General features: G+C 40.7%; 1 protein-coding gene across 4 annotated transcripts; it reads left to right on the top strand.

Moving 5' to 3' along the window:
* The first annotated feature begins 946 nt into the window (after window positions 1–946).
* Window positions 947–47,636, top strand: frya (furry homolog a (Drosophila)). 4 transcript variants are annotated; one of them, XM_034207119.1, is made up of 62 exons: window positions 947–1,857; window positions 10,709–10,908; window positions 14,615–14,668; window positions 15,504–15,643; window positions 15,775–15,865; window positions 15,977–16,056; window positions 16,161–16,241; window positions 17,139–17,307; window positions 19,590–19,682; window positions 19,787–19,885; window positions 20,566–20,667; window positions 21,055–21,158; window positions 21,673–21,781; window positions 21,936–22,022; window positions 22,317–22,488; window positions 22,628–22,760; window positions 22,955–23,062; window positions 23,595–23,850; window positions 23,988–24,170; window positions 24,258–24,344; window positions 24,947–25,206; window positions 25,341–25,530; window positions 25,779–25,903; window positions 26,189–26,246; window positions 26,433–26,524; window positions 26,758–26,930; window positions 27,401–27,561; window positions 28,101–28,211; window positions 28,671–28,825; window positions 29,293–29,392; window positions 29,490–29,661; window positions 30,056–30,312; window positions 30,401–30,547; window positions 30,645–30,813; window positions 30,975–31,053; window positions 31,141–31,223; window positions 31,727–31,877; window positions 32,071–32,174; window positions 32,819–33,004; window positions 33,708–33,909; window positions 34,579–34,700; window positions 34,818–35,005; window positions 35,542–35,636; window positions 35,727–36,307; window positions 36,556–36,653; window positions 36,734–36,904; window positions 36,999–37,139; window positions 37,686–37,865; window positions 38,646–38,810; window positions 39,120–39,194; window positions 39,305–39,475; window positions 39,725–39,733; window positions 40,950–41,150; window positions 42,837–42,980; window positions 43,788–43,939; window positions 44,020–44,227; window positions 44,518–44,667; window positions 44,757–44,855; window positions 44,948–45,031; window positions 46,225–46,335; window positions 46,439–46,644; window positions 46,740–47,636. In XM_034207119.1, exons 1-62 carry the CDS (start codon window positions 1,665–1,667, stop codon window positions 46,996–46,998), a joined length of 9,126 nt encoding a protein of 3,041 aa, XP_034063010.1. In that variant the 5' UTR covers window positions 947–1,664; the 3' UTR covers window positions 46,999–47,636. The 4 variants fall into 4 exon arrangements, with proteins under 4 accessions (XP_034063010.1, XP_034063012.1, XP_034063011.1 ...); XM_034207120.1 differs by lacking the exon at window positions 947–1,857 and adding an exon at window positions 5,315–5,384 and having other exon boundaries at window positions 46,740–46,998; XM_034207122.1 differs by lacking the exon at window positions 947–1,857 and adding an exon at window positions 9,065–9,227.
* Window positions 47,637–63,287: the final 15,651 nt, after the last annotated feature.

The raw sequence follows: 63,287 nt of genomic DNA on the forward strand, positions 1-63,287 counted from the left end.
TTCAGCTCTCTCATTATTCAAGATTTGAATGTGAAGAGGAAAAGACAGTTAGTGAGACACGGTGCATTTACTTATTGAGCCCTGAGTGAGCGATTAATCATTTCTGATTAAAGTCAAAGTAGAAATGTCAAAAGTAAATCCTAAAAATGTTATTCAACACACAAATCGAAAAACTTAAAATGTGAAAACAGAAGCAGGTTCATTCTAACTGGAATGGTCTTAGCGTAGGAAAACATGACTTGTGTGGTATGTTTATGTTTTGGTGGCTATGAAGATGTGTTTGATAAGGATTCCTGCTGGAGGTGTACTGACTTTGGATCCTGTCTTTCCACCCAAAACACAAAGCATGTCTTTAGATGTTGTGAAGACACCTTTTTCTTTGCTTTTTTACTTACTATAACAACATGATGATTCTTGTCCTGAAGGATGTTTTTTAAGTACGTCAAGATGAATGTTCTTTGTTGTTTTTGACAGTTGTGTGTAGTGCGCTGCTGCAGAAGCATTCCTTTGTTTTCTTTAGGCTACATTTTCTTTGACAGGTGGATGAAAAGTGAACTGGTGGACTCATTAGACTGGAAACCAGGGGCTCCCTGTTGTGCTGCTGTTCTCTTTGACATACTTCAACTCTGTGTGTTGTGTCAGCTCTAAAGTTAATCATATTCAGTAATGTTTGACGTTTTAATGGTGGCCACATGTTCTACAAATTCTTGAAAAAAACACATCAGTGACGTGAAAACAGATTGTATAGTCTGGTTGTTCCATGTTCTAACTGTGGTTTCTTCCTAAAACAGAAAACGCCTTCACCTCACGCACTAACACAGGGTGCTTGTATTAGATGTAGGTCAGACTTGGAAAAACTGGTTCATGTTGTAGGTGTGTCCAGTTAGTGTTCACGTCAGTGATTGAAAAGACTGAATAGAGCATAGGCTTCAGACTGTGTGAACGTTTCTCTGGATGTACGTGTTACTTCGCACCTCTCGTGAATGACAGCCGCCATAAACAGCAGGACATAGAGTGGTGGGAAGCCAACCTCAGCAGGACTGGATTTTGAAGAAAGTGTTGGGAATGTGCAGATGACTGAACCAATGATGGATCCACTGAGGACTTTCTCCCGTTCATGTTAAGGATTTTTTTTCTCTATCAAACATCTCTGAATGTGAAGCGTCGTTTTTCTGCAGCTTTAAAATACAGCACATGAAATGTAAGAAGTTAGTTTGCGCCTCATTTACGCTGCCAGAAGCAAGCCTTGATGTGAGGACTCCAAGACAAATACAGGATATTTATTCAGGAATGCCTCGTGGGCTTACAGTAGGCGGGGATGTTGTAGCTGTCAGAGTGGCCTCTTTAACCCTCTCCCTCCCTCTTCAGTAATGACTTTGCCCCTCTCTTCTCTGCCTCTTGCTTTTTTGCTGAAAATAGGAGGGGCTGTCTCAGTAATCCTATACCTGCCCAATTCATGAATGTTACTGTAACTTGCTGAACTGCCCTGACAAGTGCAGGGGTTAAAACACATCAGCAGACCAAGGCTGACAGCTGTGACTGCAGATATCTGCTGCCCGACCAAGAGGAGTTTTTGAGGAAGGAAAAGGAAGAGAAAAAATAGACACTACACTAAAGAAAAGAGGGAGAAACCTGGCACAGCTTCAAATGTCTTCTTTGGAAGAATGACAGAAGTATCTGAGGGCTTCCTGCCATCCAACATGTCTTTAGAAGAGAGTGAGACGGATTGCTCTGAGGGACACGATGAGGTTGTCCCGGGGCGCATTGCCAGCTCACCTCTGGATCCATTCCCAGCTAGGGACTTCAGAGTGAAGTTCAAAAAGATGCGCCACAAGAAGAGGCCCACCATTCTCGAAAGTAGGTACCGCTTTGACTCTGTCAAGCACCCGTAATTACCTCAAGAATTTAGTTTTTAATCTGGCAGAAATGTGTTTGATTGAAAATTGCTGTGCAGAGGCAAAACAAGAATGTCAGCTACTAATACCATCGCTTTGTGAAATGCCTCACCTCCCTCTTGTATTTATCATACTCACCTGAAATCTGATGGCTTGTTAATAATGGAGTCCGACAGTGCAAGAGTATCATACTGTTTTTGATTTTATTTAGCTGAGCTCATTGTACCGAATCTGCTTTTGTATCTGACCTCACTTTCTTAAATGACTGTTAAGTTGTTGTCTTAAAGTACATAGGGACATTAGAGAATATGTGACCAAGAAAGAGAAGAAGAAACTAGAGTGGCCAGGGGTAGAGAGTAGGGGTAACAGGGAGTCAAGTGTTTAAGCCTGATAACCACAAAGATGGCTGACCTGCAGACATAGCTCACATTCCTTACCTTCATCAGAGCCTGATAATGCTTTTAATAGGTGCTTAATGTGTCCGAGCCGTCGTCAACCTAAAACCTATTTAAGGAAACATGTTCTGGAATGAGCAATGCTTTTCTGATGTATTCACCTGTTGCAAGTGTTGCTTCAAATCTGCTGCTGGTGAAGCTGCCATTTAACAGACCTGCAAAGCTAAGATATTATGGAAGTATTACTGAAGCAGATTCCTGCTTAAGAAGTGACACGGATCCTATCCAGTGTGCCAGCAGACAGTCAGTGCTTTATGTCTAAATGTTTGGTCACATTTCTGCCGACAAGTTTAGAGCTATCCAGATCAAGGTAGTCTGATATTTTCGCGTTATACTCTCTTGGTTGTTGTAACATCATGTAACATTGAGTTTTCCTCTCTGGTATCTATTACTCTTTGATCTGCTTTGACAGTTTAGATTTCTGCCTGATGAATGGCTCTCTACTACAGTCACCTCAAATCTCTCTCAGAGACAGCTACATAAACAACTACTTCTCCAATAATAGAATGTTTAGGGGATGCCTCCATTTGAACTTTTTAAGATTATTCAAGTCAGGAATTGCATAACCATTTTCCCTGAGGGCCTCTCGCTGGACAAGTCAGGCTAACCAGATTATAACTGATGGATAGGGAAGGGAAGTGAACTGTTTCCTCAGTGTTTAAGGAAACCATTTGAGCTGACCTCTGTTTGCTGTGACCATAATGGGCCAAGCAATTGCCCATAATTGGTCAAATGTGCACTGATAACACTATCATATGCCCTATCAGTGTTTATGTTCAGTTTTTATCCAGATCTAGGATTTCTAAACATGCCCAAATCATATCTGAGAACATAGTCGCTTTGCATTTTCCTCAAGTTTATCAGAACACATAATAGTTGTTTATAAAGAGTCTGTGCTCTTAGAATAAGACTGTACAATCTAGTTCAAATGCTGATATGGACTCACGGTGTTAAGTGGATGTATGTTTGCTTTTAGAGGAAATATACTGGCAACATCTGTATATAAAATAAGCTATAATGTTCTATCAATAGATTTGATAAAGGCATGCTAAAAAGACACCACGGATGAATGCACCACTGAGTGTGTGAAAGGTATATCATACCAACTACAGTATATCATAATGTGAATTGTGTCACACACCACTTTACGTAAGCTTTTGGAGCTTCTCTCTTAATTTCACCGTTTCATTATGAGCCTCAAAGCTCAGTGTCCACATACTAACCAGCTTAAGGTGGTTATTCTTTGATTTAAAAAAATTCAAAACACAATTCTACTTCTGTTGTTATATGAAACAAACGAGTAGCCTTTCCCCTTTAATTCATATTTTGTATATTCTGTATTTGCATAACCGTCAGACTGTATACACATTGTCCCCAGTCATGTTTCAAAAGAAAGACTCTGACTCCATTCCCTGGAGTGGTAATAATTTATGGCGTGACAAAATGAGTGAGTGTGTGTGTGAGCAAGCGTAACAAGTTGCAAAAACAACCGTCATAAATGATGGCACAAGTCACAACAGCACTTTGTACATGGTGGTTTATTTAGCAATGCCACATTTTAAAAAACAAATTCACTGCTGTGGGCAGGAAGTTGGGATTATATACACAGAGGCACTGTAAGGAGCAGTCAGCAATACTGCCAGCAGGGTATAGTCAGGGCCTGAGCCCCTGAAATGTGTGTTTACTAAACAGTGCAGCCAGTGATGGCTTCTTCATCGCAGTGTGTGTTATGTAATGAAGGGCAAGTGGCTGTCGCTGGTTGGACAGACAGACTTCTGATAGGATTATACTAAGAGCTCTGAGGGGCAGCGGAGGAAGGGGGGTTGGCGGGTGTGTTTACAGTCCATATGTTGATGACATGCATCTGATCTTTACATAGCAAATGTTGGTTTGAATTGTTCCACATCCAGGAAAAAGCAACAAGGACATTTCTTTTTATAAAAATGCAGTCAGATGACTGAATTAGATTTAACGGTATGAAAAAAAGAAAGAAGGAATTTTAATGTTTGACTGGAAATTATATAATGTAGATGGATTTCATCACATTTTCAGCATTGCTACAAAAAATGTGCTTATTAATTTATTTATATTATGTTACACACAATACAGTTTTAAAGAGGAATGAATGATATTGGTTTACAGTATAAGTCATTTTAATCAAAGTATTAAGCTGGCAGGTTTAAAATGAATTTATTTTTTCAAAGGACTACTTTTGGACTTCACAGCCAAAATAGGAATGCTTAATTTGTCACCTTGACCATTGGAACACTTTTCTCTATTTATCGATTCAAATAATGGCAATTTTTTGGGGAAATAAACCAGGTTAAAGACATACAAGGGTTAAAACCCAACAGTCAGCCCCTGATCCCATGCAGATCCCTTGTGTGCAGTTAATCCTGTCTGCTTGATGATCACTTTAGTGTCTTCTTCTTTTCACTGTCCTCACAGATGTCGCCTGTTACATGTATAAATCGTACTTCCCTCGTTGTCCATCTCCTCTGTCAGTGCTGCAGCCTGTCAGATGCTTCCTGTCACGCTGAAAGACGCACAAACCCAGCTCTGTCATCGTTATCAGGCCCTGCACGCAGACAAACAGTAGTTATTATTAACTGCACTCTGCTAAGAGGATTGCTTCCTGCACTCTCAGCCTCCGCGCAGTTATTTAAAGGGAGCTTGCATTGCCACCCACTGCCTGCCACAGCTTTAGAGGGAGAGAAAGAGAGAGAGAGATGTCGAGAGAGTGTGAAAGGAAGGAGAGAGCGAGGGCTGATAGCCAAGGACAGGACACAAGAGGAGGGGTGAAGCAGTGCTTGTGTGCTTCGCTCAGGGTCTCGTCAGCACGGCATTGAGTGCGTCACAGAGAGGTGACAGCAGGCACTACCTGCTGGTCCCAGCTCAGCTGCTGCCGCTGCTACTGTAGGGAAACCAAAAGTAGAGGGGGACAGTCAACAGGAAGCTGCAGCCATGGCCAGCCAGCAGGACTCAGGCTTCTTTGAAATCAGCATCAAGTCCTTGCTGAAATCGTGGAGCGGCAGTGAGTAGCAGTTCGTCTCTTGTTGTTGTGTTGTTTGTCCTCAGCTGACAGAGCTGAGTGGCTGTCTGAGGCTGCAGCTCTACTGGGATCCTGACTTTGGAGCCTCTTGTTCCTGTTGTGGTCTGACCGGGATGTGCTGTTGCTTGTTGCAGATAGAGCTGACTGTGTTTTAGTCTTCAGCTTGCCAGTTGCTGCAAAGTTGGAAGCATTTTACTTTAAGCAACTGAGCACCACGCTCCACAAGGTTTTCAGTTGTCTCATGGCAACAGCCAGGGACATCAGTCCAAGTATCCAGCAGTATCTAATAGCTAAGAAGAAGTTGCTCATTATACATGGGTGCACAACATTGTTGTACAGTTATTCCTGTGATTAACCTGTGTACTGTTCTGTTCACTCTGCTAATGGTGATTCAGCAAGTCATCTCTCTTGCTTTAAAATCTAGCCTTGTATTACTTTAGTCTGAGTCTCAGACAGAGTCTAAATAGCTCTTATGAGGTGCAAGGGCACAGTAATAGGATTAGTGGAGCTTCAGCTTTGTTTCTTATTCTGTCCAGAGTTTGCAGCTCCACTGCCTCTCATTGTGGCCCGTGAGGATGAGATAGGACGCATCTCTGCATGTGATCATGGCAAAATTCTGTTTTATGTAAGATATGAGTAGGCGGACTTTGCAGAAAAATTCTCTTTGAAAAAACAAACAAACAGGAAGGTGGAGAAATGGGTAGTCATACAAGGATTTGAGAGCTACAGTAAGCTTATGATACACAGTCTGCAGTTTAGATTACGAATGACAATTTAGCGACTGTGGCTGCGAGGGAGTGCGGTCGTCTTTCAACCAGAAGGTTGTGGGTTCGATCCCAGCCCATGCAGTCAACATGTTGATGTATCCTTGGGCAAGATACTTAACCCTGAGTTGCTCCCGATGGCATGGCCAACGGTGTGTGAATGTGTTTGAATGTTAGTTCCTGAGTAAGGTTCACTGCTCTGTATGATTGGGTGTGAATGGGTGAATGACAAGTAGTATGTAAAGCACTTTGAGGGGTCTTAAAGACTGGATAAAGCGCTATAAGTACAGTCCATTTACCATAAAGCCATATCTGACATGTTACAATACTTAAGATCTGAAGTAAGTTATTATGCTACATGTCTTCTGCAGCCTGAAGGGCCTTGCATATCTATAGAATCTGAATGAAAGGATTCTCAGTACCTTGGAACATGCTATGCTTGTCAACATTGAGCCATCCTCCGATGATGTTGCATAATCCTCAGAGTGCATCACTTTGCAGGCACTCATGATTGCACTTTATCAGCGGCAACCCACGGCTATGCATTTTTCATTTAATATGTGATCTCCTAATCTCATCCCTCTGCTCCCATGTACAAGAGCTGTTACGTAATGAATCACGAGATGGCAACAGGGACAATCTAGTTGATACAAATCTAACTTAAAACACCAGACATATGCACTTCCAGACATATTTATTGCTGGTATTGAATATGTATCTTTTAAATGTTGTATATATATAATAACTGATCAGGTTTTAATAAGTGCCTGAAAACGAAAGTGTGTGTTTTCCTGCTGTCTGTTTGCACTCTGACCACGAAGTAAACAGAGTCAATGTCCTTTAGACAGTGCTCTCTGGTGTGTCCAGCTCTAATAAAACATTGACAACCAGCAGCACAGAACTGTCATTGTGCAGCAGCGGCACAGGAAGGCCGGTCCGCCATCAGCCAATCAGAGCAGGAGATGGGCTGCAGTGAGCCAGTAAGCACAGCAGTGCTTCTCTGCCAGTCAGTCAATCATGTTGTTCTCCAGGTCTGTTATCTCTGTTATTACATGCTATCATGCCCATTTGTTTTGTCACATTTGACCAAGTTTTTGATTAATTTCCCACATTTGTGCAACTGTTGTGCAATGTGATGCTCGTGCTCTTGTTTTGAAGAGCTAAAAATAGTTAATCAATGCTGAATGAAATCGCAAAAGAGTCCCTAACGTTTAGCTGCAAGAGACAGATGCTGGCGTTTTCATAAATGAGACGCTCTCTCCCAGCAGGCGGCTGTTTTCAGCATGATGTCAGCCTGCTAAAACAGGACTGATGGTCAATAATTTGGGACTGACATTTTAATCTGCTTCCCGCAGAGGTCTGTAACCACTCTCTCACTCTAGTTTTGTTTATTTTGGGACACTCAAACTGTGAACTTGTGATAACGTTTTAGTTGAATTATGTTGTTGCTTCATTGGCACCAGCTGTTGACTCCTTTTTTGATAAATCTTTCAGGAAAAATATTTAAACTCCTGACAGCATTCCAAGAACCAATTTGAGTCATAGATTAAATGTGAGCTCTAGTGACTTATTCTGGAATATAGTTAGTGTGGCACGTCTGGTTGTTAACAGGGACTCGGGTTGTTTCCTTTGACCTAAAACTTTATGACCCAAAACCTGACGACAACATTTTCCAGCTCATTACGTTACATGACGCAAACTCTTTTTTACTAAAGGCCATCTTTGTTGGAGCATCGAAGAACAGTGCGCCTTTATACCCAATCTTTAAGTACGCAATATTAATACTGTACAGTGGTGGAGGAGATGATTTAGAGAGCAATGTTTTGCATTGGTCAAAGCATGTATTACCCATTCCTCTCCCACATAAATGCCGAGTCAATGTTTCTCACAGCAGCTGGACTACATACTCCCAAAGGGCTAGGTTGACACTGGAATTTCTGGTCCAGTAAAGGAGGTCAGTGGTATCTAAATATCCAACCACTCCGTTCACAAACGGCTGCTAAAGTGCTTGTTTACCCAGAGGCACAGTCTCTGTGGATACATGTAGTGAACTGCATTCCTTTTTTTTTTAATTATGTGTATGTGTTTGATTGTGTGTGTGTAAGAGAGACACTTGTTAGCCTGTTTGCATTGTCCTCTCGGGAGCACCACCATGCTCAGGGTGTTTTCAGCATGGCAATGATGTAATGCACACTGTGCCCCAGCTCCTTGTTTGCAGAGTCACATGTCCAGTCTGAGAGTCTTAGTACAGCGCCCACAGCAACAGACAGGGCAGAATATTCACACTGGTTGCTTTCTTTACCTCTTATTTTAAGCAATTGGCGTGGGAGTATTAAGATCTAACTCAATTTGAATGTATTTGTATCCACTAGGTTGTGCTCTGTAAAATATCCGTTACCTCAAATGTGTGCATGCAGACTTTTTTTTACCATTTACCTATAAATCTGATATTTGATTGACTTACTTGGATGACTACAGTGTCTTTAATTCTTCTAGAACATGCCTAAAGTTGAGTGTGCCGAAGCAGTGCATAATCAACAATGGTGTTTACACTGGGTTGGTCTGACCCTCGTGCTGTCAGAGGGTTAGGAGAGGGGAGGGTTGCTCCGTCAGTATAGTGTGTACACCGGGTTAAATATAGTCCCACAACTATGCCACCATTGCATGTTGGACCTCATCACTGAGCTGTGCCTCAGCTAAAAATTCCTGCCTGACCTTCACTCTTGGAAGGCACTGGCTGGTCACAAGGCTAGAGGAAGCCATAGCCGCAAAACAGAGAGTAGGAGAGAGAGTGAGGGAGTGAGAGATTGCGTGGTCTCCCGTACCAAACACTACTCCCACATTTTAAAACACACCCGCCGTTGGCTCTGCCTGCCATGGAAATTATGCCCAGCTGGACAGTACCAGCTGATACACAAGACATGGACGTTGGTGGATTTTTCTAGCAAGCATTTGTCTTGATTCAGAACAAACCTGGATACCATCTCCTCCTTCCCCACTATGGACGGGACGGCTGTGTGCTGGAGTAAGGCCAGCGTCATCAGCTTCATCAAGGGCCTGGGTAGGTGCTGAGTTGCCACATGTGAGGGACGCATGTTCTGAAAGCCATACGACATCGTCAAACATGCTGGGCATTCCTTGACAGATTATCCAAGCTCCTTGTGTCCTGAAAAGATCTCGAGAAGAAGACTTGTTTACTGATTCAACAGTGTCTTCATCTGTCCTGTGCTGCTTTGTCAGAGATGCATACTGTACTCTTTACTCTACAGCCTCTTAAAAAATGCTGATAGGAACTTTTTTCAACAATTTTTTCTGCACAACACACTGATGTGTACTGTATCTCATTTGACTGTTGTTTTGTGTGCATTTGTGTGCAGTTTCCTTTAACTTACTGTAACAAGTTGATCGTTCTGAGTAAATCAGTTTAGCATTAGAGATCTTTTCACCTTCCTCAAATAAATTGTTGTCCCTGCTTTGAACTGCTCTTTGGTAGACTGCAGAAGTTACCACTTATCTGTTTCATCTGCTAAATACAGACTTATCACAACACAAATTACTTCAATTTTAAAGTTCATCGGGTCTGCAGGTGTTGTGCTTTAACGTGATTGTAAGGCCTCCTGAATACTTAGCAAAACTACTAAGCCCAAAAATACAGCAAGGCTGAGGTCTTTGAATTTACTATGTTATTAAGCTCTAACCTAACCCGCTTTCTAATAGGAATTGAACTTCTAATTTTGATCCATATGTGCTCCTGACAAAGTACAGGCAGGAATTTGCCACTAGTGAGGTGACTTCTTTCCAGTAACATGTATGCATTACAGTACATGCACACACTCACACATGTACACACTCAGGAGTCAGTAGTTGAAGCAAATATGTCTCTCATTGTGAGGCAGTAAGTCTCCTCTGTCCTCTCTGAATATTTTACACATCAGATTTACGCCTCTTGGTGAGGTGGACGTGCATTTAGGGGTTGTAGAGTTTCAAGCTAAATAAAACTCAGAGTTATAATGAGATGTTTGTATGCAGTTCTTTACTATATTTAGCACTTCTGTGTCTGGAAGCAGCAGAGTGTAACGCTGAGGTACATTTGAACTTGTGTGTTAGTTTGGTTGGTTTTATGGCCTAAAGCAAGCCATCCGTAATTAAACGTGGGCCACATCACAACGCTGGGATGAAGGGTGGTCACATGCACAAGATTTTGGCTTCCCTCAAAGGGCAGTGACATCTTTGGTACGAAATGAAAACACCAGCTGCTGGCCGTGGTGTTTTAATTTCCATATGCACTCTGCTCACTGTAGCAGTAGGAAAGAAGGAGCTGACTCGGGGCAAACCGGTGCCCTTTGGACAGTCTCCCCTCAGGAATGTTCAACATGTTGGGAACTTTATGTCCATGTTTGGAAGCTTCTCAGTAATACTCTATTTGGCCATCCCTCCTAGTCAACGGATATGTGGTTTGTCCCACTCGTTTCTGCTTCAATTGGCAATGTTTAACTTAACACAATTGTTTAACGTCTCGTTCTCTTTGTGTCATTTGTGCAGCCTCTCCCGTGGGGAACGGATACAGTAAACCCCCCATTCCTGCAGTCAGCTGTCCTCAGGGAGAGAAGGGTCCCCCGGCCATGATGCCCATCAGCATTGACCCGGAGAGCAAGCCGGGCGAGTACGTCCTCAAGAGCCTGTTCGCCAACTTCACCACAATGTCAGAGCGCAAGATCCGTTTCATCATGGCCGAGCCGCTGGTGAGTCCTCAGAGTGAAGGTTTCTGCTCTGTGTGTCGTGTACTGTTGCTCCAGATGAAACGTATCAAATAATAGGATATTGGTATTATCTAAGGGGAGTGATGTCAGGACATTGGTACTCTTTGACAGACCTCCAGCTCTTTTTTGCTTGTAAATCTTGCAACTGCTCATCAAAGGTTGCATGATATAAGTGTGTGGAGTCTAATGAAAGCTTAAATTACAGACTAACAGATTATTACGTTCAAGTTTACAGAGGCTGTTAAAAATGCAATACATTTAACAGTAAGAAAAACAGCAAAGATTAGAAGACATTTCACAGAAAATACAAAGTTTTCTGTTGAAGAATTTAGTTTTTTTTCTTGTTTGCTAACTTGTTAGTTATATCATGACCCCTTGTAGGTGTCCCGACCCCCAGGTTGTGAACTGCTATAACAAAGTCAGACAGGAAGCCGGACAGACTGTAGCTGGTTTAACTCTAAGGAACAGTGGAGTAAGAAGTATTACGCTTATTTAACTAGTTCCTAAAGTTAAAACTTAAACCAAAAGTAACCATACAACTAGACAATGTGTTTTGTAAGGCACCACAAGGCGATAAGGTAGAGAATAACAGGTATATGTTTTAACCAAACATCATTTATTTTATGCTTATCATACTACAGGTTTGTTCACCCTGTAATATGCTGATATTTGTTTTTGTGACAACAAGCAGGCTGACTCATGCTAGTGAAGCCCTTAACAGTTTAAACGTCACTGTGATATACTACTTTGAAGGCCTTAGGCATGCAAATGAGTCTCGCACACACACAGTGTGGAGAACGTGACTACCTTGTCAGATTTAATTGATGTCAGCTGAATGCAGAGTGGTTTGTGTAAGCAGGAGCTCCATCAGCACGGAATAGGAAGCAGACATGCTCCAGTGTTTACATGCTCCAGCTGAGTTTAGCATGAGAAACTTAGGGATGTGATTACAAATCTGGAAAAGAGAATTTGTAAAGAGGATATTTTTTAGAATGATTGATCAGCATAGTTTCCTCCAACTTCCTACTAGATGTATTGCTGATTCGTATGCATACATTTATATGAACTATATTCCACAGTAGAATAGAACTTTAGTGAATTGTTACTATACAGCAGAGCTGCAACTAGACATCATTTTCATTAACTAATAAACATTACTTTTTAATTAATTAATTGATTCATTATTAAGTTTATTGAAATATCCAGAAATAGAAGAAAATTGCCCATCATATTTGTGCAGAGCCAGAGGGGACATCTTCAAATGTCTTGCTTTGTTTAAACAAATAATCAAAACCTAACAATGTTCAGTTTACAAGGCTTTGTGACAAAAAAAAGCAGTCTCTCATGTAGGAGGACAGAATCAGAGAAGGTTTGGCTTTTCTTAGGAGACTTTTACAAATCACAATTATATAGACAAAGTTATTGGGCTTTAAGATCAAGGTCAGCTATCTAATATTTTAATTATAAAAGAAGTTCAGGCTTGAATATTAATTAGCAAGTTGTATTATAATTGCATGTGAAACTGACTACGGCTCGTCTTTTCTATCCACTGATTTTATTCTTTTGAATTGTTTATGAGTCACATGCCTCAGTATCTTTATTTGTCATTTATGAATAAAGATACTGACTAATGAACATTTCAAGAAAATTAGATAAAGTAATAAGCTGATAACAAAATGTAACTTTTTGTCTTGTGGAGTTAGAAATGGATGTGTAGGACCAACAACAGCTGTCATTAATAATTCTGCTTGCAGACAGGCAGGCAGACAGAGAAGAGCCACTGCACCACACATTACTATCTTTACGAGTGCTGCTGAACTTCAACTGAGAATGACGAGCTCATCCATATTACTAAGAAAAACGATCACCATAGCTGTAGCTTTATGCCCTCAGACACTGTATCATTGCTTAACCTTTGTTATGTCCCAGCTTAGGACAACAGAAATAAAGTCAAATGTAGAAACACAAATATGATATAGATACAATGCATACTCTGCTGTAGTAACGATGTATACAGATTGTACAAGGTTGTATATACTGTAGGTTTAGTTGTGGTCGCTATGGCTGTCTCCAGTTTTAGGGACAGTGATTTATAGGAAGCTGTTAGTCACAAGTCCCGGTCTACAGGGAAGTGTTAATTACCACAGGGAAAGTGAACACCCCCTCATGTCAGTGTAACTCCCTCTAGGGAGCTGACAGTGGGATGTCTCTCTCTCTCTGCTTTTCCTCTCAGTGGAGAAATGCCTGTCTTATTTGTTTTAGCCCTCCCTTGTAGTTATTGGCAAACATTGTGCTGTTTATCCTCATCATCCAGGTGAATTTGTTCTACTCAATCTGGCACCATCAACCATCTGTAGTCAGTAATAATTCATCAGTACAGAAGACAGTTACTTGCAGAAAAGGATATAGTAAACAATAATGCTGTATATATATTAGATCATTCATAGTATTCATAGGCATGAAGTTGTCTGTCATTCTAGCGCGGATGGGCTTCTCAGATGGGCTTTTTTTCATCGGAAAAGTTCTTTAGAGCATGGGGCTTAGCTGACGTGCTGTTACAAGAGAGAGAAATAGAGAGAGCCGCACGCCATCAGCCCACGCAGTGTCAGTGTGAAACACATCCGACTATTAGCTGATTTGGATTAATCATCAACAAAGTGATGTGCTGTGATGTGGCTGTCCGACCACTGAGACAGCAGAGGGATGAATGAGGCGGAGCGAAAACGAAAGGAAAGCAGATGCTTCGATTTGTGCAAAGACAGTATAGGTGGGAAGTTTAGATAGTGTTGATTTAACCGTAGTGCTATTAGAAACCATAGTTGAAATAGATGACTTTATATTATACATTTGAACAATAATTATGCTACTTTCATCTTTATCCCAGACACACTATACATTCAGTTGTTCTTCTTGCGTTTTATATACTGTGTGACTATATATACGACAGTGACCCAGACCTTTATGTGTGGCAGAATGTGAGTGCAGTAGTTTGGACACAATAGGTCATTATGGTTTTTGTAATTTAACATGATGAACATTATAGTTCATGGTTAACTTTTCAATGATTGCAAACAGAATACTTACTGTGTATATGAATATTTAATTAACACATATAGTCTCTCAAATGTACTAAACCAAGGTCTGCTTTATTGAACCAATAACACATTTCTTAAGAACAACAAATCTAAGACGCTTAGGAAATGGATAAATTACTGTTTGTTTAACAATGTTGTTGTCTTGTTTAAGATACTGTATGTTGTGTTTGTATCCTTTTCTTCTAAACTAAGAAAGCAGCATGTATCAGACAGTGCATTCTTTTTAAATCTCATCCAGTTTTCATTTACAAAAAGATATGATATACAGAAGTCAGGACTGTCGGTACAGCAGGAGAAGACTGCTTAACCCAAATCCTTCATGAAGGCCTTTATCTCAGATGATAGAAGACTGTAATAATGGGAGCTGTCATGAGCGTCCCATTTCTAATATCTGGCCCTGCCTGCTCATGCCTGGCATCAGACAGATTGATGGCTCTCTCATTAGCTGCTCTATAATGAGTTCAAAAATACATCACAGACTCTTTGGACAGTGTGGATAGAGCTTTAGACCAAACTTCAGAAAACACCAGTTTGACTTTGTACAAATAAAAAAACCTACAGTTTTTAAAATTACTTTTTTTCTGTGTTTTCAGGAAAAGCCTTTAACAAAGTCGCTGCAACGGGGAGAAGATCCTCAGTTTGACCAAGTAAGTGCTATTAAAGTAACAGGGGAGTCAAGATAAAAATGTATATGAGAGTGACCTACATAGCTGATGAACAGCATCACCTTTTGCTGAACTGTATTCATCTCACCCCTATAACATTAAAATATGATTTTGTGGTTGTATTTTGTATCTGAACATGAAACTATTTGGCCTTTCCCTATAAACACCTATAGAAGTGAGTTGTAAATACTGCTCTACTACAGTATGATGCTCTGAACCATCAAAGCCCTGCTCACATCCCTAAAGGTCTTTCAGAGCCAGTGAAGGGCAGGAGTGTTTACCTCGGAGCTGGCACTGGCTCTTTGCAAGGTGTGTCCTTCAGAGAGGGCCCTTTCACAGCCACAGGGGTGTGTTTGTGCTGCTGCGTGAAGCCTTTCAGCAGCCACACAGAGCCAGGATTCTTCTCCGGCCTCGTGCTGAATGAAGGGCTCGCTGTGTTCCCAAGCCCAACTAAACTCTCCTCCCTTCCTGTGTGCCCTGCCCATCCCACCCGTTCCTTCCTTTCCCTCCCCCCCATTAGTAAGGGAGGCTGCCCATGGGCACCTTGTCTCTCTGCTTAGTCTAAAAAGGGACCAGCTCACCCTTCAATCCCATCTCTCTCCATTAATGAAGCTTTGGTTATTACTTAAAAGCTCCCTCCCTCCGATTATTGTTCAAATGCAGTAAATATAATGATATCAACCTCATTCTGTCGTGCTGTTTGAATTTGGGTTTAAATTGCCGTACAAATAAACAAAGGAAACACTGATAGCCATCCCTTGCTTTGGTATGTTAACTGCCAAACACAAACAGTCATTTGTACGTCTTCTTCTTCCAGCTGATAAGCACCATGAGCTCTTTGGCTGAGTACTGTCTTCCCTCCATCCTGCGCACGCTGTTTGACTGGTACAAAAGACAAAATGGACTAGATGAGGAGTTACATGAGTACCGTCCAAGATCCAACACCAAGTCCAAAAAGTGAGAATCATTCAATTATTCACTGCGTGCAACAATGTGTCACACAACAATGGTAACACAAGCAATGGTGAAGCTCACATGCACAGTATGATTAAACAAAACGTGTATCTCTTGTTCTGTTTCTCTAACAGCGATGAGCAGCAGAAAGATTATCTACTTGAAAGGAGGGACTTGGCAATCGACTTCATCTTCTCTCTTGTACTTATCGAAGTTCTGAAACAGGTGATTTTTCATTAATATTTTTGTAATATACAACTCACTAAGGAAGAACTGTTAATATGTTGTTCTTGAACATTCGTTCTCCTGACATTTTGTTCCCTTATTCTGAACTAGATGCCGCTCTACCCGGCCCTTGACAGTTTGGTCAATGAAGTCGTTAACTTAGCCTTTAAGCACTTTAGATACAAAGAGGGGTAAGCTCCTGTTATTTTCACAATGTTCCTTCTTTCTTTCAGTTTTAGCTAGTTCTTAAACTGGTTCTTTGGAGTTAAATTGTCTTACGTTCTGTTTCCCTAAGGTATCATGGTCCTAACACTGGCAACATGCACACTGTAGCAGACCTCTATGCTGAAATCATAGGAGTATTAGCCCAGTCCAAGTAAGTAACAAAGAAAGAAATATGATTATATCATTTATTTTTTTCTAGTTTCCCCTCCGTCTACATTGGCACATACATCTTCATCCTCTGCTCTGATGGGCTTTGGTCTCATGCCACATCATAATGCTGTGTTATCATTCCTAATGCCTTTCTGCCAAACATCTCCCGGCTCAAGAGACTGGAACAGACTGTAGAAACAAAACACTTTTAGACAGGTCTCCTTCACACCAAACTAGGACTGGAAATTGATGTCTGTTTATTTGAAGTTTTCAGGTCATTGCAGCAAGGAACAAACCCTTTAAATAGAGATATGGTTAGTGAGCTTACCTCCTTTATAAAGTGTGCCCTGCTTAATCGCCTGCAGGAGATACTTCACTGAGAAATATTGTCTTTCCTCTGAGGTCAAGAAAGAGGTCAGGAATTATACCATGAACTGTTTTTCATACTTTCACGTGTGGTTTCTCAATCAATGTGTGTGTGGAAATGATAAACATTTCCTCCTCACACGATTAAGGTCCAAAAAGGATTTATTCGGTTTGAGTACACTACCACCAGGAAGAGGTTAAGAGATGCTCATAGTGAGCTCCCATGATGAATTACCTTCTAAATTTAGACCAGCTGAAGAATCCCATCTCTGGTTCAATTTGGGCAAGGGATCAGGTGCTAGACGAGGAGTTCATCTTGGGGCACAGACTCAGAGTCTGCATGCTGATGGTAAGACGTGGGGTGGTATTTCTGGATGCATGCTCACTGAAAACTGTCTATGTTCTCTCTGCATCACGTCTCTGAAGTGACAAAAGTTTCTTTAGGAAGTGCTGAATTTGGATTTGTCTGACTGAGATATTGAGGCACATCCTTATATAGAATCTCATTTAGGTTTTTCTTTCTCTCTCTCAGGTTTCCTGCTGTGAAGAAGAAGTTTATGACTGAGCTAAAGGAGCTGCGGCAGAAAGAGCAAAGTCCGTATGTAGTCCAGAGTACCATAAGCCTCATTATGGGAGTCAAGTTCTTCCGAATAAAGATGTATCCTGTCGAGGATTTTGAAGCCTCTTTTCAGTTCATGCAGGTACAAAACACTTCTATAATCCTTACTCTATAATATTTAAATGATTTGTTGTAATACTCGTCACATATATATAGTCTTATATTGCCATTGCGTCAAAAAATATACAGGATATTCTCAGGATTGTCAAGAATGCTGCCCTTTGACCTTGTCTATGTTTCCTATAACAGGGTGTCCGCAGGGGTCTTAAAAAGTATTAAAAGTTGATAAATCAATTTAGCCAAAATTAAGGCTATTAAAAAGTATTAAACGGCATTTTCCAAGGTATCACATTTTGTAGCTTGTTTTCAATAAGTATATAAATTGTCCAAAGAGGTTGTATTCTACAGTCTGCCTGAATGTAATCATTGCGTAGGTGTGTAGTGTGATTCTGTGTAGTTTATTTATGGCATCCCGTTGGATTTGACGTCATCTGAACAGGACATCGCACGCTCCCTGCTTGATAGCGCACGGAGGTCCGTTTACGCCGGTTGTTAAACAACATCGTTATGGGGAAATGCAAGTTTGCGTCCAAATGGTTGGAAGATAAGGAGGAAGGACAATCAATACTGTATATAGCAGTGGCGGCTGGTGGAAAATATTTTTGGTGGGGCTGTTGATATAGTGAGTAAAACATTTTTTTTTGGGAGAAATTACCCCTTAAATTAGGACTTCTGGTGATGTAATGGCGCGTTTCCAGTGCAGCGCGGAGCTCGCTTTAAGCGTGCCGAGCCGTGCAGGGCCCGTTTTTGGTTGCGTTTCCACTTGGCCTAGTACCGGCTAGCGGGTCCTAATTCACAGTTTTTCTGGCCCCATAAAATCGTGGTTCTAGGGCTAGGAACAACCAGACCGAGTCGGGCTAAGTAGCCTACTGTATGCTAAACTAGAGAGAGAATCGCTGGCAAGGGGGCTACAACTACAACAAGATGAACATATTTTACCGTGATTTAATTGTAATACACGTTTCAAAATGATGCCGAATTAACAACATACTGATGATACCGGTTAGTAAAAACCATGAATTAACGCTTAGGCGAAAAACCCTTTTAAAATGCGTGTTTTCTAAATGGAGCTTGGCTAAGCTAACGTTATATATGCTCCGACCGTCCACACTCACAACAACGGCCTATACAGACATAAATAAACCAGCGACTGTATTCTCCATGACACAGGCAGTCTGTGGTTTGTACTTGTTTAACTTTTGTCTAGTTTCTGAACAGATCGTATCTGTCCCCGGCTGTTTGAAGAGCAAGCATGGGAAACAAAAGATAGCATTTACCTGTTTGCATCCAGCTAGCCATGCCTTTCTGGTGTACCAGCTACGTGAGAAGCCTCGTTGATACGTTTTGTGTTTTTCACGAGCTTGCTGCGATATATACAAATCGGGTTGGTCCGGTCCAAGGTCTTTAAGCAACAGTTTATCTCCCAAACTTCTCCTTTCGAAAGGATTGGAGATTAGCTCTTGAACGGAATTGGGCGGGGACTCCACCTGCACATGAAGCATCCTCATCAACTACTGCCGTACTGCGTCACCCCACCGGATACGAGTCACTAGTGTCCAAACTACTCACAGACTGGACCGGGCGCTGACATTGGCGCCCGGTGATCATCAGATTTGACGACGCTGATTGGCTGAAATTATGTTTCGGCATCATAGTTTACAGATAGCAACAGTCAGCTGCTAGTGGCTGCTGCTGCACTGGTTGAGGGCTCCTTTCTTACCGCCCAGACGAGAGAGGGGTAATGACCATAGACTGTATATATAAAGGTAATGACACATGGGCAAGGCCAGGCAGGAAACATAGACTTATCAGTAACTTTAGACATCGTCGTAACACAATTTTAAACGAGATTTTATTGTAGATTATACATTTTACTGATACCAATTATATAATATTTACCTTGTTTATTAAAAATTAAAATTAAAATTAAAAAATATTATTATTATTTTTAATATTTTTTTTTATTTTGTATGTGGGAAGAGGTGGGGCGGCGCCCCTAGCGCCCCTATGGGCTGGCCGCCACTGGTATATAGTCAATGTGAGGTAAAGTGTGTCGCCAATGTAACCGGTTGAAACTCCAAGTGGCGATGAGGTCTTAAAATGTGTGGAAAAGGTCTTTAAAAAGGTCTTAAAAGGTATTAAATGTGACTTCAGGATTCCTGCATATACCCTGTATAAGCTTTGGTATGCAGCTATGAATACAATTATTTTTGGGCCATTCATTCAGTATCAAATCAGTTTATCTCCTGACTAAACAATAGTGTATACAGTATATTTGACCATTCACCACTAACTTTTCAACAGGAGTGCGCCCAATATTTCCTGGAAGTTAAGGACAAAGACATTAAGCACGCCTTGGCTGGTCTCTTTGTTGAAATTTTGGTTCCTGTTGCAGCAGTAAGTGGTTTTCCTTTATTTCTTACATCAATTCAAATGGTAAAAGAGAACTATTCTTGAGAGGACTGTGTCTTGTTATGTGACCGTATGTGATCTGGTCCTAGGCCGTGAAGAATGAAGTGAACGTTCCCTGCCTGAGGAACTTTGTGGACAGCTTGTACGACACAACCCTGGACTTGTCCTCCAGGAAGAAGCACTCTCTGGTTAGTTAATGTGCAGAAAACAAATTGACACTGATTGTCGGCCCTGTACGTTTTGTACACCCCCATGTTCACTCTGACGCCCTCGTGCTGCATGCTTACATTGCCTGGATGCCTGTGGGCTCTGTGTATCCTCAAGCATTTCAAGGTCACTGTTGTGTTATGCTCTCTTAGAACGTCATCGCCCACACTAGAAATAATTTATAAGGGGAAGACAGGCTGCCATTACAAAGCATAAAATAGAGCATGAACACAGTGGAGTATACCTTATGAGCGTCTGTAACATCCCTTCCCTCCAAAGTATTTTCAATAAAGCATCTCACCACGGCAGTTCACTGTGAAATAGAAAGACAACAACCCTTATGGAACAGTACTTTGCTCTTACAGAAGGTTTGAATTTCCCTGGGGCAGCAATTAGGCAAGAAGACACATTTTAAAGTGATGTGTTGTCAGCAAAAAGCATAACCAAAGGAGAAAACCTCATTATGTCTTTAAAAGTAAACTTACTTATGTCTTAAATTGCATTTATGCAGACATGGTTACAAAATATTGCAAAGTTGCTCAAAGTATCCCCTTAACAGACCATCGCAATAGGTAGAAACTATAATCCTTGAAACTAAATCAATGTGAAGCTATTTTACCAATGCCTTGTATAATAAATAAATGCCAACTGTTCTCTGCAGGCGTTTTACCCGTTGGTGACGTGCTTGCTGTGTGTCAGCCAGAAGCAGTTCTTCCTCAACAGATGGCATATCTTCCTTAACAACTGCCTCTCAAATCTGAAGGTAACGTAACCTTGAAAGCAACCGCTTTGATTAAGACTACAGTGGTCTTTGCTTTTGATATATAGTAGTGCTATTCAGATACATTAAGGTTGTGTCATTTCAAAGTAAAATGTTTGCCTCTGCTTCAGTTGTCAAACCGAATTGTGCTCATGTACTTTGTTACTTGGTATTTCATTGTATGCATGGCATGAAAATAGTGCTCTGAATGAATCCAGGCCGTAATTATATAACTATTCTACCCAGCTTTTATAGTATTATAGTATACAGTATAAGCCTGATCTGATTACAATAATAATCCCTGTAATTCTGTAATTGTATCAAAACCTACAATACACTTAAAGATTGTTCTGTAATTGAATTCATTTTATTATTACATTTGTATTACAGAGCAGAGACCCTAAAATGGCTCGTGTTGCATTGGAGTCCCTTTATCGACTGTTGTGGGTCTACATGATCAGAATCAAGTGTGAGAGCAACACTGCAACACAGGGGTAAGAAAAGACATGTTTTTCTTTTATAACCGTGTTTTTTATGGATCAGTAAATACCTGTGAGATGCCCATTAATGACATAGGCTGAAACATTTGTTGTTACTAACAAAATATTTACAGGTGTATTGGAAGAACAATAAAGTAAATTCCAGTCACAGTTTTACAGCAAACCCTCCATTGTTGTTCCTGATTTTATTGGAGTTTGCAGGAAAAGGAATGCTCTGTTGTTATGCCTGGGTCAGGCCGACACCTGGCTGTTAGTGCCAGTGGCCGCAGTTTATCAGCGTCTTTACACACCTTATTATGAGCCTGAGCTCAAACAGATCAAGCTAGACTTTTTAAACATGTTAATTGGGCCAAATATAAACTTGTCCTAAAAATAAACCTCCTTTCAAGCAATGAAGTACTGTGCATACAAACAATTGTCTATGTAATTGTACACAACCTTTTATTAACATGATGCATATGTTTATGTAAGGTGTGTTCATAACAAGTTATTTTCTCTGTGTCCACAGCCGCCTCAACACCATTATAACAAACCTTTTCCCGAAAGGATCCCGCAGTGTGGTGCCCAGAGACATGCCTCTCAATATCTTTGTCAAAATCATTCAGTTTATTGCACAGGTAAATGCAAGGATGGTGCCAAACTTAACTCGAGAAGTTTCACTGTCACACAAAAGACATTTGAAGTTACTCTTAAAAGACAATGTTGTATTTGTATCTTTTAACAGTCATGCCATATTCCTCAACCTCACTTTCTTTTCTTGTATTATTTCAGGAAAGACTTGATTTTGCCATGAAAGAGATTATCTATGACCTTCTTTGTGTTGGGAAACCTGCAAAAGCCTTTAGTCTTAATCCAGAGGTAAGCATTCAACATTCACTTGATATGATGTGTTTGGATACTAATGTAAATTAGCGCTGCTTAAAAATGTATTCCTGACTGCTTCTTTATCATATAGTGTCTACCAAAATTAATTAATTGAAATGGTTCAAAAAGTGTTGTTATGGTTAGAATGACATCTTACTCAGCAAATCTAATTTTGTCACATAAAGTCAAACATGGACTAATAATTATATTATCGATCTCAAAATAAATGTCACAGCTTTACCATTAATTGTAACTCAGCTCAACTTAAAGTAACTTTTTTCTGTGCAGAGAATGAATATTGGACTGAGAGCATTCCTGGTCGTAGCCGACAAACTGCAGCAGAAGGACGGCGAGCCTCCCATGCCTAACACTGGTTGCACTTTACCCTCTGGAAATACACTCCGAGTGAAGAAGACATACTTGAGCAAAACGCTGACAGATGAAGAGGCCAAAGTCATTGGTGAGTGAGACAGACCATGGTGAGGAATGTCTAAAATGAAATGCTTGGATTCAAATAGCAGGGATAGCTTTATCATCGAATGTGGAATTGAAATGGTGCAGATATGTTACATTGATATCAACCATTTTTCCTTCTCCAGGGATGTCACAGTATTATTTTAACGTGCGGAAGGCTATTGACAACATCCTGAGACACTTGGACAAGGAAGTGGGACGCTGCATGATGATGACTAATGCTCAGATGTTGAACAAGGAGCCTGAGGATATGATCACGTGAGTACTAACGTCATTCAGTCATCAGAGCTGCCAACATATTTAAAGTTGGCAGAACTCCAGAGTGTGAAATGTTTTTCCAGTCCCATCCTTAAAATAATTAACCCTGTAGGGTTATTTGTCCCAATGCTTGATCACATGAGAGTTGAACACATTGCAATCAACTTTTCAAACTTCAAATTTGATGTTTTCAGAGGTGAAAGGAAGCCCAAGATTGACTTGTTCAGGACATGTGTCGCTGCCATTCCACGCATCCTGCCTGATGGGATGTCCAAGCCCGAGCTCATAGACCTGCTCTCTCGGTGAGTTGCTCCTCTCTTTGGAAGAAACCCGTTTATAAAGTAGACAAAGCACTGGTGGCACGTAATTACATGGAGATCAGATCAAGTGTTGTTAATGTGTGCGTTTTGGAGAAACAAGCTCAACAGAGTAGGTTCGTGAATTACCTGCTGTCCCAGTTTTTCTTTTCAACTTTGATGTTTTATTGTTGCAGCCAACTGTAATCATATTTTCTAAAGCTATAGTACTTTTTACTGTGGCACACAATGTTTACTGTATGATTCTAAAACTATCATGACTGTTTTTTATTGTTGGAAGAATGGAAGAATTTGACAAACACCATTCAGATCAGCACTGTTCTGTCATTTCAGATATTTGGCAACTAGTAACAAACCTACTATATGCATCAGGCAAACTTAATAGTGCATTGATCAAATGTTGCCTGCCGGGTAATCTTGGGAGTGAAATGAAACCTACTTATTGGTATTAAAACATGAATTTAAGTTTAATCGTATAAGAAAGTTTGATTTAGTTTTTTCTTGTCTTTGTCATCAGATTGACAATCCACATGGATGACGAGCTGCGACTTATTGCCCAGAACTCCTTGCAAAGTCTGCTGGTAGATTTTCCTGACTGGCGTGACGACGTTCTGTTTGGATTCACTAACTTCCTGTTACGTGAGGTCCAGGACACTCACCAGGGACTGTTGGATACATCCCTCAAACTCCTGCTGCAACTGCTCACACAGTGGAAACTAACGCTGGCCGCCCCGGGGAAGAGCTGTGACAACGCAAAAATACACACAGCTGAGGTACGAGCTTTGTGACAATTATGACATACCTTTGTGCCTATTAGCGGTTGGAAAAATGTATCACAATAGGAAATTTTTAAAGGTTTTCTTCTGTTCTGTGAAATCAGTTGTTGTTATTTTTTATATTTCTGTCATAGCTATTGCAGGCAGGCTCAAGTCTCAAGACACCTGCAGAGCGAGGTCCTCACTCCACTGTGCTGCATGCGATGGAGGGACTGGCGCTCGTACTGCTCTGCTCCTGTCAGCTGAGCACCCGAAAACTCGCCATTGCTATACTGAAAGAGATACGAAGTCTCTTTATGACCATTGGACAGTCTGAGGTAAAATGAGACTAAAGTTGAAAAGACTCACAAGACAAAATACATACATTTTTGTGTTTACAGTCTGTGATGTTTTGTTAACTGCAGGATGATGATAAACCAATGATAGACATCATGGACCAGCTCAGCCCGGTAATCCTGGAAAGTTTTGTCAACGTTTCAGTCTCAGACACAGTAAGTTGTTGATAGCTTGTAACTAAACCTACGCGTCTAAATCAAGATGTGTCGACAGTTTATTTGTGTTTTTTTTGCTGGGATTCTATTCACACTGTATTTATATCAGGTGACTTCCAGATAGAAATGTGAGATGTTCATTAATTGCTTCAACTCCAGAAATTCAAGCTACGTTCATGAAAAGATCAAGTGTCATTAAAATATCTGGGCACATGTGGAATCTGGCTCATATAAACAGCAAATGCTTGTTACATTGACTGTAAGACAAAAGCTTGGTTTGGTAAGCTGGCATGTCAAAACTGAATGAACAGCTCGAACTGAGCAGCTGTTGACCTTTGGACTCTACCTTATATAATCATAAAGCTGTCAACATGATGCTAAGAATCCAGATTTTTCGAGAAACAGATAATACAGGAAATGCCCTTATATGGGAAATCAAATTGTTATTTTTATACTGTGTGATTATCTGATGATTTATTTCCTTTAATCCCTGCCTATTCACATTGAATCAATTATTCCTAGACATAAGGATGTGTAGATTATTAAAATGTTGCTATTATGATATCCTGACCTTTGACCCTGCTGTGCCTCTTTCTTTGCAGGCCGCCCTGCCAGCTGGCCACCCCGTGGACCTTCAGTGGCTTGTGGAGTGGAACGCGCTGCTTGTAAACAGTCATTATGACATTAGGAGCCCCTCACACGTGTGGATCTTTGCCCAGTCTGTGAAGGACCCCTGGGTGCTCTGTGTGTACAGCCTCCTCCGACAGGACAACTTGCCCAAACACTGCCCCACAGCACTCAGCTACGCCTGGCCCTACGCCTTCACTCGAATGCAGATGCTCATGCCCCTAGTGGACCCAAAGTAAGTGTCCTCCAACACTTCTATTTTCTATTATCTATACATCCCTACTTTGTGTTTCTGTTGTTAGTATATCACCCTGATTTAACCCACACATCAACTCGGCTACAAATAAAAAAAATGTTTCTGTGTTTCAGTAATCCAGTGTATGCAAAGAAGACCAACACGTCTGGCAGTGGGGACAATTATGTAACCCTGTGGAGAAACTACCTGATCCTTTGCTTTGGGGTTGCCAAGCCCAGTATCATGAGCCCGGGCCATCTGAGAGCATCGACACCTGAGATCTCAACCACCACGCCTGACAGTGGTGTCAGCTACGATAACAAGGTAGCTGCCTCCCTCTCCTCTGGCCTCTTCCGCTCCCTCAGTGCTTTGTCTCTCCAGGATCAGGTGCTCATACGGAGCTTGTTGACATATAAGCGCGAGGCATCAAATTACACAGTAGCTGTCTCTCTTGAATAGCACAGCTGATATGTTTTTAACTGCACAGACACTTAGCTCAATGGCTCTCAGTGTAATTCGTGCAGTTTAGACATTTATTTGTGTGACTGAACCATAAATGTTTGATGTTTCAGGTTATCGGGAGCCCATCTGTGGCCTGGCTTCTGAAGCAGCTGGTTCCACTGATGAGGACAGAGAGCATTGAGTTGACAGAGTCATTAGTTTTGGGCTTCGGTCGTACCAATTCCCTTGTATTCAGGTATTTCAGAACATTATGTGATTTCATCTAAAGTATATTTGCATTACTAACCAAATTTCACATTTATTTTCGATTTGTTGCTTTCAAAATCTACTGCGGCAAACCCTGATAATATTTAAGCTGCGATAGTGTCTTTTTGTTGACCTGTATTTGAGAATGTATTGCCAGTCTTTTCACTGTAAGAGTTTGATAAAAAAAAAGGGGTTTGATAATAAAAATGTATTATTATAAAGCATATACATTTTACTTAAAGATGATTATTTATGTTTTTCTGCCTGCACACAGGGAACTTGTGGAAGAGTTACATCCCCTAATGAAAGAAGCGTTAGAAAGAAGACCTGAGGTTGGTTCATTGTATTTATAGCACAGTATGACCAAAATGTATACTGTTGTTTTTAATTGGTCAAATAACTAGATAGTGGGCTGTGATTTTATCAAATAGCTCACTCATCTCAACCACTAATTTGAATTGTGATATAATTACCAACACTTTAGTAATGAAGGATTTTTCTAAATGATACTTTTCCAGAACAAGAAGCGGCGTGAACGACGAGACGTGCTGAGGCTGCAGCTGCTGCGGATCTTTGAGCTGCTGGCAGATGCAGGTGTCATCAGTGACAGGTTAGTGAGGCAGTAGTTGACACATTACAGCCCCAAACTGCACTGTATGACACTCACTGTACACAAAGGCGGAGAGGAAGTAGAATAACAAAACTGGATCATCAACATTTGTGCTTCATATCTCCTCTTAATGACCTGCTGTATTAAAGTGTGTTGGTTGTATAACATAAAGCTGTTGGGTAGTGTTTGGTTTCTAATAGTTTTATGTTGGGCATCTCCCTGTTTGTCTTCAGTACAAACGGAGCTCTGGAACGTGACACCCTTGCCCTGGGCGCTCTGTTCCTGGAGTACGTGGATCTAACCCGGATGCTCCTGGAAGCTGAGAATGACAAAGATGCAGAGATCCTGAAAGACATTCGAGCTCACTTCAGCGCCATGGTGGCCAACCTCATCCAATGTGTTCCAGGTACGCAGAACACATTGAGCCTAAGGGCGTTTCTCATCAGGCCAGACAATGCTCTGCAGCTCAGATTGATAAATGACTACATTAATTTCTTTATATGGATGCCTGATAAAAATCCATCTCTCCTTCATATTAGTTTCTGAATTGTAATTTGATCAAAGGCTTCCATTCGGCTGGGGTTAGCATAGCACATGGAGCACAAGACTCCTGATATTGATCTATATTTAGAAGTAGCCCAAGGGGAGTAGAAACTAAAATAGTTCAGCTTAAGGACCGAGCAGGCAAAGACAGTTGATGACTCATCGGTTGCCAAGCATTGACAAGTCCCAACTGAATGGCTAATGATCTGTCAAGGGACCTCCACCCCCTTATTCATAGCGGAAAATTCACTTTAAGTAGTTAAGAGTTTAAAATACTTTTAGTTGACTCTCAATAAGTAGACGTATGACAGGCCTTCTTGTCTCCCTCCCCAGTGCACCACAGACGCTTCCTGTTTCCGCAGCAGAGTCTGAGGCATCACCTCTTCATCCTCTTCAGTCAGTGGGCCGGACCTTTCAGCATCATGTTCACCCCTCTGGACCGCTACAGTGACAGGAATCACCAGATCACAAGATATCAATATTGTGCCCTAAAGGTAAACCCTCAATATGGATTCAGTTGTCTTTCACAAACTCTTACTCATCTATTACCCTAAGGCTTAATAGGAAGAAGAAACATGTATCTTGGTAATGGACTGATCTGTTTTGATCACAAAAGATTTAAGAAAAGGTGCAAATTACCTATTATAGAATAAATCCATTTTGGATAATGATCTAATATATGTTGTGAAGCAAGCCTCTGCATTACAGTGATTCTGCATCATCATCAGATTATGTCTTTAAGTTATTTCTACTGTTTGGTATGGATTGTTTTCCAACCACAAGACAAACAAATACTGAATACTGAAATACAGTAAACTCTCTAAACTAAAGTGTGCGCAAATGTTTTGGCTTCATCATTTCGATTATTACATCACGACCCACTTTTATCTCTAGACGTAAAAAAACAACAGATTTTGTTGGTCAATAAACATGAGTCATTTAATTCCACATGATAACACCACGCATTTCCTATTGCCTTTCTGAGCTATGTGCAGTGTTTCCTATTACAACTGTTCACTGTTTGTTCTTCCAGGCTATGTCTGCTGTGCTGTGCTGCGGGCCTGTTTTTGATAACGTGGGACTCTCTCCAGATGGATACCTCTATAAGTGGCTGGATAATATACTCGCCTGCCAGGATCAGCGGGTATGTGGCCAATACTTTACCACTAAGATGCATTTAAACAAAGCGCTGACATAGAAAGCTCATCTGATAGCTTGCTGAGGCCTGCTTTATGAAAACTCCTGTATACAAACAATAACAATTGCCAAATGCTCCCCATTATTATGGAGAAGTGTTGGCAAGTTTGGTATCAAAGTCAATTAGTCTTAAGTTATTTCAGTCTACTGTGATCCAGCAATCCAGTGTTTATTTCACACATTCTTCCTTTTCAAAATTGACTTTGAGTTCTTGTTATCAATAGCAGGCTTGAAAAATAGCAGTCACTTGGCAGACTAAGAAGAACATTTGATTTATCGTCTTGTTCGTATGATGAAAGCAAAGCTTATTCATTTCACAAGGATTCACCCAGATCTTTGAAAAAATACACATACATAACCAATTGAGAAATTCATGACACGATGTTGATATCTATTTTGGTCTCAGGTCCACCAGCTTGGCTGTGAAGTTGTCATCTTGCTTCTGGAGCTCAATGCCGACCAGGTCAACCTATTTAACTGGGCTGTGGATCGCTGCTACACCGGCTCCTACCAGCTAGCCTCAGGCTGCTTCAAAGCCATCGCTACAGTGTGTGGCAGCAGGTACGAAATGCCACAATCATGTTTTCATCAGGGGGTGAATGTCAGCTGCCTGTGCACAAACACAGTTTTCATCAATGATAGCAATGTACATCAGGCCTGATCAGTAAGCCATATCAGGGAGGATGTGAACTGTTTACCTGCCATACCTATCTCCTTCCCCTAGTTGCTGTGAAAGTGCAGGCGAGAAGGGTTGTTCACATTAGCATCAGCTAAGGAGGGGATTAAACCACACTTCCCAATGAAAAGGGAAGTTAGCTCATTTCAACGTAACGTCCTTGCTGTTAAAACTGCCTTCTGGCTGTGATGAAACCAATGGCAAATAAGCTTAAGCCTCAAAACATCACCCCAGCTTATCCTCTTAAAGAGCTCACTATTCGTCTGACGTTGACCTTCCCCTTGCTTTATATGTGAAACACACATTACATTGAACATTGAGAACTTTTTTCTCTCTCTTTCCCAACTTGCAGAAACTACCCAAGTGATATAGTGACACTGCTGAATCTGGTCCTTTTCAAGGCATCAGACACCAACAGAGAAATCTATGAGATTTCAATGCAGCTAATGCAGGTGAGATGCACAAATAAACACAGAAACCTTTCCTGTTATTGTGTGTCTTTTTGGGTCATATGGATGAATGACTCACCTGTCCTCTTTCTTCCAACAGATTCTTGAAGCTAAATTGTTTGTGTATTCTAAGAAGATTACGGAGCAGAAGCCAAGCAGCTTCCTCTACGGCACCCACGGCCCTCTGCCACCTCTGTACAGTGTCTCCCTGCCACAGCTCTCCAGCCAGCTGGCCAGGATGTACCCAGAACTCACACTTCCTCTATTCTCAGGTAGTTGTTTGTGTGATACTGTATATGTGCTGTGTGTGTGGCCACAGTAGGGTTAGCTATGGTATTTCTGCCTGCTGTAATTCTCACACAGGCTTGTCATTTTCTTATGGCTTCCCACTAAATGCTGGTTGCTCATCTTTCAGAGAACTCTTCTTCCTCCAAGACCCACACACAATTTTTATCTATGGACACTCCCACTGACCACAGAAACACTGAGAGCTTAGATAGATTAAGGGACTCCTATGTTCAGGTTGAATTCAAACGCGGAATATAATTAAACTGACAATTATGGTTAAACTAAGTATACAGTATGTGTTTGATTTCAATGTAGAGTGTGCTGGCAGTCGCTGCCGATGTTATTCTGATGGTATTGCATTTCCCCTGCTTGTTACAGAGGTTAGCCAGAGGTTCCCCACCACTCATCCCAATGGGAGGCAGATCATGCTGACATACCTCCTGCCCTGGCTCGGTAACATCGAGTTGGTGGATAGTGGCTTGCTGCTCCCGTCCTTCACACCCTGCACCTCAGATTATGAGGCTTCTATCCGGACATCAAGCACAGGTTCCTCCCACCAGCTGAAGGGCAATGGCTGGGGCTCCTTACAGGCCTCATCTATGGTTCTCAATAACCTAATGTTCATGACCGCCAAGGTAAAGTAATGTTTTGGAAATGGAAGGAAAAGGGGTCATAGGTAGTCAATAAATGCTGATGCTATGTTGTTTTTTGTACCCCTCTTAGTATGGAGATGACCTACCTGGACAAGAGATGGAAAACGCCTGGAATGCTTTAATCAGCAATGAGAAGTGGAGCAACAATCTGAGGACCGCACTGCAGTTTCTCATCAGCTTATGTGGTGTCAGCAGTGACACCACCCTCCTGCCATATGTAAGATATATCATTTGGGCACAACTAGAAAATATCGTAGCTTCTTCTTTTTTAGTCCTTTCTGTTTTCTTACGGATATTCTGTAATATTTGTTCAGATCAAGAAGGTGGTGATCTATCTGTGCCGGAACAACACCATGCAAACCATGGAGGAGTTGATCTTTGAGTTACAACAAACGGATCCAGTCAACCCTGTGGTGCAGCACTGTGATAGCCCTCCTTTCTATCGATTCACCGCAACAAGCAAGGCCTCAACAGCAGCCTCAGGTACATCTGAAAAAAAACCTGAACAGATCGAATGAACCACATAAAATGGTGTTGCTCTGTACAGATCCCAGTGGTGGATATGAAGCGGAGCTGGTGTTAAATATCATGGTCAACTGACTTTCCTTGAACGTACTGTGAAATATACGATTTCTTTTTTCTAGGCACCACATCGAGTAGCAATACTGTTGTTCCTGGCCATGAAAGCTTCCTTGACACAGACGATACCAAGAATGAGGAGAGGTACTCAACATGTTCTAGAAGTTTATCATTGCATTAATTATAGTCCCAGCAAGACCCATCATGATTAATTTTATTTTCTGTCCTCAGGCTCAGCCACATAAAGAAAGCCCACAACCGCCTGGAATCACGCTACAGCAACAGTTCAGGAGGATCTTACGATGAAGATAAGAGTGAGTGTATTTCTGTACCAGACAACCTTTGAAGCAAATGTGGTGGTCATGGTCTTGTGAATGTGAAGTACACAGGATGGTCTTGAGGGTAAAATGGTGGCCGGCATGGGCTGATTGATAATGCATGAGCAGTGCAAAGTGCCCTGAGGTTCTTAAAAGGCTTCTGTGAGAACTGGCACTGAAATAAAAGCAGTCAAGCCCAGGGCCTCGGCACTGCTGCAAGTGACCCAAAAACAGCTTTGTTATACTCTCTTGATCTGCATTAGTCCTGCAGACTTATGTGAGGAGGACTAATTCCACAATAAAAGCAACACCCCCTTTTCACAATTAGCTTTAAGTTCTCTCCTCTGATGTTGTTGTTGTTGTTGTTGTAGATCATTTAATTGCATCTTCACTGTTTCCCCATGTCCAGCTTTGGCCAATCCATAGACACTAAATGTTTGAAATGTTCCATATGTGTGCGAGACAAATGTCAGCAATATCATTTTCTGTCACTTTTTTAGGTGAACCTCTTTCACCATATTCTGATTGGCTGATGGTTGTCATTGAGACCAATCAGCCCAATCCTCTGCCCATGCCTCTGAATGGAGGATGTTGGGCTCCACTGGTGGACTTTTTGCCAGAGACCATCACTCCCAGAGGACCACTGCACAGGTAAGACTGCTGCATACATTATTGCAAAGTGTGCTCATTTTAAAAAGCCAAGACAGAACGGCTGCTAGTTACTGCTAAAGAATAGTCAGGGGTAATGAGATCTTCAATCTTCACCACAATTTTGTTGTTGTATTTTTGTGTTTCATTTGATTGAGGTTTTTTTTACAGTTGACATGTGCTTTGTTTGTTTTAGGTGTAATATAGCAGTCATCTTCATGACAGAGATGGTGGTGGACCACAGTGTGAGGGAGGACTGGGCCATGCACCTGCCTTTGCTGCTACATGCCTTGTTTTTGGGTGAGTTCAAATTATAATATAATTATTACAGTCATTTCTGTTAAAATCCTATCCAAGTTATGACAGGATACTCAACATTCTAAATATTTAATGTAATACAGTACAAATGTCACAATTTCAAATGTTTTTGTTCTGAATAATTATTTGTAATGAGAGCAACACATGGTATTGCCATGCCTCTTTATATAAAGAACAAATATGTCAAATTACATTGGCAAAACAATTATCAATTAAATGTGTTGAGATAAATGAATACACATTTTAATTGTTCGAATAAATTAAACAATTCAAAAAAACATATTAATTGTTATAATGATGACAACAACAGTACTATAACTTTTGTAATAGCCTACAGTACAATTCTTCCAGATTACTGCATTTAAGGACTATGGTGGATTCCAGATTTGGATAAAATAATTTGTTAGGTATTTTAAGTACAATAAGATACTTCCTTTTTGAATTGTAAGTATGAAGTGTGTGGGAATGTAGTATTAAACAGACAGATACAATAATAGATTTTGAGATCAAGGTTGTGAAGCGAGGAGAAGCATACTATAAAATAAACTCTTGTCATGGCTATAACAAACTAGTCTTTGAGTCCACAGTGCGCTGAAACAGGCTGATTGTTCTGTTTCTCTCCTCAGGTATGGATCACTATCGTCCAGAGGTGTTCGAGCACAGCAAGCGTCTCCTCCTGCACCTGCTCATCACGTTGTCCTGTAACAGCAACTTCCAGGCCATCGCCTCAGTCCTACTCCAGACACGTGAGATCAACGGCACCAAGACCCTCACCTGCAAACCCAGCCTTCAGCCGGAGTACTCACATTCAGGTAAATAATAATGTCTTTTAATCCTACTCACTTGTTTGATTTGATGTGTACAAATACAATCATCTTTACCGAAATGTTCAAGTAGACCTGTTGACTGAGCAGCTTGGCTTTACCCATTGTTCTGATAAACTTCCACAACAAGAGAGAATGGCTCACATTCCTTTCAGAGGATGAATACGTTTCTTATCAGGGGAGAAAATATTTTGACCCTGTGCCAAAAGCAATATCGAGCACAGAGGATATCAAAGGTCTTGATTAAAGCATTCCATGATTCTATTTTTATCCTCTTACCCATCTGCTGGGGCTCAGATATGCTGGTCCCCCCCCCCCTCTTTCCCCTGCTGATTATTTGTTTTACAAACGTCTAGACATGCTCTGTCCATTTGACCATTTCAATACAACTTGTATGCCAAGAATTGTGTTGTTTTTCTCCCAAACATACCACACAATGATAACACTACCATGTAAATCAAAAGAAAACAACCCCCATAACATGTTCCCTCCAATCTTTACTTTAAAACTAAGTAGTTAAACTTGACACCTCCGTCAGTAGAAAGGCAGTTTGGATAAAAATTCCAAACGTTTTAATACACACGGTGTATTACACCTATAGGTTCTCTTGTTACGGGAAATGAAATGTAACATCCAGATGAACCACTGGAACCTGTTTCTGATCATACACCTGCTCTCCTGTTGTCTTCAGGAGGATGTGTTGACTTTTTGCGGGAGTGTCAAGCGTCTCCGGTGCCAGACTCTGGTCTGAGTTCTTCTTCCACATCGTCCAGTCTGAGTCTTGGCGGCAGCAGCAACAACCTGCCGGAGATCTCACATGAGGTGGAAGAGGTGGTGGCTCCCAATACAATGGATGAGAAGACTAACAAGCTCATTGAGTTTTTAACCACAAGGTATTGATTTGATATAGTATGCTCCCGTTAGTTAATCATTTCCAGCTTCCATCAATTACAGAAGTACAACTCTAACAATAGAGTTATACTTACAGGTTGAAAAAAAAGCCTGGAAGTATTTTACAGAATAAATGCAACACGTACAACAAAGATATCCTCCACTGATGTGCTTTTCTATATTTCTGGGTGTAGATTGCCCCCTAGTGGTGCGATATGCATTTTGCAACATCTACTAAATGAGTAGAATAGATTTTATATTTTAATGAAGTTATTTAACCGGGAATTTAAAAGAATAAATTTACATTTCGAATATTAGTTCATTAGAATAGCTTTTGCTAGTTCAAGTACAGACAATATTCCGCCCCAAAAATTACCAATTGTTGATCAATTAATCAACTTTAATTAGTAAGGATACCTGTTTTTCTTTCATGCCTACATGCTTCACAAATAATGCAAGAAAACAAAAGATAGTATGCTAAGTACTGCTTTGCTCCAAACGCATGCATTTTTGCGAGAGCATAATTATGGAAAATCCTTTCCGCAAAAACAGTACTTGGAATGCAGGTTATTTCGAATATTCAGCTTGTTGTCCCATGTCCTCCAATAGCAGATGTACACAAAGACAATATACTCTGTGTTGTAAGTAACCTTTAAACTGTTGTTTTATAGAGCATATGGATCACTGTGGTGCCATGAAGACATTTCAGCAAAGAACCAAATTTCCAAAAGCACGGGTCAGCTGACAAACTTTTTGCGACATGTAGTATCTGTGTTCAAAGAGTCCAAGTCAGGTAACTTTTCAATATCATCTATACAGTATTATTTATGTATTCAAATACAGAACTCTGTCTTTACAGCTAAATCACAATTCATTTTCATAAGCACATTGTTGTGTGTGTTCCTGTTAGATTTCCACCTGGAGCAGCAGCTCAGTGACGTGGCTCTGCAGACGGCCTTGTGTAGCTCATCCCGTCACTATGCCGGACGCTCCTTCCAGGTGTTTCGGGCCCTCCGGCAGCCCATCTCTGCCCACGCTGTCTCCGACCTGCTCTCACGGCTGGTGGAAGTAGTAGGCGAACATGCAGAAGAAGTGCAGGTTAGTGCTGTGTGTTGACATGTTGCATGTGAATGTAGATAACAGAGCATAAGATATTGATTGGTTCAAGTGTGTATGGGTTATCAATGTAGGAATGTCTTTTTGCATCTTCATTTCACTGTCAGATGACCATAACCAAAATGGTTTATACTAGGAGTTGTTGCTAAAGAAGAAATTAAGGAATTATTCAAAAATAAAAATAGACTGCCTTAGTAACTTATACTGTATCATACTTAGTTTTTCCGCAGATGTAGCAAATAAATTCAGTGTTATTTAGCACTCAAAGTTTGATATCTCAGATATTTGAACCTCTTTTGAGCACATAAACGCAGCATTAAAACTAATAATCGTCCAATGGTTGAAATCCAAGATTATCATAAAGTCTAATCAGCCGATCCTTGGTCTATCTATCCATATAATATTAACCAAATCAATGAGTTTTTTGTTTATTTTTGTCAGAAATGAATTGTTTTGTTATAAATAAATGATACAAGAAATCCTCCACAGGACGTAATTTCTCTTTTCGTCTGTTTCAGGGCTATGTGATGGAGGTATTACTTACACTGGAATCTGTAGTGGATAACTTGGCTGAATGTCTCAAGAACAACGATCTCATGGCTATCTTGACAAGGTTTGTGGCTACTTCACATTTATGTTGAAATAAGGTTTATGTTAAAAGAAGCCGTCTCTGTAATGTACTGTTTTGTCTTTTTAATTCCAGAGCCTCGTCTCCAGATTTCCTCACCAGTCTCAAGCTGCTGTCAAACAGGAAGAGCACCGGGCAGCTCAATCTGAGGAGAGAAGAGAGAAGCCGACATCAGAGGAGCTCTTCTGTCCCTAAGAAGTTTGGAGAAGCGGACAGGTGTTCTGATCCACCTCGCAGCGCTACGCTGGACCGCATCCAAGCCTGTGAACAGCAGGTTTTGTTGGCCAAGATGCACAGCCCGTCCTCATCCAAAGACAACATCAACGATCCAACCAACATCAACCACCCCAGCAACCTGCTGGCCACCATCTTCTGGGTGGCAGTGTCGCTGATGGAGTCAGACTTTGAGTTTGAGTATCAGATGTCTTTGAGACTGTTGAATAAGCTGCTGGGCCACATGTCGCTGGACAAACAGGAGAACAGGGAGAAGCTGGAGAAAGTGCAGAGCCAGCTTCAGTGGAGCAGCTTCACTGGGCTCCAGCAGCTGCTGCTGAAGGGCTTCACCTCAGTCTCCACCACTGAGCTCACGCTTCAGCTATTCTGCCAACTCACTCCTGTGTCACGAGTGCCTGTCGTGGACACGTCACAGGCCATAGGTACACGATAGGAGTACATTGATACAGGGTTTTAAAGACAGATAATATGACTGTTGATTCTCAGAGAAGTAAGAAAAAGCAGCTTTATAATGGCTGCTGTATATCGCTCCCACCCCACAATCTCAAAATAAAATAAAATAAATGAAACAGGCGAACAAATAAATAAAAGTAAATACAATTAGGTTTGGTAAGGTTTAGGAAGTATCTTAAATGATATCTTGAATAAATGTGTTTGTTTCATTCTTTAGGTTTTCCTTTGAATGTGCTCTGCCTGCTCCCACACCTCGTGCAGAACTTCGATGGTCCCACGCAGTTCTGTCAGGATGTTGCTCAGAAGATCGCCCAGGTTTGGCTCTATTCATGTTTCCCTCCTCATTTTCGCTCAAAGCTGAATATGTTTTAAGCTGATGCACTTTGTGTGTGCAGGTATGCCTTGAGGAGAAAAACGCTAAGCTCTCCAACCTGGCTCATGTCATGACTCTGTATAAAACACACTCCTACACACGAGACTGCTTCTCTTGGGTGAATGTGGTGTGTCGATATCTTCATGAAGCTTTCTCTGACATCACTCTCAACCTGGTCACCTACATGGCAGAGGTTTGTGCAGCCTTACTGTTGTACAGTTATTATTAATATCACAACTTCTCAAAAGCACTTTATAAATCAATGGCATTTCATTTGGTTGTAACAGCTGTTGGAGAAGGGTCTCCCCAGTATGCAGCAGACACTTTTACAAATCATCTACAGCCTCCTAAGTCACATGGATCTGAGTGGAATACAAGCCAAACCCTTCAACATGGAGGTGCTCAAGACAATTGAGAAATTTGTCCAGGTAAGTCAAAATAAAACTACAATACCTAAATAAATGTCCTGCTCCAGATGATTACTTTTAATATGTGGTGACTGTGAAACTTATATTGCTTTTTGGTTAATAGCTGTTTATATTTAGATGTAGTAACATTCCCTTTCTGAGTAATATGTGCTCAGAAAATGAAAACATTCATGTATCAACTACATCAGATGTGATCATTGGAAAGCTTTAGGCGTTGGGCTCTGAGTAAGAGTCTCGAGTTTCCTGTTCCTTTTGTAAGTGTTCATGGGAAAAAGGGAAAAAAAGCGGTCTTGTGTCAGCACAGTACATTTTTAAACACACCCAAACTATAAACAGTCTGCCCTTTTGCTGCAGGCTAGGCCTCTGCCTATTCTCATACTGAACATATTTTCCTTCAGTTACCTTCTGCACACTGCCAGGACACTTGCTCCAAAAATAGAAGCACATTAAAACACACAGAAAGATATTTGTGATTGTTTCTTTCTAAACATAAGGTTGTGTGGGTTTTTGTCTGATTTGGTGTGTTTATGTCTGTGTTGTCTATAGACTGTCCATTGGGGGGAAGCGCTAAATATCTTGAAGCTGGTGGTTTCACGGTCAGCCAGTTTGGTGCAGCCTTCATTCCCGCAGAGTGACCTCTCCTACGAGGACATGAGCCGCGTGTGGGACCGCTCCTCAAAGGCCTTGCCTGGGAAAACACTGGATTTCCACTTTGACATCTCTGAGGTAAGGGACCCTTTCCCTGACTTTCTTTTTAATGTGTTTGTGGTTTGAAAGTAGCCTGAGGGGAGCTTAATGCATGTATTTCTCCCTGTATTTGTTCCTGTATTTCCAGGGTGTGGTGCCTGTTGCCATTCTGTGGAATCTCGTTAAGCTTTTTGGAAAGAAAACACTTCTTCCCCTTCCTTAATGCTGATATTTCTTATTGAACAAACCCATTGAGATTAGCTTGAAAGCTTGAAAGGTAAACACTATCTGCCAAGCAGTGCGGAGCTGGAAAGTGATGTCAAAGATACAGACAGCGTGGCGTATGTGTGGGAACTGAACAGGGAGCTATTTGTGTCGTTCATGAATGGCAGGAAATGATGTCAGCCCTTTGCTGCCGTCCTCTGTATGTGATTCAGTGAGTTTTAGCGAATAGCCAACGTGTGTTTTTGAACTGGAGACACACTGTACAAACCACTGGTATTTCTGAGAATTCCAGATATTTTTAGACTGAGGGATAAGGCAGAGGAAAAGTCAGTACGTTTTTCTCTCAAATACTCCATGAATGCAAGCCGAGTGGAATAAAACCTGTGAACATTGATAAAAGATACATTCGGGTTATGTTGAAACATTGATCACTCGGCAGTCATCTTGAAACGGTCTAAGTCAAGAAGAGAAAGGAGTTGCTATGGAGCCTGAGGCATGGATTGACTAAGCAGAGACGGACTTTCTCTTCTAAAAACTTCCCCTGACTCATCAAAGTTTCTGCCTGCACGTGTCTGTTTGTGTCCACGCTGTTAGACGCCTGTGATTGGTCGGCGCTTTGATGACCTGCAGCGTTCTCCAGGCCAAGATGTGAAGAGCAGGACCACAGCAGTGACCCGTAGCACCTCCTCTACCTCGTCTGGATCCACCTCCAACAACGTCCTGGTGCCGGTCAGCTGGAAGAGGCCTCAGTCTTCACAGGTGAGCACATCTTCACAGTCTTTGTACTTCCGCTGTCACTAATATGGGTTAAGGGTAAGGGCAATTACAAATGTTTAATTGGATAATGGCTGCAATTGGTACAAATGTAACACTTTTTTATTGATTTGTTTATTATTAATTTTTTCTCTTTTCATGTATTTTCCCCTTTTTATATTTCTTCTTTTTCTCTTTTGTGTTTTCTTTTCCTCTTCTTTTTCTTTCACACAATATTACCTAATGTATTTCTGGCATTAAAAGGTCATCTGTATGTTTTGTTCAATATGTTTTCATTTCTCTTGCCCTCTGCAGAAACGAACACGGGAAAAGCTGGTGAATGTGTTGTCTTTGTGTGGACAAGAAGTGGGGCTCACAAAAAACCCTTCAGTAAGATACACTTTATTTTAGCACTGCTATGAATTGTAACACTTAATTGTCATCCATTCAGAAGAGTCCAAAGTCTTGTTAAAATATTGTCTATTTGTTTTGCTGTGAAGGTGATCTTCTCCAGTTGTGGGGAGCTGGACCTCATGGAGCACCAGCCCAGCCTGGTGTCCTCCGATGACGGGACAAGGGAGCCGGACAGCATGGACGACACCACCTCAGAGCAGCAGTTCAGAGTTTTTAGAGACTTTGACTTCTTGGATGTGGAGCTTGAAGACGGAGAAGTGAGTTTCAGGACCTCAAACAGTGCTAAAGATAATTATGTATCCTCCTTCCTACCTCCTTTTGCTTTTAATAGACAACAACATTGTCAAACTTGTAACCAGTAAGACAAAAGATTAGTGACATTAGCAAAAAGATCTTAACGTTTTTTCCAAGAACAAGAGCATTTCTAAGTGTACTGGGTGAGGTTTGCCTGCTCTTTGTAATGGGGTCTCTTCTTTTTGTTTTGTTTTCTGTCTATGCTAATGTAGGAGTTACAGGTAAGTTTAGTCATGTTACCATTTTTCTTGCTGTGATGATTGATGCTTGTGCAGTATCATTTAGTTATACTGATGGCAAGGAGTAGAAAACGTGTGTGTGCATGCCATGTAATTTACAAACAGGTTCTGCTATTTTGTGCAATTTGGTGTAAAACATATCCTCTTAACTCTCAAGGACCAGTAGTACCATAAAAGCATGTCAACAAGAGATATCTTTCACCAGGATTACCTATTTCTTTAGCTGATAATCGTACCTTCAGGTGATTTAAATGTTTAATATTTTGTTCTGGTTCATAAGAGAAAACAAGTATTAGTTTTGATATATGAGTCACACAGTTGGCAAATACTACATTGTTTCCCCTTTAATAACTTTGCATATCTGACTAAATCTATTAGTGTGCACTGTACATGTAATTGTGGATTGTATGTTACCTCAATTTAGAGAAGTCAAATAAACTGTGTTCGATGTCAGTTATCTAATACACATCACACTTAAATCGTTATTTTTGCAAGCCAAACAGTGAGCTATGCACCTTAGTTCTACTGTTTATTTTAACTATTTTATACATTTATGCTGTGAAGATTGTCGCTTTAACTGGTTGAATTTAACATCACTTATGTTGCATTCAATTATGAATGTCCTTTTGTTTCATTTTAAAAGCTTAAAAAACACAGTAGCATGCATGACGTTGTAGAAATAATATAATTACAACAGATATATATATATACATATATCTGCTTTGTACCCTGGAACACAGTGTCAGCTGTTCTCCCTGTGCCTGCTAAAAAATCACATAGACTGAAAACTAAAACAACTGCTGTGGTCAACATAGTGGAACGCAGACAGTTGTATTAGTTAAAAAGCCTGACGAGGTGTAAGGAAGGTTTTAGACCACATACAAAAAATAAATATCAAAGTCAAAGCTGTTGCTTTCTGCGAGTTGTATCCATTAAGCTAGTCACCACAGGAAGTCTCTCTTGTTTGATGAGTTGATGTGGAGCTCTGGTGGAATGTGGAAGTTGGCTGACATCCAGAGCCATGTCTAGTTGAAGAGACAAGAAACAGCCCCCTCCCTTAACATGCACTGCATGGTTGTGTAAATGTGTGTGTATTACAGTGTATCCAGTTTGTGTGGGTGTGCATGTGTTTGTGTTAGAGAAGAGAGTGTTCTTGTCTTGTTGTTGCTTGGTAACTCAAAGCCATTCTCTATTGCAGGGAGAGACTGTGGACAACTTCAACTGGGGCGTGCGCAGACGCTCCATGGACAGTCTGGACCGGAGTGACCTGCAGCCGCTGGAGGAGAGTCAGCTGTCCATCAGCATGCCCAGCCTCAGCAAGATCCCCCATGAAGACTCAGACGAGTCGTCGGAGGAAGACTCCCTGATCACCAGCCAGATACTCTCCCACTCTCAACTTGTAAGTTCATCTTTGTTTGTAGGCCAATAATGAATGTCATTGGGAAGGGGAACAAATATTGAAAATGATCCTTAGCACAGGGCGCAGGTTTTAGACTTAGTTAAAACACATTACATTTAATTTTGGGATTCTCCCATTCGATTGAATTTTTTTAAATTGTAACAACAACAACAGTTAAGCCCCATGCCCCCGGTACCGTGGAAAAACGCAACATCTTGCAAGAAACAGCGTCTGAGGGCTTCTTAACATTTAACAAACTATGAATGTGTCATACCCACCTAACGGGAAGAAACTCAGCTATCACACATTATTAACCATTTTTAGCTAAACAAAACACAAGGGTAATATCAAGCCTCTGAATTAGCCCTGAGTGAAAAAATGCTAACGCACAGAAGTCACGGTAGAAATACTTTATTACTTATCGGATCTGCACAAACAAGATATCCTGAGCTGAGATTCCACAGATTCTAGAGGTATGAGTATCATCACTGTGCGACCAAAACTCAGGGCAGCGAAGGCAAACCCAGACAACACACCACGTAGCTTTACAGAGCCAAAACGACGAATATGTCTTACCTTTGCTTTTTTTCTGACCAAAAGTTGTGTTCAATGGCATTAAAACGATAAAAACGCTGCTGAAGGTTAATCCAATGTCTCTGTGTCCCTTTGAAATCATTACTGATAATCCATCATCATATATATGGCTATAACCTAGTTTTCAGTTTTCAGAGTGTAACGTAGCTTTCGGTTTGGGCAAACTGCGTGCGCATCACTCTCATTCCTCAATGGTAACGTGTAGGTGGATTTAGGAACTTCCCCTTCGATTATATTGGCTCTAACGGTTCAAAAGAGGTGTCAATCATCAAAATTGACCGAGGGGGGCCAGAGATATGGCAAATCCACCCAAATGAACCCAGAAGTGTTTTGTTTTTGCTAAATCTCTCTAAAAATGTCAAATGTCACTTGTTTTGCATCAATCTTGATACAGGGTACTTATTATATGTTATATGTTATAAAGCTTTTAGTCTACTATCCCATCATTCAAGGGTAGTTTTCACTATAAGTAATTTTCTTTTTAGGACGGACACTGTCATTTACATTTTTTTACTATGTTCAATCTGAATTTACTTTAAAATAAAAAATTGCTATATTGATTCTGACTTTTCTACATCCAACTCACAGGTTTATCATTGCTTTGAGAAAAAAGATTATTAATTTACCGCTTTTAGAAGTGAATATATAGTCATTTGTTCTGGGAATGTCATTTTCGAGCCTGAGACCTGAAAAACAGGCTTGGGGCTTAACTGGTTAAATCCAGCCCAAAAAAACTTAATAGATCATAATCAGTATTGTGATTTTAACCACAATCCTCTCGAAACATATGAAAGTCTATCTGGAATTAAATGCACAAGCTTTACTCTTGTTATTTTCAGCTTTGCACTCAATATATCTTATTATTAAGTTTGCTGAGCACATCATGTTCCTAAGGTGATAGGGCGTTCTACATTTTAATGATCATGTAACTTTTACTTAATTTTTCATCAAACTTCATTTTAACATTTCTAAAAATGACAATATTGTCCCCATGCTATTGTTTGTCCAACACAAATCAGATGGTTTATTGAACATGCAAAAAAATGACGTGTTATTAAGAGCAGCTTCCAACAATGACTTTGTCTCTTGCAGATGGTCAACCTGTCTCCCACCTCAGAGAGCAGTAACAGGGACTCTCCCTCTGCCTTTTTTGACACAACCTCAGCTGATTCTACTCCCCTGAACACCAAAAATCCTAGTTTCGAGGCCCAACTGCCAGAGGACTCGAAGCAGCGGGTGAATAAGGGCTTCAGAGTGTCTGAGATACTGGGAACCACTCACAATTCCATACTAGAGTTCTTTACTAACTTTGCCAAATAGGGGGCTATTCTGGTGCATCTTGTCTTGTGAAATGTCTTGGATGTTGTATGTGCTTTGGGTTCAGTCTACGTTAAGTATTTTTTTATGTCGCTGTGACTTTTCTATATTTCCTCCTTTAAGAATAGTGCATGTGGCGGTCTTCTCTTGTTTTTTAAGTCATTGCATGCTAGTAGGGAATGAACTAAAACTCTGCAAACAGGCAACCTATAATGCTTTGGGATATAATGGGTGTTTTTTTTATTGTGGCAGTATTAGGGGGTTGTAGCCAGCAATAGAAAAACAAGGGTCTTTCTTTCTATGTCTGTCTGTTTAAGGCAATGTGTATACCTACTGCTTCTGTGGGGGCAACAACTAATAAAACTCTTGGCATGTGGGAGGTCAAGAAAGGTTTACACATTGCCTGTCCCAAAACATGAGTGTGCAGGGCCGCAATGCTGGCTGAAGTAAATTATTTTATAATCTATTGAATTGGCACAATTAACGCACACTAAATTTACCAAATAAAAGAAAAACATCACAAGGAGTGTCCATAGGGTCCCACGTCAAGGTCAGTCAATACATTTTACCAACAAAATTGTCTGTTTAATGATTAAGCCTAAACGAGGGAACATATCCAGTTAATAATAACCTTTGTTGCATGCTGTCTCAGTATTTGTTCATGACGAGTTCATTTTTGCCAAATTGCTGAGAAACGAGTGTCCTCTGTGTGTTTTTTTTTTTTAGCAAGAAGATGAATACACCAATGTCCACGAGGACGACCTCTCTCTCTCCATCAGTGAACCACCCTTTGAATTTCATTGTGGTGACAGTTTGACAATAAACATGGTTAACATTGATTACAAAGGAGAACCTGACTTTGACAGCTGCTTACCCAGGTACTTACTTACAACTTTTGTCATAAATAGATAACGTTTGTTAGACACAGCATCAATATCATGGCTTTGTGTCCTCCTAGTGTCTCAGAGGAGGAGAGAGACGACATGCTGGAGTCCCGATCTTCCCCCCCACCATCCCCCTTCTTCTCCGCCATCCTCGCTGCATTCCAGCCAACAGTGTGCGATGATGCAGAGGAGGCTTGGCGGACTCACGTCAACCAGCTTATAACCGACTCGGATGGATCCTGTGCAGTCTACACTTTTCATGTCTTTTCATCACTGTTTCAGGTATTACAGCATCGCCCTCAATGCCATTAACATTGTGTCTTGTCAAACTGAATAATTAAACTAAAAGGGTAACAGGATTAATTATCTGGATGATTAACCTTTAGAGAAAGGGCAATGCGTGGATGCTTTCAACTCGACAACGTAAAGAGATTCATTAAGCAGATGTTGTTCACTTGACTTATCAAAGCTGACAAGGGAGAATGTCAGGGTAGAAATAATGACAGAATGTAAATGCCTTAAATAATGTGACTGAAAATGTTCAACGCTAGCCTGATTTTGTTGCATTGCAGAACATCCAGACCAAATTGTGTTCGTTGACCTGTGATGCTGTGAGTTACCTTGGTGATGGCCTGAAAGGATTAGGGTCAAAGCTTTTGACCTCTTCTCAGATGCTGACATCATGTTCAGAGTGCCCAACTCTATTTATTGATGCAGACACAGTGAGTAACCTGAGATGTTCCAGTTGTAAATATTTTTCTGAAACTGTACGTCACGTTAGCGGTGATTAAACAAAACTCTGTTTTCACAGATTATGTCTTATGGATTCCTGGAAAAAATGAAATTCAGCGTGTTGGAACTTCAAGAGTATCTCGACACTTACAACAACAGAAAGGAGGCAGCTCTCACCGTAAGGACATTTTATATTGAGCCTCCTCGTCTGAATGTCACCTGTATGTGGTCATTGATTTGTTTACGTTATCATTCTGTTGTCTCCTACAGTGGTTGAGTAACTGTAAGGCCACCTTTACCAGGAGTGTCGGGGGAACCGTGATAACATGTCAACCAGCGGAGCATGAGGACAAGGTAAAAGCTTACCTTTTTAGAAATATAAGTTTTGATACCAATATGCTGGCGTTTATCAAATGAATGATAATGTAAAATACTGTTGTATATTTTAAGCTAATGAATTCAGTAAGTGTGCAAAAAGATAAAAGGCTGCATGATTTAGTAAAAAAAACGTTATTCTGTTAGAATGGAATTAAGTTAAAATGATTGAAAATATGAAAAGATGAACTTCCACTGACCTCTCATACTGTACTCTCTGCGTTACAATCTCTGTGTGAAACTGTAGCTCTGTGAGTGTACCTCTAATTTCCTCATACTATGTAAAGACAATCCTAAGTTGCTGCATGTCACATTGATTATCTCATTGAAATCTGCATTGTGGTAATTCTTTTTCCAAAGTTGCATTTGATCTGTATGTAAACAATTACGCTCACTTGACAACCTAGGGAAGGAAAATGCAAAATGGAAACTTTTGCTGCTAAAACGTAGTATTTAACAGCTCAGAGATTCTCACGAAAGTCAGTGCTAATTAACAGACAAAACTGTAACTTTGCTCGACTTTTTTCACTTGTCATTTTGATTAAAGCTGCCCTGTGGAGTTTTCTTGTAAACAAACGAGTTATGGTTTCATTTAGTGATGCTTAACACAATGCAATTAATTGTCATTAAGTGTGTGCACAGAATAAACAAAACAGTGACCCACTAAAAGAAAAACAGATCCATAGCCCTGCTTGAGGTCAAAAACTCCACGGGGAACCTTTCATTCAAAGCAACTACCAGCCTTCCTGTCGGTTCTAATTTGCACATACCCTCACTTTTTTTCCTCTCTGCATGCCAATAAAACCTATGCTTTTCACCCACTTTAATATGGACACAATGAGGATTGCATGCCCTTCTTTTGATTGTCTGTTTTCCCTACTTCTTTTCTGTCCTGTAACATGCTTGCTTTGTAGCAAATGGAATCTCTGGCTGTAAGTTGGAAGACTTGTTCCTCTATGTAGTTTCAAATATTTGTGGTTTTAAAAGCAAAACTTGGGTTTACTGTAATCCTTTTTCACCACTTCTTCTGTCTATTTAGCAGTAGTTCTACAGTAGTGTGTTTATAATCCACCAAATGTAGAACTGATAAGGTATGAGCTAATACCTAAGAAGAAGAAAAACTAGCCAAATGAAAGGCCTTTTGACAACAACCATGTTTCTTTTCCTTTCAGCAACTGGAGCTCTGTCAAAGACTCTACAAACTCCACTTTCAGCTGTTGCTGCTTTTTCAGTCCTACTGTAAGCTGATTGAACAGGTCCATGCAATAGGCTCTATTCCCGAGGTAGGTTCATCAGGCATTTGCTTGACTTCTCTTCTTGGAATCATTACAGCCACCGTCTAATCCATATCCCTGTTTAATCATATGAATCCCTCTTGACCTTTAGCTGACAAATATATCCAGAGAGCTTAATGACTTGAAGAGCCATCTGAGAGTAGCAGCAGCCTCGGTGACGAATGATGAGATGTCTGCCTGTGAGAGCGCCTGCTCTGAGCCCACATTCAGCTCATCTGAGGCCGCTGTCCAGGCCATCCTCGAGTGTCTGAATACTAATGAGTTTCCAACGGCCATCCGCTACATTCGAGAGTGCAGGTGAAAAAAAAGCTTTGTTTGATTGTAGATGAAGAGTGTACGAGGATAAATGATGTCCCAAGTCAGACAAATAACATGTTCTTTTTTCATTGCAGAACAATGTGGCCTAACGACATCTTTGGCAGCCCCTGTGAGGAAGAGGTTCAGACCTTACTGAACATCTACTTCAGACATCAAACCTTGGGTCAGACAGGTACTTTTGCTCTGGTGGGCTCAAAACAAGACCTGACAGAAATCTCTGCCAAGTTAATGGAACTTAACGGAGAGATTCGGGACATGATCCGACGAGCCCAAGGCTACCGAGCCATCACGGCTTTCCTCCCAGACTCCAGGGTTTCAGGCTCCACTCTTTGATGGTGGTCTGGCAGCATTTTGACACCCATTTCCTGCACAATACCCCCTGTCCCCTGCCTAGCCTCTTGTCCTGTATGGGGCTGCTGCTATCATCTCAGTGGTTAACAAGCACTCTGCTCTCTCCTGGGAATAACCAAATTCCTGTTCCTCTTCCTGCTCAGAGCACATCAGAATGTCATAAAGTCATATCTTCAGATTTGCAGCAATACTGTTTTTTGTTTTTTTAAAGAAGAGAGACTTTGGCTTTTATTGCACTAATAGTAGAAATTGTCACAAAGCGACCACTTGCTACTGAAGTCATACATTTTCACATTTAAGAAATAACATACCAAAGCTAAGTGATTCTCTTTCATTTATGTTATTTTAATTGTCATGGGAAAATGTGCAATCGTACACAGAAGTGGAAAACGTATACTGTATCCTGAAAGAATGTAATGATATATAATAGCATTGGTAAACATGGACATTGTTAGTACAGACAAAAGGGAGGCTTAATTTTTGGTTTAAGTAGCGGGTCTTTGTGTGTGTGTGTGTGTGTGTGTGTGTGTGGTGTGTGTGTGGTGTGTGTGTGTGTGGTGTGTGTGTGTGTGTGTGTGTGTGTGTGTGTGTGTGTGTGTGTGTGTGTGTGTGTGTGTGTGTGTGTGTGTGTGTGTGTGTGTGTGTGTGTGTGTGTGTGTGTGTGTGTGTGTGTGTGTGTGTGTGTGTGTGTGTGGTGTGTGTGTGTGTGTGTGGTGTGTGTGTGTGTGTGGTGTGTGTGTGTGTGTGTGTGTGTGTGTGTGTGTGTGTGTGTGTGTGTGTGTGTGGTGTGTGTGTGTGTGTGTGTGTGTGTGTGTGTGTGTGTGTGTGTGTGTGTGTGTGTGTGTGTGTGTGTGTGTGTGTGTGTGTGTGTGTGTGCGCGTGTGTGTGCGCGCGTGCGTGCGTGTTCGCTTGTGTTGCGTGCTGGTGCCCAAGTCTGTCATTTAAACCTGACTATCATCAAAGATGAAATTATGGATATTGATTTACAGAAATTGTAACTACTTTTGAAATGCTGCAAAACTACTGTGACGTCTCCCAAACCTAAATTACATGCTACTGTGTTGGTTATCTGTTACCTAAAACATCTTACTGTACATTTTAACTGTACAGCTTTTAGAAATCAGTTAGTTATTTAATATTATTTGCTATAGGAAAACATGCATTTATCGAACTAGATTTATAGAAAACAAATATTTCATTTTAAACCTGCCAAGCTTACAAATTCTATGTTCTATAAAGTTTAAAAGTATGTTTATGAACAAATACAAAACTATTTTAACTGAATATTTGTACATAGTGCAATGGGGGCTTTGATGAGACTCATAAGATTGTATTTTTATGAACTTACCGAGTTTCATGTAAAGTGAAAGGGATAGCCGCAGAGTTGTAAAGCTTTCGTAAGAACTGTTTGTGTAGCCTCTCCCTCTCGCCTTGTAAATACTACTGCCTTTGCAATGTACTGTACTTTGTTGTTCTGTATACTTATGAAACAGTAAAAATAAAACTTACAATTGTTAAAAGTGGTTTCATTTTGTGATTGTTGGGATGTTACATATCTGTTTGTTTGTGTCAAATCCGTGTATCTACCGTCCAATTGTTTTTCTTTATTAAACACGTAAACGGAAGAGGGTCTGAGAGGCGTTTTTGCTTTTTACCTTACTATTAAATGGTCTAATGCAGTGGTTTTCAAACTGTGGGAAGATTTTTTTATTTTATTATTTTTTCCTTTTAGCTTTGTGAAGCACCTTGAGATGACGTTGTTTTTAAAGTGTGCTATATAAATCAAATGTATTATTATTATTATTATTATTCAATTGTAAACAAACACTGCTCGAAAATATCTCATTGGTCAGAGAGCTGTGGTGGGCATAGGCTGTTCTGCTGTTGCTGCCATCAAAACGAAATACAGATCAAAGCTGAACATTGAGAATGAACTGAGGGCAGTCTCAAAACAACAGCCCCGGTTTGAGAAGATCTGCAAGAGAAAGCAAGCACACACAAGTAATTGATAAGCTATAGTGGAATAGGAATGGTAAAGTGATGTGATCGTTTGCAACCTGCCGTAGAAATAGTAGTTAATTAATATATTTTCCTTAAAGAAATTTGAATTTAAAAATCTACTACTCAGGGAAGAAAGCCAACCAGTTTTAATTAGGCCAAATTAATTCACAGTATCTATTACAAGCACTTTTGTTCATGTGTAATCCATAATAAAATATAAAATGATAGTTGGATCTTTGTATCTTCTTATTATTAGCAGAGAAAATGTTATGTTTTTACAACAATATACAATTAATCCTATAGATGGGAACCGGGTTGGGGGGGTCCCGAAAATATTTCCAATTACCCAAGGGGGGCCGGACTGAAAACGTTTGGGAACCACTGCTCTAATGGTCATTGGAGCGAGGGGCGAGGCGAAACTCACTGAAGTGATTTCAAAACAAAGCACTCGTGTGCTTGGAACGGTGATATTATAAACAAGCGGAATTTAGCGATCACAACGAAAACGGCCAAGACACATATTGAGCCCAGAAAATGAATGTTATTACGGGCTGTAAATATAATAAGCCTATGTCTAAAATTGACAACTTTTACGGTGTACTTTGTGAGTAATCCTCTGTCAGAGTCCCCCCCATATACATAATGCATGTGTTCTGCTATCTTTGATGAATGATGATACAAATAAAAATGTTGTAGTGCCGATAGGGAGTCGGAGGCGGTGCAATGAAGGTATGATGAAGCTGGCTTTAATGAGCAGCAGAAACGGACATGTTGTCGGGTCGCAGGCCGGGAAGACAAGAGGAAGAAGCCAAGCCAGGAGGCGGGCACACAATATATAGTTAGCAACACATATGTCCGTGCGGAAACAATACCCCCAACCCGTAGTTCCATGAGTGAATTATGTACATAGAGTAAATTAGTGATCACTACAATGTTATCATTAGTTCTTAATGATATTCATACTGTTTGACTGTGTATTAGTTAGCCTGCTATTAACAATACATTGAAGTACTTTTACTGTGTATTATTTTAGTAATCCTGAGTCCCCCTCCATAGTATAATGCATGTTTTCTGCTATCTTTGATGAGTGATAAAAAGACAATTTTACCATTAGTTCTTAATGATATTGATACTGCTGGACTCAGTAGTCTTACACCTACTACCACAATACAATTAAGTACTTTTACTGTGTACTTTTTTTGTAATCCTCTGTCAATGTCCCCTCCTGAGTACAATAATGCATGTTTTTCTGCTATTTTTAATAAGCATTAAAACACCTTTCTTCATGAGACTGATATTGTTGGACAGAGTATTTTAAGAGGATATGGTAGTCATGATATCAGCAATACTTCCAGTCAGTACTCCGGCAGCATTTGTACACCTTGGAAAGTCTTTAGAGTCTGGCCTGGATAGCTGGTCACAAATATCCTTCAGAAAAGTGACACACTGTCACTCTGGTTGGCCTCTTATGATACTGCTGTCTTTTAATATATAATTATTTATCTGCCACTAGTTCGTTCCTCGCAGATTCTTCAGTCTCATCAGCCTCATCCTTCCATCAGTTCCCTACAGTCAACGAATCAGCCTCATCCTGTCATCAGTCCCAGTCAACGCATCAGCCTCCAGCACACTTCCAGTGTCTGACTCCATATGATATTGTCCTGATGCTGTATACAAGGGTAATGCCCCATGATCACAAAATGATCCCTCTAAAGTCTGAGTGCCAACTGCCAAGGACCTCATAATTATGTCTGTCATCAATGTTACATCACCCATTATAACCATTTTCTTTCCTTTTTTCTCTTCTCTTAACTGTAAAGTCCTTTTCCTGCACCATTTTAAGGCTTCAAAACAGGCATTTTTACAGTATGTGTTTGGAGAAATAACACAATCAATGGCCCATAATTGTACTTTAGAAACTATGAATCTTGTGGTGCTTGAAGAAATACAGACTGGTTCAGCCAGCCAGGTTATATGCCTTTTTTGGAGCCCTTTTTTTCAATATTTATTAAAATGTCACTAGTTTTTTAAACAATCCACTATCTGAGGATAATACTAGCAACCATAAAACGTGCTTTATCTAGAGAGCCATTGAAGCCCATGAAGAATGTATCCTTCCACAAATATTTTCATCTGCTGTATTAATAAAGTTGCCACGTGTTTTAAAATTCGAGTTAAGGCACTATCTGTGCAGGACATTACAAATATTCTTCATTTGCAGTATTTTATTTTAAAAGTGTTCAGAAAGACTGCATCAATAATATGCTATATCTATATAATATCAATATTGTTAACTTCAACCAAAGTCAATTGAGGGGCAAAAATTGGTTAATTGCCATGGATGTGGTGTTTGATAAAGTTTACGTTGAATTTCAACTATTTTAGGCAGAAAAACGTATATTGACTAAAACTTTTTTTACAATTTACTATAAAAAACTTTTTTTTCATTTTATATTTACATTTTTGAAATGTGTGCACACAACATTATTAATTTATGCATTTTTATCAATTTAAAAAAATTATGAATCCATTTATTTTATTGTATTTCCTTGAGGCTGGGGAAGATATCCAGCATGTAGTTCAACATGCAAATGTTCTAATACAAGTAAGCATAAGTATAACATGGAAAAGGAAATAAATATGTTTGGATGTGGATTTATTTTCTCTCACCTTGTAATTACACAATCAAACAATCCATAATTTAGCTCTGGCCTTCACTCACAAAAAAACATTTTGTTGAATTGGACACATTTTTCGAATCTCTATTGACTGACGTGCAATGACTGGGACTGATGGAAGAATCTGAGAGGAATGAACTAGGAGCAGATAAATCATCATATTTAAAAGACAGCATTGTCATAATAGGCCAACAAGAGTCACAAGGGTGTGTCACTTTGCTGAAGGCCAGTCTCTAAAGACTTTCCAATCCAAGGTGTAAAAATGCTGCTGCCGGAGTACTGACTGGAAGTATTGCTGATATCATGTCTACCATCCTCTTAAAATACTCTATCCAACAATATAAGTCTCATGAAGAAAGGTGTTTTAACGCTGATTCAAAATAGCAGAGAAACATGCATTCTTGTACTCAGGAGGGGACATTGACAGAGGAATACTCAAAAGGTACACAGTAAAAGTACTTCATAGTTCTTGTGTGTTCTTCAGTGTCAATCTCATGAAAAACTAATGGCGAAAATCATTTTCCCCTCATCAAACTTAGCTCATCAAAGTGGCTTGATTTGGTTCTCAGGAGGGGACATTGACAGAGGATTTTTTTTTAAACAACACACTAGAAGTACCTCATTGTATTGTGGTAGTAGGTGTAAGATACTGAGTCCAGCAGTCTCAATATCATTAAGAACTAATGGTAACATTGTCTTTTTATCACTCATCAAAGATAGCAGAAAACATGCATTATGTACTATGGAGGGGACTCTGACAGAGGATTACTCACAAAGTACACCGTAAAAGTACTTTCAGGTAGCAGTCAAGTACCGAGTCCAACAGTATCAGTTTTATCAACCCAGTCTCACAAAAAAAAACGTGTAATAACTACGTTGGTCCACAACGTAGGACGTAGTATTTCTACAAAAACGCCTCTGAAATGTTAGGATCCCTACGTTTTTTGTCACCATTCATTCCAATGGCTGGCGTCTATGTCACGTGATCTTCAAATTTCTCCCTGCAGAAAAAAAAAACATGGCCGAACTTCGTTTTATTCTCGGTGGAAAATGCTTATTTTAAAGTTAGTTTGGCCATTAAAATGCGTTTTGATGTCATTTGATGCGAGAAATATGAGTTGTTATTTCAGATTATGTGTGCAGTGGATGTACATGATCTTTAGTTTGCTAGTTATTACGAAGATTACTTCAGGAAATTGTGTCCATACAACGTTTTCATTGTTACCAAGGTGGTTGCTAGGGACGCTGCTATCGATATTATTTCTGTTATGTTGTGTAACTGTTTAATGGTGTTATCTTTATTGCTACCCCCTTCCCCGTCAATGTATAGTGTTGGTCCACAGCGCAAACGTATTCGTTTAACAAAATCCGCATCTAAAATTGTGGCATAGATACGTTATTTTCCCCTGTGCAATTCCAGTCTCACATCTCACATCACATCGTCATTAACAAATACCGGAAACAGACCGAAATCATTTTTTTTAAATAAAATAATACTTTATTCCGAGTGTGCTTGCTTTTCTCTTTGAAAGTCATCACATAACGGCATTGTAATGCACGGTTCGGCTGCATTAAATATTACATATCTGCCGTAGTTCTCTATTTATAGAGCCCTGATGAGAAGACTTCTCGACAAACATGAGGAACTGCCGCCAACACTGAAAACGTGACGTGGATCATAAATATATCAGCCATTAAACAACATCTTACATTTATTTTCACACAATACGTCTCCTTGCAGTATCAACACTAATTCGGCTGACTTTTATATTTGATCCAATTGGTAGATAGACTATATTTACACCATAAAGGTGCACAGCTGATATAAAGGGACACCTAGTGGTTAAAGCATGTTATTGAATTTCACTATTTTTATTATTAGATATTAATAGGATCCCTATAAAGTATATTCATTACTCGTTATTCTCTACTAATAGTTAATTAAAGACTGTATATAATGACTATTTTGCACATCCCTTTCAAGATTTCAAGATTTTGTAAGGTTTATTGACATAATATACACAAACGGTGTAGTTATGCAATGAATGAAAAACTTGCGTCGCAGGTTCCTCAATAGTGCATTACAAGACATCTATCAATAATTGCGCATACCTCCAGCAATGTTAACTATGTTGAAGCACTTATTTTAACTGATATTATACATATGTATTATACTCTTATAAGATGTATGTAGATATTTCATCTCCGGCCTTGTCAGGTGTTGAACAATCAATAAATAAAGAACACAGAATTATTAAATATAAAACACAGAATTTGTGTGATTATACTAAATGATTTACAAATAAACACCACTGCATATTTACAACTGTTACACATGCTGATGTAACGCAAATGTTTCCAACTTGGGATCAATAAAGTATATCTTATCTTAAGACGATCGATGGCTACTGCCATATTTGCTAAATTTGCCCCTGAACCTTGACAAGTGCATGTTTCAGGCTTATCAATTAATGTAATGTAATGTTATCAATTAACAACAGGGGTCACAAACATAAGACCAACTGTTAAATAAAGCTCTTCTGACCTTAGCTGGCATGTGGGTATATATATTAATGCTGCCCATTATGGGCACAAGCAATTTTCACCCATTTATTAATTATATGTTTTACATTTGAGTGTTTCCTATCCCCTAAACCTCCAGGGATGTACACAATTTAATACTGGCAACTTCTTATTACGGGAAATACGAAAACGTATTTTAAAACTACAACTCCCAGTAGAGACGTGCCATAGAACATGTTGCGAAACACACAATAGCCCATGGGAGCCTGCCTGCAGACCTCCACTCTCAGGACAGTTCCGGTGCAGACCTCCACTCTCAGGACACCTCCACTGTCAGTACAGGAAGTGACGATTCTGACGCGTTTTTTTTCCCGCCCACCGAAGGACTCGTTTGATGGAAGTTTTCAAATCCCCCCCCACTCATCCATATATTAACGGATTTTGACAATTTTTGATGCATTTTCTCCTCTCACTGATCGAATGGCAAACGCGACCCACTATCGGAGGGCCTCCACGCCGGCCCGGCCTAGTGCCCTGGCCGGGAGGGTGTGCTGCGTTGGGGTGGGGGACAGTAGCGTGGCGTGGGGAAAAATGTAGGGGAGGCCCATTTTTTGGGTCGGGGGGGGGGTGGTCAATAACGTAACCAGATGAGTGATTACAGCGCCCGGTATCATTTTACACACATTTGTATCACACAGATGCAGGACTTGCACACGCCTGTTATCTAACCGAAAGGTCCGCACGCACTCTCCAGCTGAAACTCTCTCCTTATTAATTTAAGCATTTTACTTATTAATGTATGCAGACAATCACACAATCTATGTGATTTTTGGATTTACCGTGCCTCTCAATTGCCCGTGACAGGTTGGCAAGGTCGATGAATCCTGAAGTTGCCCAAGGATTGTTCAGGGAGCATGAATCCTTGTCAAAAAGAAGACATGGCCAGCAAAATAGACGCTGAAGTTTAGCGCTTCCAGTTAGCCACTCCGTGCGGACATAATTATCCTCATTGAACGTCCGATTCTCTCCCTTTTTCCTCTGTGTACACACAGCTCGAGTGCGGGCATTGGCCTGTCATCTGATTTAATTTTGAGTTGCTGCTGTAGCGGAAGTTTAGTAAAGTTATGTTTGATTAAGTACGCCAAATCTCCACCCTCCATAATGCTTCATTTGCTTGATAATTTCTAACGGCGGTGATGACAGTTACAGTATTAAAACTGATGTGATTTGATTGGATGGCAGTGTCCAATCAAATCGCCAGCCGCCTCTGAAGGGAAGCAAGAGGCGGCTGGCTTCCCTTGGCATGGCCCTGACCAATCACAGGTTGGCAGGGGCATCACGTGGGCCTCATCTGATTGGTCAATCCCTCCATTTTTGTTCACCAAGGGAAGCCAGATTCGGCTGGCCTCCTCTCGCAACAGTGAGTGCAATCTACTGTTTCACCATAACATCTAGAGGGGCGCTGTTTGTTTCACTCTTTGTAAAATACTCAATGAGAATGGGGGAGAGACGGGCCGGCAGCAACACACAGCAAAGGAGAATTATCGAAACAAAACAAAGTGTTTTTATTTATTTATTTAAATTATAACTACAATCCGAAAAAACAGGGGAAGCCTGGCTTCCCTTGGCCTCCGGGAGAAAACGCCCCCACTCTGCGTGTCTCTTCCTTCCCGGGCCGGCCGATATGAAGCGTGACCAAGACGCACCGTCCAGGGGTCCCACGGGTCCCGCAGCGGGGTGGAGGTTCCCAGCTGGAACCTCCCCACCTCCGCCGCGGTGCACCCGGCAAACACGGTTGTTTCTTGAACCTTCCACTGTTGTCTAGATATGTGCCATGCTGTGTCTCTCTGGCTTGAAGGTGCTGTCAAAAATCTTCTTATCGTTGATGATGTGAGACGACGCTCCGGTGTCCACGATCAATCCTTTTCTGTGGGTCTGTTGTCTCTGTAGGCTGGTCCCTTCAGCTTGCACTTTGAGGGTGTAGTCATCTTCTCCCGCAGCTTCTCCGGTACCACCTGGCATGCTTGCGCACCGAGCGGCATCACCGCGGTCCTTCTTTGTGCACGCTTTGTCTGTGTGCCCCTTGCTTTTACAAAAGCTACACCAGACTTTCTTTCTGCAGTCATCTTTTCGGTGGCCTTTCTCTCCGCATCGCCAACATTACATTACATTGCATTTAGCCGACGTGCTCTCTGTCGCCATCGAGGATGAATCGTTTGGCGGGCTTTCTCTTTGTTGCTGCTTGGACCCTCAGCACCCTCTCGCTCGTCTCGTCTGAGGCTGGGGTTGAATCTTCTGAGGCCTCGAAGTTCCTCAACTTCGCCTTGAACTGTCCCAACGTTACTTCACTGTCACTGTGTGTCACCATTAGAGTGAACGGCTTGTATTTTTCGGATAATCCCCGCATAACCATCGCCATCATTAGTCCCTCACTCTGTGCTTCTCCCGCGCTCCTGAGTGCCGTAATGATCTGCTCAGCTCGGATAATGTACTCTGTTACCGTCTCATTATCAGCTTTCTTCAGTGCAGTCATGGTTATTGTAAGGGAAACTTCTGTGTAGCAATGCAGTGGGAGTCACCGACTCAGGAAAGAGACACGGGAAGAGCAGGAGCTTTGATGTCAAACACTGATTGTTTATTTGGAGCTTCGGCCGGAGAATTCACATCACAAGTCTAAGAGCAGGGAGACAGAACACTGAGAGCACAGCAGCCAAGGTTATGAGGTGCGTGTGCTCAGTCAGGACAGTTTGAACTGATAAACTGGGTCAAAGTTATGGGCCTTGGAAAATATTTCCCCAACAGTTATAGACAAGGTGACGATCCTGGGTCTGCCTTTTCCAATATAGTGCTCCCTTAATATTCTGAGACTTTCTCGGCCCTTTCCTTCGTGTCTCTGAATATCAGGCCTAAACTGGTATTGTCGAGTAGCGGCGTTAACTCACAATAGGCGTCAGCATTGAGCTTGTCGTCTTGAGCCCTCAGTGCCGCGGTCAGCTCTCCAGCGGGTGCTCGAAGGATGGTCTCCTTCAATCCCACTCCGTGCATACAACACAGCATCCTCTCTTCCAATTTGCCGCCCTAGGCAAGATTTTAGATGGATTTTTTTTAATTTCTAACTTTTTAATTTTTATTTTATTTTCGGCGCCCCATATGGGTTGATGCCCTTAGCATTCGCCTATACTGCCTATGCCGAGGGCCGGCCCTGCTTCCCAGAGCTCATACTCTTCTGCTTTCCCGTCAAACGTGGGCCACTTGCTCTTCCTCATGGTTCCATTCGCCATGGCTTTTGCGTTTGTAGCTTCAGTAGCTTAGCTTAGGTCCTTGTTAGCTTAGCTTTAGCTTCCCTCGGTTCTCCCGATGCTAAACTAGCTTAACTAACTAGCTACTCCTATGCTAACCGTGCTAACAGGCAATCTTCTCGCCTTGTTATCGCACGTGCGCTTCGAACTGTAGAATAATTCATCGCATCTGGGCCCATAACTAGTGATGTTACGTATTGCGCCGAGGCTTCGGAGCGTGTGTCGAGTAATCCCCGAAGCTTTTTGTGAAGCATGTATCGAGGCTCGTATCGTTTTGGGCCAGTGACGTCATCGATGACAAACGAAGCCTCGCTGCCTGTCGATACCACGTGACTGCTTCACGAAGCGATTCAGATCGGTTGAACCGTTGAACCACAACGCTCATAATACCCATGGATGTATAATAAGAACCATATTATTACCCCTCCTGTACCTGGGCCCGGTGACACGATGGAATCAAGAGAGCTCAGACCCTCACTTATAGAGGTCGGAACATGTCATAAGTATAAATAGATACAAGCATAAATAAATGTAGGAATAAAAACATCAATAAATACAGGAATACATATGTTGCAGTGTTTTCAGGGAGCTTTAGTGTGTGTGCTGTGGCTCAGCTGGAAAGCAGTTGACTCATGACCGCAGGGTCCCTGGTTCAACGACTGAACAATACGTATTTGTTGTTGTTTATAAAAGCTACAGCTAAATGAGATAATGTAGTTAATAAATGTATTCTTTGATATGGTTTAGCCTTTCTCAGGCTACAACATGGTTCAGTTTATGAATATTATTAAGGAATACAAATCCCTCTTTGCAATGTTTACCAGCCTCCTAGGCTTTTCAATCACAATCATTAAACTGGAATAAATACAATATTGTTAACATGAAAATATGATTTTATGTTCGTTGTTTAGAGGTATTCTAAGGCTTTACTCAATGGGAACTCGGTATGAGATAGATAGAGCACACTGTTGAGATGTCCAATCTGCCTGTTTTACAAACTTTGACCAACAGGGGGGTTTGTGTTCAAATGAAGCCCATGATGAAGCCTCATGAGATGAACCCTTTTGCGAACCAATTGGCTGGAAAGCTTCAAAGCTTCATATCATAAAGCTTCATCTTGCCATCACTACCCATAACCTGTTACCAGATTAAGATGTATACCTTTTGTCTCCTGCAGCAGAAAGGTGAATAATCTCAGCAGTTCAAGTTTAGCCATTCATCACGGCGTTATTTATTATAGGCACACATCTCAAGAGGCTTGAGGACAGAGAGAGAAGGGGCGCCGTGACTTCCAACGGTTTTATACCCCAGGTAGTGACATCACAATCATGTGGTAGGCCTACAGCCCTAACCAATGAACACAGTTAGTAGTCGCATCTACTTACATAAACAATATATGGTACACAGTAATACATGGAGTATATAGACTATACATGTCTGTATGTTATATCTCAACAGTTGGTTTTATTAAGAACTTATGGTAACACATATTTGTATCGATCATCAAATATAGCAGGACAAAAAATGAAGAGCAGCTGATTTGAAAAAAACAAACTCGAGAGACCGCTGAGATGACCGCAGTGCAGAATCACTGTCAGAGGTTAGATCACATCCAGGCATTGCTTTTAACCACAGGCTTTCAGGGGTAGGTAAGTTTGAGAAACCGGCTCGAGATACACTTTTTGTTATATTCCATGGAATGCTCTTAACATCCCGATAGCAATGAATATCTTAAGTGCTTTGACAAAAAATCCATTAAAAAATGTCATCTGTGGAAGCCGTAGTACTGTAAAAAGCACGACCAATCATCTGAGCCGGCCCGGCTAAAATAACTGGATGGCCTACCTGCCTGTCAGCCTTCCATCTGTGCACAAACTTATCTCGTGCCCTCATTGGTCATGTGAGTGTTGGTGTGTGTTGGAGGAGGGGCTCTGTAAGGAAGGGGCAGATTTTTTCCTGTTGTGTATTTTCAAATTCTAGCGCACTCAAGCTGGTTTCTCAAACGTACCTACCCCACCTTTAAGGACCATCAATAAATGACCGATGTAGGCTACTAGCTTGCCCATAATAGTCAAAATAAATAGATCAAACTATAACAAATAATACATGGCATGAAATGATTTCAAAAATTGTTTAATAATTATTTTTGGTGTTTTTCAATTGCTTCCATGTCATGTGATTTAATCATGCCATATCAATGGAGAGGCGAAGTCACGCCCATCTACTTCCGGACCATGGGACCCCGGAAGCGAAAAATGTACATTGAATTCAATGGAGAGAGAACACGTATCTTTTGATCCCGTTTGAATTGTGCCACGAACTACACATATGATGTTTGTCAATCTTAAACAATCATTTCCATGTCAAAAAAGTCACATTTTGTCGTAAAACTGCTGAAATATAAGACTATGAAAAATACGCTACTACAAAGACTACAAATCCCAAATCCCATTCTGGGTCGCGTAAGTGATGTCACAGGCATGCTCGGTGATTTATAATAAGACTCGTAATTAAAGCGAAGAAGAAGAAGATCTCATAACTGATTTATTCCCTCCAATAAATTATAGATCGCTAAAAATAAATTCACTTTTACAAGATGCCTGTGTGCTTTGTACCAGGTTGTAGTCATAAAAGTGATCATACCACTTGCTCCTTCTATCGATTCCCGTCTGATGAAAGGACCAGGAGTCGCTGGATCAGACATATCAGGTAATATCATAGGTAATATACATGTTGTGCATGGAACATAGTCAAGTTAGCTACCTAGCTAGTAGCGACGAGTAGCGAGCACGTTAGTTAGCATTACATTACTTAGCCTTGTCATTTTTAGTAGCCTTACCATGAAGTTATTATTTTATTACATGAAGTAAACCAAAATGTTAAACAGTAACCAAACATGATGGTAAGTATTTCGTGAAACTTTTGAAGAGTAGCCTACTGCGCCCTCCACCGGGTGCTAAGGAAGCAGTTCAGGGAGAGTCGAAGGCAGGCAGGGAGCTTTGCATGACATTCTTCTGGACGTGTTTCATTGTGATGACAATCTGTTTGTTGGAAAGACAGTCGTTGTGTGCTTATTGAGAGAAAATTGTTAGAAGAGATAATTATTCAAAGTGTTGTTACTTTAAAGTGTTGTTACTGACCTTTTTCTCTTTTATTTTGTTTACCTCACCTGTAACTGCTGAGACGTTGAGGAACATGCACACTGACCTGCTCTGGCAACCTGATTTCCACTGTACGTAATAGTATTTGGTTATGGTATATTATTTATATACATCAAAGGCACAATGCACCCCCCAGAGACACACATGTATTGAGTGTGATATTTTGCATAGGTCATGTGAAATCATCTTTACATACTAGAAAACTGTAGGAGCGGCAACTTGTTTTGAAATTGAATTTTTAATATCCGATAATAAAGTTGATCTGTTTTCTTTATTCTTCTCTCTTCCCAGCTCCATCACCATTCTCTGTTCCTGCAGGTCCTGCTTGCTAATCAATGCTCATATTTTTTTTACACAATTACAAATAAAGTCATTGCATTGTATGACATGAAGTTGTGCTTCATTCGGAGTCAATAATAAATTCATTCTGCCTTCAACTGCGCAATGATTGTGGACTGCACCGACATCCATGTAGCTGCCCCCCAGTAAGATGAACCAAGCAAAGAGGGTCCCCATCATGCCCAAGGACATCCAGCTGGCCCGCCGCATCCGCGGAGAGAGGGCTTAGACTGACCTGAGACCAGCACACCCAAACACAACAGCTCTTTTAAGAGCCACATACATTTTCAAAGAGTTGCAATCCTACGTTATTATAATGATTAAACTGGTTCATGTATCACTTAGTTTACTGAACCGTGATGAATGAAAGAAATTAGTGAGGTAGTGGTTTACTGAAGTTACAAAGACATTAATATATGAATAACAGGTCAGTGTAAACACAAGCTTCTGTCAATTATGGATCATTCAAACTATTTATATACAAATATGTAATAAAGTTCTAAAACAAGTATTCGGTATATTCCTTGATAGCTTTTGGAGAAGGTTGTTTTTAAGTTTACTAAAATCTATCGTTTCAACTGTTTCACTTTATAAAAAGGGAACAGGTGAGTAGAGCATCATTGAGTTTCTTATTCTGTCAGTAAATTATCCAAATGAATGTTTTTCATTATTTTAGTCAACCCTAAACAAATTGATTGTACCTTTTAATGATGACCTTACATGGTCGGCAAAGTTAAATTAACTTCAGAAAATCAAATCTGTTCTGAGAAAAAACTAATAAATGTTTAAAGATAGGAACTTGCCATCCCACTGAAAAACAGTCCGTAGAGATTTAAAGGCGTAGTTGTAGTTCAGTCCAACGTTTCATTTGGATTCATTTGACAACAGTCAACTATTTTCATAAAGAATATATATATTTTTCAAAGTCAACTTTATTGTCAATCTTACTCAGTTTGAGAGATCAAAAAGACGTTTAAATAAAATTATACAATTTACAGATATGTATACAAATATATATATCCTATATACACCATCATGTATAATGATGGTGTATGATGTAGAAGGAAGTGTGGTAGATAACAAGTAAATATAGAGTTACATACAGATCCATGTTACAGCAAAAGATGGAATAACTAAGAAGCACGCAGTATAATAATAATTACATGCAACAATTAAATAACTGCTCAGCATCTCCACCACAATCCCAATCTGCTGTGTTCCTGTTTTCCTCCCCTCTGCATAACACCCCATCACACATACGAAACACAACGCAGAGTCCGAGGGTGTTAAGAGTATGTTTATTGAAATGTCCTCCTCTCTACTGGCCAACACAGGGAGCATATGCTGGGTGTAGAATTGTTCCAGGAGGAGGAGATTTCCATGCCATGCAGGGTCTTTGGGGATGGGGATGATGATCGCCTCCTTCGTGGTCCACACAACAAAGTAGCAGAGACTCCGGTCTGTGATGTGCAGCTGCCCTTGGACCTGGTGCCAGTATGGGTGATTCTACTTGAGAATATATGACCCACCCTCCTCACGGAGACAGAAGGATGGTAACTGGACTGCCTCCGTGATGGTCATGTTCCTCTGGCTGTGTGGACACTTCACCTCCAGCAGGGCAGATGGCTGCACAAGTCCATCGGGTGATGCTCCCAGAACACCCGACTCACTCACAAAGAGACCAGACTCGATTCGAACACTGTCACTTGATAGGCCTCCACAAAAGCCTTCACCCCTCGTTTACAACCCCCCAGTTGACAGTTGGCGATGTCTCTGGCCAGTGGGTTGTATGTCTCCTCTCGCTGTTGGTAAAGTTGAGACACCGGCTGGACTACTTTGGAAGTGCCAGGCTTCCTCCACTGGCACTCAACATCTGTGGAGCTGATCTGCCACATGGCAAATATTGCCAATGCTGCAGCGTGGCTGCATTTGTACATCTCCTGTGCACAATCACAGACAGCGCTCTGCATCGCGCCATCGTCTCCCATGCAGATCTGTAAAAATAAAGTAAGTACCATTTGTTAGCATGCTATAATAGATTGAATGAGCAATAATACAAGGATGGTCCGGATCTGGGGGTGGGAGGGTTTATTTTTCCATAGTTTTGTCCTCTTGTCTGATTGTTGTTATTGTTTGTTTTTTCTGTATTTTTTGTAATTTGTGTTGTATTGGTTGTGATTGTACATTGTATTTTTCTAAATGTGTATGAATACATTTTTGAAAAACATTTGATCAACAATAAAAAAGGATTTGGTCAGGATCTAGACTCA

Source organism: Gymnodraco acuticeps, unplaced genomic scaffold, assembly GCF_902827175.1.
Source record: "Gymnodraco acuticeps unplaced genomic scaffold, fGymAcu1.1, whole genome shotgun sequence".
NCBI classification, from domain to species: domain Eukaryota; kingdom Metazoa; phylum Chordata; class Actinopteri; order Perciformes; family Bathydraconidae; genus Gymnodraco; species Gymnodraco acuticeps.

What these genes read in the sequence shown, in the direction of transcription:
- frya (XM_034207119.1), top strand. Translation starts at nt 1,665, where the DNA reads ATGACAGAAGTATCTGAGGGCTTCCTGCCATCCAACATGTCTTTAGAA. An exon ending in GAGCCTGAGGATATGATCAC is followed by an intron (nt 22,761 to 22,954) that starts GTGAGTACTAAC and finishes TGATGTTTTCAG; the next exon opens with AGGTGAAAGGAAGCCCAAGA. An exon ending in ATCAATATTGTGCCCTAAAG is followed by an intron (nt 27,562 to 28,100) that starts GTAAACCCTCAA and finishes TTGTTCTTCCAG; the next exon opens with GCTATGTCTGCTGTGCTGTG.